Source organism: Sceloporus occidentalis, unplaced genomic scaffold, assembly GCF_023333645.1.
Source record: "Sceloporus occidentalis isolate IW3139 unplaced genomic scaffold, rSceOcc1.0.p SCAF_3, whole genome shotgun sequence".
In the NCBI taxonomy this organism is placed as follows: Eukaryota; Metazoa; Chordata; class Lepidosauria; order Squamata; family Phrynosomatidae; genus Sceloporus; species Sceloporus occidentalis.
The window spans coordinates 4,070,017-4,141,147 of NW_028316983.1; the positions used below are offsets into that span (position 1 = coordinate 4,070,017).

The 71,131-nt window shown below is 44.1% G+C and overlaps 3 protein-coding genes across 4 annotated transcripts; all 3 read right to left on the reverse strand.

The window, feature by feature from the left end:
* Positions 1-5,584: 5,584 nt before the first annotated feature.
* REM1 (RRAD and GEM like GTPase 1) lies at positions 5,585-27,703 on the reverse strand. Its single transcript, XM_089513487.1, has 5 exons — positions 27,632-27,703; positions 20,997-21,369; positions 19,620-19,702; positions 12,834-13,044; positions 5,585-8,478 (listed from the first exon to the last, which is right to left on the reverse strand). Exons 2-5 carry the CDS (start codon positions 21,355-21,357, stop codon positions 8,201-8,203), a joined length of 933 nt encoding a protein of 310 aa, XP_089369613.1. The 5' UTR covers positions 21,358-21,369; positions 27,632-27,703; the 3' UTR covers positions 5,585-8,200.
* Positions 27,704-30,664: 2,961 nt separating this feature from the next.
* CUNH20orf96 (chromosome unknown C20orf96 homolog) lies at positions 30,665-41,035 on the reverse strand. Of its 2 annotated transcripts, none has more exons than XM_089518436.1 (11): positions 40,752-41,035; positions 39,477-39,563; positions 37,679-37,802; positions 36,470-36,597; positions 35,091-35,249; positions 34,627-34,726; positions 34,287-34,444; positions 33,625-33,726; positions 31,647-31,733; positions 31,044-31,162; positions 30,665-30,931 (listed from the first exon to the last, which is right to left on the reverse strand). In XM_089518436.1, exons 2-11 carry the CDS (start codon positions 39,540-39,542, stop codon positions 30,871-30,873), a joined length of 1,104 nt encoding a protein of 367 aa, XP_089374562.1. In that variant the 5' UTR covers positions 39,543-39,563; positions 40,752-41,035; the 3' UTR covers positions 30,665-30,870. The 2 variants fall into 2 exon arrangements, with proteins under 2 accessions (XP_089374562.1, XP_089374563.1); XM_089518437.1 differs by lacking the exon at positions 40,752-41,035 and adding an exon at positions 39,942-40,189.
* Positions 41,036-42,279: 1,244 nt separating this feature from the next.
* LOC149315454 (purine nucleoside phosphorylase-like) lies at positions 42,280-55,122 on the reverse strand. Its single transcript, XM_089518438.1, has 6 exons — positions 54,988-55,122; positions 52,291-52,454; positions 48,022-48,125; positions 46,888-47,063; positions 44,518-44,708; positions 42,280-42,682 (listed from the first exon to the last, which is right to left on the reverse strand). The coding sequence occupies exons 1-6, from the start codon at positions 55,008-55,010 to the stop codon at positions 42,426-42,428; spliced, it is 915 nt and encodes a 304-aa protein (XP_089374564.1). The 5' UTR covers positions 55,011-55,122; the 3' UTR covers positions 42,280-42,425.
* Between the last annotated feature and the right edge of the window lie 16,009 nt (positions 55,123-71,131).

Here is a 71,131-nt window from a genome sequence, read left to right on the forward strand (position 1 = left end):
TTCCAAATATTTTCCCACTTTTTAAGTTCTATTGGATGCCCTACATTTTGTGCCCACTGAATCATTACATTTTTGATAGTTTCTGGTTCCTGGTCCAAGTTAAGTATGAGTTTATAAATGTTACTAATCAGTTTAGGTTTATCCCCAGTTATTATTTTATCTAACTCATTGGCTAAACCCTTTTTAAAGTTGACACTGCCAACTTTGTCACTTCTTGGTCCTGTTCCAAATCTCACCTAAGCACTCTTTCTGGGTTGGGGTGGGAGAGCATGGACAACTGTGGTCCAAAACACACTGCAGAAATAATCCAGTTTGAGACCACTTTAACCACCCTGGCTCAATGCTAGGGAATCCTGGAAACCAGTTTTGTGAGACATTTAGTCTTTCTCTGACAGACAGCTCTTGTGCCACAACAGACTACAATTCCCAAGATTCCCTAGCACTGAGCCAGGGCAGCTAAAGCAATCTTGAACTGGATTATTTCTGCAGTGTGTTTTAGATTTATATCTTTGTTTTCATAGAATCATAGAATCGTAGAGTTGGAAGAGACCACTAGGGCCATCCAGTCCAACCCCCTGCCATGCAGGAAACCCAAATCAAAGCATCCCTGACAGATGGCCATCCAGCCTCTGTTTAAAGACCTCCAAGGAAGGAGACTCTATCACCTTCCGAGGAAGTGCATTCCACTGTCGAACAGCCCTTACTGTCAGGAAGTTCCTCCTAATGTTCAGGTGGAATCTCTTTTCCTGCAGCTTGCATCCATTGTTCCGGGTCCTGTTCTCTGGAGCAGCAGAAAACAAGCTTGCTCCCTCCTCAATATGACATCCTTTCAAATATTTAAACAGGGCTATCATATCACCTCTTAACCTTCTTTTCTCCAGGCTAAACATCCCCAGCTCCCTAAGTCGTTCCTCATAGGGCATGGTTTCCAGACCCTTCACCATTTTTGTCGCCCTCCTTTGGACACGCTCCAGTTTCTCAATGTCCTTTTTGAATTGTGGCGCCCAGAACTGGACACAATATTCTAGGTGGGGCCTGACCAAAGCAGAATACAGTGGCACTATTACTTCTCTTGATCTAGACACTATACTTCTATTGATGCAGCCTAAAATAGCATTGGCCTTTTTAGCTGCCGCATCACAGGATACACATGTAGATACAGGTATAGATAATGGAAGAGCCAACGTAACATAGAAGTTTCAGCATTGGACTAGGACTCCGCAATGTACACCAGCTGAAGCTGCCTGAGATGCCTCTGCCTGTGTTGTATGAGTGCCAGGGAAGCTATCACAACCCTACCTAAGGAACACTTGTTGGGTCAGGATGGCATGGAGAAGAACCTGGTACAAAGGATCCATCTTCTGCTCTTTCCACGTGGAGCTCAAGAAGGGAATGCTGGCTAAAATGGCGACAGCAGATGTACAGTCACGAGACAATTGCCACCAGCAGAAGTCAACATCGCACATGCGCATATGCTGTCAATTTGAAAACAAACAAGCAAACAAATGGGAGTGTGCGAATGCTCGTGATAAACATCCTCCATCTTTTTGTGTGTCACCACCGGCATACTTTGCTTGAAAAAAAAGGAAAAAAAGTGCACACATGCGCATATTCTGTTAATTTTTTTAAAAAGGGGGCGAAAGGGGGGCACTATTCGAATGTGCCTGGCAAAGGGCTCCTAACACCACCTGCGGCAGTTCAATAATGGAAAAGAAAAAAAAAGTATGCACACATGCGCATATTCTGTTAAAAAAACACGGGACTGTTCGATTGAATCTGATAAAGGGCTCCCATCTTGGTATTTGCGTCACATTTGATTGATAGAACAGAACAGGGAAATAAAAGGACTAGTTCAAAAGTGATCAGGTATGAGTCTCCATCTTTAATCGGAACATGCGTGTATGAACTTTCCACCGGGTTAAATTGCCCCGGGGAGGTTCAAACGGGGCAAACGCAGTGGGAAGTTCACCCCGGAGAGAGTCGGTAATGCGCTACCGATTCCGACCCGGATCTAACCAGGGCAAATGAACGAGTGGGAATGGGGCCCAGGTTTCAAAGCCCTGCTCAGCCATGGAAGCCCACTGAGTGACCTTGGGCAAGTCGCACTCTCTCAGCCATACAGGAAGGCAAAGTCCTAGGATAGGGTCACTTAGGGTCTCCATAAGTCAGTAATGACTTGAAGGCATGCAACATCAATAGATAATGGAACTGGCAGGTCGAGGAAGAACATGTCAGTGGGAAACTGGCATATTTCTAGAAACCACCTTAGGTGCCACTCAGGGAAAATGGTGGCACATAAATGAAAAATAAACAAATAAATAGCAGAAAGAATATATCCTCCAACATTTACAGATTAAAACCAGGGCATATGTGGCCAAGCAACATCATGGAATCATAGAGCTGGAAGAGACCCCAAGGACCATCCAGTCCAACTCGCTGAGTGTGACCAGTTGAAGGATGGAGTAGGAGAAAGATCTTTCTGCTAAAGTGACCAGTTGAAGGACAGAGTAGTAAAGTGACCAGTTGAAGTGGCCAGTTGAAGGATGGAGTAGGAGAGAGATCTTGCTGCCAAAGTGGCCAGTTGAAGGAAAGAGTAGAAGAAAGGCCTTGCTGCCAAAGTAACCAATTTGAAGGATAGAAGAGGAGAAAGATGTTGCTGCCAAAGTGACCAGTTGAAGGATAGAGTAAGAAAAAGGTCTTGCTGCCAAAGTTACCAGTTGAAGGATAGGAGAAAGGTCTTGCTGCCAAAGTGACCAGTTGAAGGATGGAGTAGGAGAAAGATTTTCCTGCCAAAGTATGACCTGTGGACTTTATGCAGCTTCCCCAGGCTGTTTTGTTTTTGGAGGAGGAAAAGGAGTTCACTCTGGCCCATGAATGTTCTCCATGACAAGGCACGTGCCCTTGGCCTATCTGTCCAGCCTCCTTTGGCCACAGGACTTTGCCGTTATCTCCCGCCTGACTTCCTCCTTGTCGGAGGCCCTGCATTTTTCTGAGCAGGATCTCACTCTTTCCACTCACTCAGCCACCTCTTGCCAACTTTCCATTAGGACAGCCGTTGCTCTGTTCTCGTCCTCCTCCCGCCTTTCCACCTCCCACTGCCGGATGAGAGCATGAATTTTTCAGTTTTTCAGTGTCAGCAGAGAGCATAGGGTGAGGGAGAGGGGAAAGAAAGAAGTCAGTTCAACTGTCTCTGGGATGGGAGGAAACTTGTGGGTCTCAGCTGCATTAGGCCAGTTGGATGGTCTTCTGATGGAGGAAGAGGAATCAGTGGGGTGGCTGGGTGCAAGGGAAAGAAGTAGCCAGGTTTCTACTCCAACAATAACAAAGTTTACAGAAACTGACAGTTTACAGAAATTTTATTCCCAAGAGGGAACCAAGCAAGGCGGCGTATGTCCCAGAGGAGTAAGACAGGAGTCCTAAATTTGAGCCTCCTCTAGACTAGCAACAAGTCATGAGATGGATCATACGGATATAAGCAGCTACAATGCAACCAAGGCAAACCTGGGCCAACCCTAGGTGGCTGGGACCCCAGGGTTCAAGTGGATTCCTGGGCAGCCATCCACTTTCCATGGAAAGTGGACGATGGGTTGCTGCGATCTGATTTGCCAACCTTGGTCCAAAACACATTGCAGAAATAATCCAGTTTGAGACTGCTTCCAAATGATAAGAATTAAACAGAAGGGAAAAGAGTGGGCTAGGTCATAAATCATAAGACAAGAAGGACACGATGATACTAAAGCACGTATATTGGTATATAATGATATAATATAAATGTACTGAAGCAATGACATAATGCAATATATTGATGTATATTGACTGGCAAAGAAAAAGTCTCATGCTGTGCACTTCCTCACTTATTGGATATAGTCCTATTTTATAATTATTTTTACTGAAGTTATTATTTCACCTTTTTATCACTTATGGATGTTTGACGTACAATAAAAATGTTTTTTAAAAAAATCCAAAACTCCAGAATTCCCTAGCGCTGAGCCATGGCAGTTAAAGCGGTCTCAAACTGGATTGTGTCCACAGTGTGTTTTGGACTCGTTTCATTGTACAACTGCTAAAGGCACAAGAGCCCAGCCAGAAAAAAAGCTCAAATATTAAGTTGAAATTGGCTTGGGTGCTCTTTGCTCAGATCCCTGGTGTGAGTTTGCAGCATATCCAGTCTTAAACAAAACTATCGCACCTGATTGTAATGGATAAACTGTTGCCTGTTTTAAACTACAACCCTGAAAAACTGTCTGAGAAGTCAACAGGTTCCAGAATGTGTACCACAATTGTGTCCTTGGAGTTGTAAGGGCATGTGCAGAGTGCTGTTCCCACACCATTGGTCACCAGAGTCCATTCCTCAGTGGTGGATCCTAATTAGAGCATGGAAAAGTAACTTGGGCTGCATCTGAACTGTCGAAATAATGCAGCTTGACACTGCTTGAACTGCCACCGCTCAATGCTATGGAATCCTGGGACTTGTAGTTTGCCGTGGCATCAGAGCTGTCGGACAGAGAAGGCTAAATATCTCACAAAACTATAAACCCCAGAATGTCATAGCATTGAGCCATGGCAATACAAGCAGTGTCAAACTGCACTATTTCTGCAGTGCAGTTCCAGTCCAACTTGGATCTCCCATGCTGTTTGGGGGAAACACTGGAAGATGCAATCAAAAAAAAAAGTGTTGCCTTTTCAGGCTCTGGGTAGAAAATATGAAGCAAGGCTTGCCTTGAAATGCTTGATTTCACCTTATGCATCTGAGGAAGTTGAAGTCTACGAATGCTCATGCTGCCCATTTCTTTCTTTCAGTTAGTGTCAAAGGTGCTACAAGATCTTTCCATGTATTGACTTCACCTTAATTCTTCATGGACATTGTTCACTACAATTTGAATAAAATCCATACAGTGTTTGGCTTTGACACCCTCCCTTTACAAGCTCATGGAAGCACATGAATTCACACAACTATTTCTCTATTGTGCCATGACTGAGACAAGTTACAGTTCTCATGGTGTCCCTTGACACTCACTGTTTCCCACTGGATACCCTAGGGTTCTCCAGGAGCAGACCAGTTCAAGCCTACACTGCAAATGAGAGCTTGGGAAACATAGTTTTTGACTCCCAACTCTGAGTACTCCCCCCATTGTCTAACCTCGCCAGGGGATACTGGAGCCTGGAGTCCCCCAAAGCTTGAACATTTCCAACTGTTGGTCGAAAAAACATTAGCCAGTCCTGCAAGAGGAAGACACACAGGATGGCTTGTTTTTGTGAGATTGCTCTGTTCCTCCTCTGACAAGATGAATGCCTGCAAAACAGCCAAGCTTATCCTCTCCTCCTTGGCTTGCCTCCTTAAAACAATCCCTACCGCTTCTCCCACCAGTGATGGAAACTTCTGACCTGACCCCAGGAAAAAGCCGGTCCCTGAGCCGAGAAACCCATCCTGGCGCTGGCCCCAGCTTTCCGATAAAGCCACTGGTTCCTCTCACTGCAAGTGTCCCAGAGCAATGGGTTTCAGGGAAATCGGGGACAGGGCAGCACCACTCATTTTTTTTGGTTTCATTTGGAGGAAAGAAGCTCAAGATGCCCACATGTCATACGGATGGCTTTATTTACAAATGTACAAGCAGTGCCAATGGGAAGAAAACAAGGCAGATGTCTCCTTCTTTTAAAGGCAGCAGATTCCCAGAGGAAACCCCCCCTCCATAAAGTTATTTGTACATACAGCTGGAAACTCTCAGCCTGCTTCTGATCAGCCTCCGCTGAGTCTCCAAACCATCATCCATCCTGGCTACAGCCCCTCTGCCTGCCCCATCCTCAGCCCCAGATTTGGCATCTTCTCCAAAGTCCCGCTATCTCTTTCTTTCCAAACTAAGCATGGGCCGAAGGTGGCCCCAGGAGCCCCCTGTTACCTACAGGATACTGAGCACCGCTCCCCAGTATCCTTGGCACCATCCTGTATTTCAAATGTTTTCACGTTTTTAAAAAACATGCTAATAAGACCATTTCCCCATATTTCCATTCAGCCACCAATGTTCTGTGTGTGCCTCCCTCACCCCAACAACTGAGAACTGACTTTGTTGTTGTTTTCCTTCAATTTGTTTGTGACTTATGATGACCCTATCATGGGGTTTTCTTGGCAAGTTTCTGCAGAGGAGGTTTCCATGACTCAGCCAGGATTCTCCCAGATTCGTAGTACTAGGATCTAATCTGCACTTCAGAAATAATGCAGTTTGATGCTGCTTTAACTGTCATGGCTCCATGCTGTACATTCCTGGGATTTGAAGCTTGATGTGAGTCAGTGTGATGCAGCAATTTGAATGTTGGACTGTGACCAGGGTTTGAATCCAGGCTCAGCCATAGAAACCTACTGGGTGATCTTGGGCAAGTCACACTCTCTCAACCTCAGAGGAAAACAAGAGCAACCCCCCTCAAAACACATTGTGCCAAGAAAACCTTGAGACAGATTTGCCATATGTCACAAACAATTTGAAAGGCTCACAAGATCTCCAGGCAAAGTTCATCCGATTCCTATTCTGTTGTTGTTTTTAAATTGTATTTTCTGCCTGTTGAAATTCAACCCATCCTGCAGGTGATCAAGGCACAGAGACCCTGCCAGAAATACCCCAAACTGTCTCATCTCTCCTGATGGATCTCCACTGCTGATTCTGTCACTGCCATTGATGTGTTCACCTAATGCAGCACTTAAAGATCAGAAGAAAGGACCGGGAAGAGTCATGAAGTTGCACCATATTCCAGGGGGTCAGTCAACAGCTTGCTTTTTTTAGCATGACGATGCAAATCATCTCACGCACGCATTCCAGGTTTGTTATTCACACTATGGAACCACATCAATGCGAGTTCAGTTTTTCACACATGCAAGCATTTGAATAAAGATGGAGTCAACAATGCAAATGCATTCAGAACCCTTCTTTTTGGTATGTAGCATTTTATCCTGGGTCTATTCAGATCTATTTGTATTGGTTATTCACACTACCGATAATGTGGATCTTTTTAAAACCTCGAGGAGGGGACCCAGTATCAATTATCCTGGATTAAGTGGATTTTTGGCAACCCCCCCCAAACTTAATCGGGTACATTGGGGATATGTGTGAACAATGAAGATTTATGGATTCATCCTAGATTATTTTCAGTGTGAATAATACCCAGGACCTTCCAACCTTCATCACAAACCAGATTTTTTTTCTCAGTACACTCTAATTTTGGCATCATTCGTGCATAAAGGTAGATGATGAAAAACATACTCATATAGGCCCCCAGATCAGACCTTGAGCTACTTTTAGGGGACAGCTACCAGAATCTGGTAGAAATTTTGGGAACTGAGCTCCCCAAATTGTAACCCTTCCAAGTTTGCACCCAGATGCTCACATTCCTGCCTAATTCTTACAACTATCTGCAGTATAGAAGGCATTCCATTTCTTCTCCTGGTCCTGACATTTGTATGTATAAAGTTCTGCTGCACCTAAAGGGGGAAAACAAGGAGGACCATTGCTTCTATCTGCTAAACTAAAGAGGTTTTAGCATTTGGAAGCAGGAAGTTGGATAAACAATTTCCATCCAGAAACTCTCGGATAATTATAATACAAGTGGTTGCCCTATTTCTAACAATATCTCCCCTTCCATGGTGCATTTAGTGTAATGCTTCATCCACCTTTGCCAATGTAAAACAGACCCTGCAGAATGAAAGACACAATCAAAGCAGTCACCAAGAGGGGAGTCTAATGTGGCACAAACCCCAGACCTGAAGTCAAACATATTGGATACCCTGGAAGATCCAGCAGAGGCCAAAGAGGGCAATCCCTGAAGCCTTTGTGGTCAGGAAAATTGGGAAAGATGTCATTGCACAGTGCGCTATTCATGGGAGAAAACTCATGGACCCAACCACCTGTGAAACTTACACAAAGATTGGTTTAATGCACTGCCTTCCAAAGGAGTCATAGGTACTGGGTGGCCACTCCGGTGATCCAAGGTTCTGGGGTCCTGCGTCAGCTCAGGGGACGCCCCTCTCCATGCACGGCACCTGTTTTTCTGTCTGCCTCTTGTCCTTTGCTTTCCTCTACCAGCAGGTCCTCTCCTAAGAGCCACCAGCAAAGAAGAGAGTTTGCAAACCCCTAGGTGGATGTGGGAAGGAAGACCGAGGCCATGACCCTTGGAAAGAGGAAGAAGAGGAGGCTGGAAGGGCCTCCTGAAGTTCTCACAGCACCGAGAGGTCATGGCAAGACTTAGAGCGGACCTTCAGGGCCACCTTCTTGTTGTTGCGGGCCACCAGCCGGTCCAGGAAGCGGCGGACTTTCTTGGTGAGGCTCTCCTTGCGCTTGTAGAGTGACATGCGCCGTTCGTTGGCCTCTTTGCTGTCCCGGCGCAGGCGGATTTGCCGCACCACCCCCTCAAAGAGCTCCGTCACATTGTGCTGGAGGGCGGCCGATGTCTCAATGAACTTGCAGTCGAAGACCACGGCACAGGCCCGGCCCTCTGAGAAAAGAAAAGGAGCCACCCATTAACACAGGAGTTCAACAGCGGAAGACACTGCTGCCTCGGAGAGTGGCAGAGTCCCCAACTTTGAAGTTTTTTTAGCAGAGGCTAGATGGCCATCTTTTGGGAGTGCTTGGATTGTGTGTTCCTGCATGGCAGAGGGTTGGACTGGATGACCCTTGGGAGTATCTTCTATGATTCTGGGGAAGGAAGAGTCTGCAGGCTCTCAAGAGACCCCTAAACTCCACTTGTGTGGCTTCCAAAGCTCTGGAATCATAGAGTTGGAAGAGACCATTGTCTCCAACTTCCCTGCCATGCAGGAGCACACAATCAAAGCACACATGACAGATGGCCATCCAGCTTCTGTTTAAAAACCTCCAAAGAAGGAGACTCCACCACTCTCTGAAGGAGTATCTTCCACTCAGCTCTTACGGTCAGGAGGTTCACACACAGAATCACACAGAATCGTAGAGTTGGAAGAGACCACAGGGGCCATTCAGTCCAGCCCCCTGCCATGCAGGTTATTCACAATCTTTAGGTGGAATCTCTTTTCCTGTAGATTGCATCCATTGTTCCGGGTCCTAGTCTCTGGAGCAGCAGATAAGAAGCTTGTTCCATTCTCAATGACATCCCTTCAAATACTTATACAGGGCTATCATATCACCTCTTAACTGTCTCTTCTCAAGGCAAAACATACCCAGCTCCCTAAGTCTTTCCAGACCTTTCACCATTTTAGTCACCCTCCTTTGAACACGCTCCAGCTTCTGAACATCCTTTTTCAATTGTGCTGCCCAGAACTGGATACAGAATTATGCCACGTGAGGCCTGACCCAAGTAGAATAGAGTGGCACTATTACTTCCCTTGATCTAGACGATTACATCTCTTGACCTAGAACCCTAAACATCCCCATTTAATTGTTTTTGATTATCACCCCTAAATGCACTGAACACTTTCTGCACCATTGTTGTTGTTGTTAGTTGCCTTTGAGTCCACCTCAAGTCATGGCAACCCTGTGAATGAGTTGTCTCCAAGGCCCCTATCCTCTACCTCTCTGCTCAGGTACTACAGGCCCATGACCTCCTGTGGACTTGAGCATCCACAAATTTTGATGTCCAAGGGAGCCATATCCCAGCGAAAATCATGGGCCCACAATAATAATAATCATAATAATACCAATAATGATAAAATCATCATCATAATAATACCCCACTGTATATAATAGGACTTGAGTATCCATGGATGTTGGTATCTCTGGGAGTGTGGTCCTGGAATGAAACCCCAGTGAATACCAAGGGCCCACTATAATAATAATAATTGTTAGGTGCCCTCAAATAGACCTCAGCTCATGATGACCATATGGATAAGACATCTCCAAGACCTCTTGTCCTCCACTATTCTGCTTGGGTCCTGTAAATTCATATGCATGGCCTCCTTAAAAGAGTATATCTATCAGGCATGCAGTCTTCCTCTGTTTCTACTTCCCTCCATCTTTCCTAGCATTATTGTTTTTTCCACTGAGTCTTGCCTTCCCATGATATGGCCAAAGTAGGACAGCCTCAGTTTTGTCATCCTGGCTTTCAGAGGGGGTTCAGGCTAAAAATACATCAGTTTTTGGTTTATTCTTACCCCCAGAAAATTAAACCAGGTTACCTGAAGGGCTGTATTCTCCCATACAAACCTGCCTGCAGTCAAGATCCAATACCACTTCAAATGAACTGCTTTTGGTAGAGATGAACCTGGTGTTGCCCTGAGCTTTTCAGGAGAGGACCTTCTCTCCATTCCACAACCTTCACAGTCAAGACTAGGGGAAACCCATGGCAGGGTCTTTTGGGTGGCTGCTCCTAAGCTACAGATCTTCTAGATCAAGGAAAGCAACAACTTTGACTATGAGTTCCTGCATGGCAGAATGGGCTTGGACTGGATGGCCCTTGTGGTCTCTTCCAACTCTATGATTCTGTGATTCTACAAAATTCCTTTCCTTGGGAGACCTGGACGACTTCTTCCTTGAGGTGCTTTTGTTGGCACTTGTTTTATTCTGACAGGCTTTTGAAAATGGAACGTTCCCAAAGAAAAAGTTTTTAATGAGTGTGCTGCCCTGTTTTATTTATTGCTTCAACCATATTGCTTTTTAAAAATTGTTTTTAATGTTTTGAACCATTTGCTTTACATCGTAAAGTTTCATTTTTGTATGCTTTAACAGTATTGTGTTGTAAGTTATATGCCAGCTGGCGTCCCTGTTTTGGTGAATAAGTGGCATAGAAATAAAGCTAATCATAACAAGAATAACAATGCTGATGCTGATGATCAAAAGAGTTAGGACTAGTTTGTTGATACAGAAGAACACAGGTTTTTCAGAGGTTTCCCCATTTTTGGATTTGCTTTGGAGATGTGGCTCTGGAGACTGTCATAGTGAGTGCTTACCCTTCAAGATGTATTGCTACAGCACAAGTTTAGAAAGAATAATACAATCCTTATCCTTCTTTTTGCTTTTAGACAAATGACACCCTTATCGGAAGAGGCATTTCTTGCTGTAAGAGAGGACAAATGGGGAATACTTCTTTTGAAATGGTGCCAGCAATTTTTATATCTTTCTTTGGAAACAGCATTTACTTTAGGTATTTCTGCATTGCCTCCCAGCTCACTGTACTCCCAAGCTTGCCAACAATAAAAGCAGAAAACAGCCATTATCATTTGAAAAGGGAGGAAAATGTTTTGCTGCCTGTTTAACTGGCAATGCCTCTTTTTTAAAAACGATTAAAAACCCAACTAAGTCAAATGATTTATCTTTTAAATTGAGTTTTGTTTTAATGACTGATGCATTTTAATATACACTTGTTTAATTTCATTTTACACCCACTTTTGCATGTTTTTAATTATATTGTTGTTGTTTTTTAATTTGTAAGACTCTTTGTGTTCCAGATTTTGGGGAATAGCAGGATAAAAATAAATATAGCAATAACAACAACAATTTACGTGGCTCTCAGGCTGCAGCCTTAGCAGTGTCCCATGATGGATATACCTGCTATCAGCCACAAGAAAAGGGTCAGGTGCAATAGAAGGGATTGGAGCTCATCCATGGCATGGAGTGAAGAATCTCCTCCAGGTTTTAGACTAAAGAGCTTTCAGAGGTATTGAACTTCTTTTGGGAGTAATGTTCAGCACTTGGATAGGTTCAGATTACAACCAAGAGTAGATTCACTGTTGCACTGATGTGGGAGCTCCCTACCCGCTACTCCTGTGGGAACACCAAGTTCCCATCAAGCAAAGAGATCCTGGATCTTTAAAATAAGCAATGAAGCTCCTGGAAATGCCTAGATGTGTATGAGGGGTGTGTGAATGCGCATGCCCAAAGAGAGGTTCTGAGGCTGGGCTCCCCTGAGCAATGCTTCAGAGCAAGTCCCATATCTGAAGGCATTTCCTTTGTTCAGAAATACTTTGGGGGGGGGGCACAGTATGGACTGGGGGAGTGCTAGAATGAGTTCCCGGCTCAGAAGCGAAAACATAGAAACAGCAAAAGGGTTGTTATCTACAGTAGCTGTGGTTGACCATTTCATAGAGAAAGAAAGCCAATGAGATGACAACGGAGGCACCCAACAAAAAAGCCCACCTGGAACCAGCCTGGAATTCCTTTCTTTAGTAAAAGTGGTGGGGTTTTTCCAACTCTTTTCCCACCATGGTGCACTAAATGTTGGGGTTCCAAAAGTTACTGCTGCAGCCTCTTCTAGCTTATCTACAATATTCTTTCTCATTAATAACTTTTGCAGTTTTGACCACATTCTGATGTTGTTTGGCCACAGTTGTCTCAGTTTTCAGCTGTAAAATGTTGGAGGGTATGCAGCTACAAAAGAACTAGAGGAGATCCTGAAGTGTAAAGGTATACAACTGAGGACTAAAACTAGAATCGTCCAAGCCATCGCATCCCCCATCACCATGTATGGATGTGAGAGTTGGGCAGTGAAGAAAATGGATAAGAGGGAAAATCATCCTTTTTGAGCGGTGGTGCTGGGGAAGAGTGCTGAGGATGCTGTGGATGGCCCAAAAGACAAACAAGTGGGTTCTTGAGCAGATAAAGCCAAAAATTTCCCTGGAAGCCAAGATAATCAAATTGAGGCTGTCATACTTTGACCACATCATGAAAAGGCATGATTGGAAAACTCAATAATGCTAGAGAGGAAGACCTCATGCCAGATGGTTGGACTCAGGGAGGCCATGGGACTGAATTTTCAGGACCTGAGCAGAATCATCCACAGAGTTGCCAAGAGTTGGGGATGACTTGAAGGAAGTTAATAACAACAATAACAATGCAACACTGAGCTACCTTCTTGGATCATTCTTGACAGAATGTCTTACACACCTTCCACGGAAACCTCCCGGCAGCGCACCAAGTCAGTCTTATTCCCCACCAAGATAATGGGGATGTTCTCTGCCTGGCGAGTCCGCCGCAGCTGGATCCGTAGCTCCGATGCGCTCTCAAAGCTCCCTCGGTCGGTGATGGAGTAGACAATGACGTAAGCGTTGCCCACCTGCATGCAGTAGTTGTGGAACCAGTTCGCCTCTTCTGGGAGCTGCAGAATGGGGAAAAGAGCAGCTGAGCAATGCAACCAAAGGGAGCAGTCCTGCTCTTGAAGATTTACATTGAGCAATGCAAGGGCAGGAAATAGTGGTAAAGATGGACAAGGTCCCAACATCTCAAGATGAGAACTAGTACTCCTGAAAAGCTTGTGAAAGCTTCTGCCAAAATAAAATATGTCAAGTACTCAAAGATACGTAAAGAAAATTCTGACTACAAACTGTTCTAGGTGTATTTGTAATATGCCTATATATATATATATATATATATATATATATATATATATGAAAGACTGGCTTATATTTTATAGACAAATATAATGGTCAGAATACTGCCAGTATCCTAGACATGTATTAAGTACCCTTACGAAAGCAGTCAGATATTATTGTCCAATGCTGAACCTCCACATTCAGTTCAAGGTGGGTTTGCTCATGCAATGCCATTGGACACTGGACATGCCCATGGTGCCGGCATAAGCACACATGAAAAGGCACAGTGTGCATGGGTGCAGATTGCACATTTGGTTTTACAACATCATAAGTCACTGACAATGTGGTGTTGCACAGACATTGCCTAATTCTGTGAGCATAAAATTATGCTCCATCTCCTCGATGTACAATTTCCGGGGCAATTCAATATGTTTATGTTTGTCTGTATGTGTTTTCAAGTCACCCATTGATTTATGGCAACTCCATTAATTCTATAGGATTTTCTCAGGCAAGGAATATTCTGGTGTAGATTTGCCAGTTCCTTCCTCTGACAACTCAGAGGAAGGTACTTGGTCTCTCATCCAAGTACCAACAAGGGCTGGCCCTGCTTAGATCAGATGGGATCTGGCCCCTTTAGGATATTTAGGTTTGGTCAGTTCAGTATCAATTGGAAACTGAGCCTCCTTCTAAGAGCGTGGGGAAAATTAATTTTGCAGACTACGACTCTCAGTATCTCCCAGTGTGATGGTTAGAGGATTCTGGAAACTGTAGTTGACTCCCTCCTCACTCAACTGCCACGGATGTCATCAGCAGGGACGTAGCCAAGGGGGGGGATCTTGGGGTCCGGACCCCCCCTTCCATTAGAAAAATGAATGGTGTGTTCTGCTGCGCCGCTGCACCCAAGCCCCATTATAATGGTGGCACTTAGTCTGGACCCCCCCCCCTTCCTAAAATCCTGGCTACGTCCCTGTCATCAGGCAACTCTGGCTGCATCTGCATGGCAGAATTAATGCAGTTTGACAATGCTTTAATTGCCATGGCTCCATGCTATGGAATTCTGGGATTTGTAGTTTTATAAAATATTTAGCCTTCTGTATCTGGGGTCTCTCCCAATTCTATGGTTTGGGCTGAGCTCTCATACTGGGGCTGTGTAGCATAAATCCCCATCTGTGGAATTACATGATGACTGTAGTAGGCAACCCTTGCGTTGAATGGCAACGTTGTGCTACCAAATATGCCAAATGCATACACAACAGCACTACTTTTGCAGCCTTAAAATGAATATATCCTGGCCCAAGATCAGAAAACTGAGCTGCAAAATGGCCAGGCTGTATCAAGACCTGAAGTCAATGGATATGGTCCAGGGCACATGGGGGGGGGGGGGGGGAGAGAAGAGGGTGCTGTCTCCAGCTTTGAGTGACAAAAAGATATCCCATCCACTCTATGTTGCCATCAACCATGTGCAGGGAAGTGCTGCTGCCTTTCCACCTGGCTGAACTGACCATCTGCAGATTAAAAGCTTTTTTGCCTCTGGGCTGCATTTGACCCAGTCTCCCTGCTGACCTGGCAGTGCCAACTCCAGCCCTGGGAGCTCTCCTCTGAATCACAAAGTCTGCCTGTTCAGACGAAGGCATGGCACTCAAGCCAAAAGGGCACCCTCCAATGGGGAGACCCCCAAAAACAGGTGGGACTCAACAGATTACTAGTAGATGCCAACTGAATATCCTATCTCAACCCATAACATGCACAAGGGGCATTTCCTCTAGCATGTTATGTTTAAGCCAGAGGTGAATGTATTTAGAAAGCCAGGGCACCAGTTTTGGAAATATCAAGAGAAATACATTCAAGGGTACATCTAGGCATGTTTAGAGTACATTGTCCCTTACCACTGAGTCCCAACTCTGGTGAGAAGGAAGGATATGCACATAGGGGTTTATCACATGAAGGAGATTGGGAGTTTATCCTGTAATATACTGGAAAAATCACGCGAAACAATTTCACACAAAACCCGCCATTAAAGTGGTCACAAAGAAGCATTAACGCACATCTTTTTACTTTTGGGATTTCAGTGACAAAGCATTTCCGATATCACTTGCTTGATCAGCCATGTTTTAATGCTTTCTGACATTAGCAATCCAAAGTAAATAGGCTTTGATATGATTTACATCTTTCGGTAAAGCTTTGGGAATAATATTGACAAGTTGGTAGCCTAGATATAGGAGTATAGGACCACACCAATACAGGACTAAATCCAACAATTAAGTAGCAAAATGCAGTTCTGATGTTATGGCCACCTGCTTAAATAAATTAAAGTTCTTTTGAATAGGTTATTTTAAAGCAAGTTGTTTTGGTTGAACTTATATTAATGGAAGGCTTTGTTTTTGAATGGTATTTCTTGCCCTATAAAATAAAGTGATTAAAAAGAAGCAACTGATACTGAATACTGGTCTAACATTGAACAGCTGCCAATAGACTGTGAAAGTAGAAATGCTTAAATTCAAACAGTCGTTGCTGTTCCAGTAAGAGAGTTGGAAAACAGTAATAATAACCAGAATTCAAAAAGAAAAGAAAAGAAAAGAATAATGTTTTTAAAAATAGGGTCTTATTTTTTAAAATAGTCATTTGGTTTAATCCAAAGTTTAAACCAGGCAGCCAGCCCTGGAAGACAGCCAGGGCAGTTAAAACGGATCAGCGCTATCATCAGCTGCATCCGCAGTGCAGAAATAATCCGGTTTGACAGCACTTTAACTGGTAGTTTGTTGCGGCACCCCTTGCTCTGGTGCCACAAGAAACTATGTCCCCAGAATTGCATAGCACTGAGCCATGGCAGGTAAAGTGGTGTCAAACCAGAATATTTCTGCAGTGCAGATGCACACCATGGGAAGTGTGAAAGGGCCCCAGCATCACGCAAGGCAGATTCCCAACTTTTCTGATTAATATATGCACTACAAAACCAATTATTTGTAAATTATGAATCTTGATTTATTTTTAACTCTAAGCAATTTATAAAAGCTATTTTTAAATAAAATAAAACAAACCTAGCATAAATGTAATGCACCAAAGGAGAATACAGTAAATCTAACGCCACATCTCTGTTTTAAAATTGTTTTTAGATTGTTTCTAGGAGTTTTTAAAGAGTATTTTCAGGCAATTTTAAGGCATGTTTTAAATCTTCATATTGCTTTGATGGTTTTTATTTGGTCATCGCCTCAGGAGCCCTTGTGTGTTGTGGGCTGGGAGGCAATACAGAAATACTTTAAATCATCATCATCATCACATCATCACCATGAGAGAGCATCTAAGACTGAAAGATCTCTTCTAAATGTGGATTTACGTTTGTAAAATAGTCTGAGGATGCAGGACGCAGCAACCTTGGATCATGCAGGGAGAAAACCATGATATGATTTAGTCAAACACACAATATTCCAGAGTGTGCTGGTTTCTCACTAAACTACAAATCTCAGGATTCTGTACAGTGGATCCATGGCAGTTCAAGTGGTGTCAAACTGCATTATTTCTACAGTGTAGATGCACCCTCTGCCTAAGGCAAGGGCAATCCCTCATCTTGCCAAGAAAACTGTGTGATAGGGTTGCCGTAAGTCGGAAACAACTTGAAAGTGCACAATAACAACAATATATTCTAAAGCCCATTTTAGGTAAGATCACAGTGGACTACTAAAATTCCTCGGATAGTGGTGGATTCTCCTCTGTTGGAGGTTTTTTACCCAGACCCTAGTTGGGCACCTCTGAAGACTGCTTCGCAGGTGGCTGCCTCCACTGGCAGAAGTTGGTTGGACTAGGTGGTCTTTGAGGCCCTTTCCAACTCTATGATTCTATGGCTTCTTCCTCAGTTATGGTAATGTTCTGTCATGCTACTTCGCAACTGCCACACCACCTCTCCAACGAATGGAATGTTTTGCATTTGTTCTGAATTGATTGTCACTCGACCCAACGCTTTTGAGATAGACGGCATGGCAAATTAAAACCAATCGATTGGATGCTCGCTTGCAGAACACAAGTGGTACCCATGAGCAAGTGCGTTGGCCCATGAGGACGGACACATTGTCATGGCAAATCAAACTCATGGCCCATCGCACTCTGCATTTTGCCTTCCCAAGCTGGATACCCAGAGGGAAAAGTCAGAAGCCAAGCATGGCACACCACAGAGAGAGAGAGAGAGAGAGAGAGCCATTCTCCATTGCTAAAAAGCCTAGACATAAAAAAAGAGACCTCTATTGAAATGGTAGGACTTGGGGGCAAGTGACCCTTTTTGGAAAGTAACCTTCCCCAAGCTCTGACTAAACAATGGCGATGCGCTGTCATGTGCCTTCAAGTCATTTCCAGCTCATGGGGTTTTCTTGGCAAGTTTCTTCAGAAAGGGTTTGGCACTGGCATCCTCCGAGGCTGAGAGAGCGTGACTTGCCCAAGGTCACCCAATGGGGTTTCATGATCAAGCTGGGATTTAAACCCCAGTCTCCAAAGTCATCGTTAAACTCTCAAACCACACCACCACGCTGGCTAAATGCTAATACAATACAAAAGCTAAAAGCAGTAAAAGGGATGTAGAAAGCCAATGGCCATGCTGGCTGGTGATGCTGGTTGGGGGATTTGGGGAGTTGCAGTTTGTGCGGAGGGCCAGTGTAGTGGTTTAGGTGACCAGGACACAAGGAGACCAGGGTTCCTGCTCAGCCATAAAAACCCACTGGGTGAACTTGGGCAAATCTCTCTTTCTTGGCCTCAGAAAAAGGCAATTACATTCTCTTTTTTTCTGAATAAATCCTGGCCAGAAAACCCTAGATATATTTTTGAAGTCAGCATGGTGTAGTGGTTTGAGGGCTGGACAAGGACTCCAGGAGATCCAGATTCAAATCCTTGTTCAGTCATGGAAACTCACAGGGGGTTCATGAGCAAGTCATATTCTCTCAGCCTAAAGTAAGGCCAGTCAAAAAGATTGTATATACAGCGCTGTGTAAATTTACAGCGCTTCATAAATAAAGGTTAATAATAATAATAATAATAATCTTAGAAATCTGGCCAATAAAACCCTGAAGTACCCTACCCTTTGTACTTACTAAGGTTTTCCAAGAAAAGCATCAATGGAAGCAGTGGCTAAATTGTTATTCTCTGCTGCTCAATCCCGTAAGACTATAATATCTGCGCATGTATAACAATTAGTTCTGCCCAATGGCTATTAACATGCTGGTTGTTTTTACATCTATTAATTAATACAATTAGATTTCATATTATGCATGTTTGTGGCTCATGTGACAGCAACAGAAGCAACCTTTTAAAAAAAATTCAAGAACTTCTACAAATATCTATCCTTGTTTTTATTATCATGATGTTTTGCAACCAGCAGATATATTTGGAAATGGAATAATGGTTCAAAACACACAGCAAAAATAATCCAGTTTGAGACCTATATGTTTTAAATCGTATGTTTTACAATGTTATTTTAACATGTCTATATGTTTAACATGTACCTAAGGGTTTTCTGACTGTAATAAAAGCTGTTGTTGTTGTTCTCTGCTACAATAGGATTGCCATACATCAGATTCAAGTTGAAGGCACATGACAAATCTGCAGAAATAACCCAGTTTGACACCACTTTAACTGTCATGGCACAATGCTATGGAATTCTGGGAACTGTAATTGTTGTAGCACCAGAGCTCTCTGACAGAGAAGGCTAAATAGCTCACAAAATGACAATTCCCAGAATTCCACAGCACCAAGCCTTGGCAGGTGTCAAACTGGATTATTTCTGCAGTGTGGATGCAGTCATGGGTGACAGACTTGAGCAAAGAAAACAACTACAGTTCCAGTGGTGAACAGTGCTCTGGGATCAGCTGCCAAAGGTATGGCCAAACAACTGAATGAAATTGCCACAGACAGGATCCCAGTGGCACCATTACAAAAACTAGTATTGCTTGGAATGTGCCCCATTATCCAAGATCTCACTGACTCCTAGAGACTCTTGGATAAATACCAATTCATTGATGGTCAGAACCTCCAATGATTCCCAAACTTTGGCTCTCCAAACTTCAGCTCCCAGAAGCTTCAGTCATCTTGGCCAATGGTCTGGGATGCTGGGAGCTGAAATCCAAATCACCTGGAAAGCCTGAGTTTGGGAATTACTAGCTGGTAACACCTGATAGACTTTGAAATTGTGAGCTATCATCTCTTCCCAGCATCTGAGAAAGTAGACTGAAGCTTATGCTGCCAACCTCCTTCTTTCAGTTAGTCTCAAAGGTGCTACAAGATCTCTCTACATACATCTCTTCCCAGGACTAGAGAGTCTTAGACTTGGTGGTGCACCATCATGGTTGGATCTCAGTGGATGACCACCAAATCAGACACCTACCCTCTTCTCAGCCTCCCAGGTGTCCATCACCATCAAGGTGGTCTCCTCGCCGTCCACGGACAAGGTGCGCTCGTAGGTGTCCTCTGAAAATAATAATAATAATAAATTTTATTTATATCTCCCGCTTCTCCCTTCAGATCAAAGCGGGATTACAACAGTAAAAACATTCTAAAATACATAGATAATACAAAATACATCAATCAAAAATAAAAAGGGGAAGAGTTGTTACAGTATTGCTCACAATCGTAAGAATCGAGTCATCATATTCAGATGTTCAAAATCAGATTAGAGGAGATCCTTTGGATAGGCCCGCCGGAAGAGATCCGTCTTCAATGCCCTCTTGAAGGCTTCCAAAGAAGGTATAAGATTGATCTCCTCCGGTAGGTTGTTCCAAAAGAGCCAGACAATAGCCAGGATCAGCTAGGAGTAAGGGTACCCCTTTCATCTTGGGGCAGGTGGTAGACCTGTAGTCCAAAATAGGCAACTGCCTCTGGGAAGATCACAAACAGGCTGAGAAAGAGACAATGGCCCCTGGTTGTCTCCAGGGTTTGTACAAATTAAAAACTCCCAATCGATCTTCCATACAGTGGGCCCTTGGTATCCGCTGAGGTTTGGTTCCAGAACCACCCATGGATACCAAAACCATGGATACTGAAGTCCCGTTAAATACAAGGGTATAATAAAATGGTGACCCTTATATAAAATAGCAAAATCAGTTTGCTTTTTGGAATTTATGTGTTTTTTTAAAATATTTTCAAGCTATGGATGAACCCATGGATATGGAGGTCTGACTGTACTACATTTTAGTTCAATCGTCAAGGCTTGTCCCAAAGATTCTTGGGAACTGCAGCCTCAAAAGGACACTAACAGTTCTACTGGGATAATGCCAAACCAAAAACGTTGCAGCAGCTGGAGTTTCTGCTACTGGATTGACACCACTTTAACTGCCTTGGCTCCATCCTACAGAATACTGGGATTTGTAGTTTTGTGAGGCACCAGCATTCTTTGGCAGAGAAGGGTAAAGACCTTGCAAAACTACAATTTCCAGGATTCCATAGGATACTCCCTTTCCCGTCCGGCCAGCAAAGCCACCAGAACCAAACTTTGGCACCCTTTCCCACCAATGCACCAGGTGACATCCCCTCTGAGGTGTTATCTTGTGCGGTCCATTATTCTCCTAATGGTGCCCCTGTTCAACAGAATACTAGTTTTGCAGAGCCTGGAAGCATTCATTTTTGGACTATAGCTCCCGGTTGCCTGGGGGATTCTGGAAGCTGTAGGCCACCCCTCCAAATTATTTCCAAGGTCTAGCTTTGCTGCTTTGCACCTTAACCCCCAAATCTTCTCCCAGTCCTCCTAAATCACTGCCAGTCCTACCTTTCTGTTGCTCCGGCAAATCTTTGTCTTGAACGCCAGCGAAAAGGTTGACCAAACTGGTCTTGCCCACCCCAGGGTCGCCCAGAAGCACCACGCGGTACAAAGATGCCCAGGACTCATCCGAATCGGAGGATTCAGAGGACCAGCTGTCCCGGGGCTCAGGGATGGACCCCCTGGGCTCACAGGAGGAGGACTGTCCCAGCTGCGGGTGACCGGATTTGGCCCGGTTTGGGCACAGGCTTAACATCCCCGAACGGGAGCCATAGGAGACGGGCAGAGGGGTGCTGGCTCTTCTCTGGGCAGGACTCATGCTGTTATCTCTTGCATCTCCTCCTCTTCCTCTCTGGGTGTTCAGCGTCATGTTCTTCTTCTTCTACCAAAAGAGTGGAGAGAGAATCAGTCCCAGTCTAGAACAACTCTTTGCCAAGGGGTGCCCAGCCTGTTTCGTAGTGGCAAAGAAGCAACCGTTCTTAGAGCAACTCTGCTTCTCTTGTCTGCGCTGGAAACAAGCCCAGAAGCACAAACAAGGATAAATCACTCCATCTGGGGAATCCTCCATCTAAACAACACTTAAAACTAAGGGATGGGCGGAGAAGATTCCAACGCCAGTTTTCCACCCATTGGGCATGATGGCTATAGAAGAGGAGTGGGCAACTGTGACAGTTCCAGTGGGCCACTTTTATGTACCGAAACCCTCTGGGTTGCACAGCGACTACCGCAAAAAATAAAACCCAAAGCCCAAAGTGCCTAGAAGTCTACTTCTGGTTCTCAAAAGTGGGTACAGGATGAGTATCCCTTATCCGAAAATCTGAAATGCTCCAAAATCCCAAACCTTTTTTTCATGGGTGGGTGAGATAGCGACTCCTTTGCTTTCTGGTGGTTCAAGTGCACACAAACTCTGCTGTGTGCACAATTTAAAAAAAAATTGGGAAACGGAAATAATTGCAATCATGCTATAAATACATTTTCAGGTTTACTTTATTGTATCGTACTAAAGGTAAAGCATGATTTTTGGATAAAAATTGAATTATACAATTACATTTAGTACAAGATAGAACAACTGATGTCAGTGATAGCATGGTCTTCATGGAAGGAAGTCATCATATAAGTGTTTTGCGTTTTTACTGGAAAAAATCTTTTTTAATTGTTGTAATTTGTAATGTTTGATATGGGTTTTTTCTTTTACGTTGTCATGTTCTTTTATTTACATATTTTTTCTTTGCCTTTTAACTATGTTGTTATGGTGTTTGTGACAGCAATAAAGATGTGTGTGTGTGTGTGTGTGTGTATACATATACAGGTTGAGTATTCCTTATCCGAGATGTTTGGGACCGAAGGATTTTGGATCCCTCCTCCCAGATTTTGCAATGAGAGGTATCTTGGAGATGGGACCCAAGTCTAAAGATTAAATTAATGTATGTTTCATATATACCTAGCCTGAAGGTGTGTATTTGTATGTATATATGTGTGTGTGTGTGTGTGTGTGTGTGTGTGTGTGTGTATATATGAGAGAACCTTTGGAACTTGCTGCCCACTGAGCTCCGCTCGGCCACCTCCTTGGCCCATTTTAAGAAGGGGATAAAAACATTCCTCTTCAAGCAGGTATACCCCTGACTCCTCCCTTTTGAATGCCCTTCTCCCCCCCCCCCCCCTTGTTCTTCTACTAGCAGCATTGAAGACCTGGCAGGAGTCTTATTTTAATTGCACTGTTGTTTGTGGTTTTTGTTTTATTATTTCATGTATTTTATGTATTGTATCTGCACTGTTGTAAACCGCCCTGATGCTTCGAAGGGCGGTACATAAATAAACTTTTTATTTATTATTATTTATTTGGGGCTGAAGGGCGGGGTATAAATACCGTAAATAAATAAATAAATAAATAAATAAATAAATGTGCAAATGTTGCAAAATCTGGAGGAGGGGGTGAGGAATCCAAAATCCAAAACTCTTTTGGTCCCAAACATTTTGGATAAGGAATACTCAGCCTGTATTTGTAGATGTTAAACCCTTCATATCTGAAAAGTAAATGTTCCACTTGGAGCTTTCTTGGAGCAGTAATTCGCCCTCTTCTTTGTCCAGAAAAAGGTTGATCTAAGGATTCTGGAGGAGTTAAAGGCCACAAAAACATCCCTGGGGGCCAGATATGGCCCAAGGGCCACACTTTCTACATGTCCGATCACTGCCATAGAAGATGGACAGTGTGCCCAGAGGGATGGATTGAACATTTGGGAGATATTTCTGTGGCACAAATTTTACACTGGTACTGTGCAATCTATTATTATATGCAAGAACTTAATATGCTTTACAAATGTGCTCTCCTACACCTCTTAAACTAGTTTAACAGATTCTAAGGTGTCCTGTTTTAACTTCTCAGAATTCTTGAATATACTTTTAGACTGTTTCAATCATAGAATCACAGAATCCTAGAGTTGGAAGAGACCCCAAAGACCATCCAGTCCAACCCCATTCTGCCATGCAGGAACTCTCACTCAAAGCATCCCTGACAGATGGCCATCCAGCCTCTGTTTACAGACCTCCAAGGAAGGAGTCTTTTTCAGTTTTTTTAACTGTCTGAAATGGTTTTTAATTGCTTATGAAGATTTTGATGCTACGCCAGCCCGAGATCTTTAGATATAGGGCAGCACATAAATCTTTCAATTAGATCAATAAACACACAAATAACAAAACAGTAGGCAGTGTGTTCCTAGTATCATGTTGTGCTCTTTGTTGGATGGGGAGAAGTTTCTTGTGAAATAAAACTATGAACAATTGAGACATGAATTTCAAATTAGTCCATTAAGGATGGGTTGTTGCTGCTGCTGCTGCTCCTGATGTATGGTAACCCTAAGGCAAACCTATCACTGGGTTTTATTGGCACAATTTGTTCAGAAGGGATTTGCCTTTGCCTTCCTCTGAGGCTGAGAGAGTGTGACTTGCCCAAGGCCACCCGATGGGTCTCCACAGCTGAGCAGGGATTCGAACCCTGGTCTGCAGAGTCATAGTCCAGTGCTCAAACCACAACACCATGCTGGCTTTGCAACTCCCAGCAGTCCTGGCCAGCAGGGCCTGTGGTGAAGAATGCTGAGAATTGCAGTCCAGCTACATCTGGAGGGCTGCACAATTGCCATTCCTGGTGTAGAATGTGGATACTCCAAAAACAGAGCCGTGTGTTAGAGTTGGAAGAGACCCCAAAGGGACATCCATTCCAACCCTCTTCTGCCATGCAGGAATACACAATCCAAGCACTCCTTGTGACAGGTGGCCATCCAGCCTCGGTTTATAACACCTCCAACAAAGAAGACCCCACCTCTCAGCAAAGACAAGTAAAAGGATAGCAGGGAACGGAATCTAGAAAATGGACGTCTGGGGGACGCCATGTCCCCAACCCCCCTGCCCCAGCTGGGGGATGCTGGGAGTTGTCATGCCAAAGAAAAAAGTCAATTTGCCAAGCGGTGCCAGAGGGGGATTGCGATCTAGACATGCATCAATAAATGGGTGCCAGGAACAGATTTGAAAAGGATGATGTGCAACTTGTCCTCATTTTTGGAGTGTGGTCTCATTCATCTCATCCAACTAACTTATTTTCCCCTGCGCTGCAAAAGGAGAAAGAGAACAGTCGGGGAAGATCCATTTTCACTTTTAAAAACAAACCCATAAAACTTGAGATTTACTGGTTTAGAAGGCCTAGCCGTTCCAACGTCTCCAAGCGCAACCAGGCTTTGTTGATAGGCTACAAAGGAACCCAAAAAATGCAAAAGATGTACACTGCAATTGGGAATGGACAGAAAACGTTTCTAAAGCACCTGCTGAATAGACTTGAGGAGATTCTGAAATTTGGGGTACCCTAACCAAAGAAGAGACCCCCCCCAACACACAACTTTGCATCTTCAAATAGACCTCTTTAGGTTTATTAAAACTTATCCAATGTTATTTTAACGTGTTGTCTGCTATATTTTATTGTTTGAATGTTAAGATGTGTTAATATGGATTCTGTTTAATTATTTTCGTAGAAGGTACGCCATACAGGCAGGTTTATTTCATCTAATTTTAATGGATTGTATGTACGGCGCTGTGTACATTTCCAGTGCTTTGTAAATAAAGCCTAATAATAATAATAATAATAATTGCACAAAAGACAATAAAATAACTTTTAAAGTCTTTTGAATGACAGCTTCCCCAAATCCTTCATCCAGCAAATGTCTTGGAGATTGGACTCTATCTACCAGAATCCCCCTCAACTATTCTTGGAACAGCTTGCAACGTTCTGGCTTTTGAATGAGAATTTACCCAAATCCTCCAACCAGTAGTTGTTCTGGGGTTTGGACTGTATCTCCCAGCATCCCCAGCTAGCTAAGCCTCCAAGAGCTTTCAAATACAGTGCTTGCAGATCTACAGTATTTTGTTTTATCCTGCATTTTGTGTGTGTGTGTGTTCTATTGTATTTTAGTATTTTGTATTATGGGAAGAGTTATAAATGTTTTATTCTGTAACTGTTTGTAGAGCACATGTACATCGATAGCACTATACAAATAAACAACAAATAAGAAAGAAAGAAAGAAATCACCACCACCATCCACTTTTTTCAGTCTGCAACTCCAGCTGGCCGGGGATTCTGGGAACTGAGGTCGAAAACCGAGAACAAACCCAGTTCCTGACAGTTGTGCTTCTTGCAGATTTTTGGATGGTAATTTTTAAGATTTGTTTTTATTGTTTTAACACAAACAATTCCGATACAAGGGGTTTTTTTTTGTTGCTGCTTATCTTTAAGGCTGAAGATGCAGTGCAAGGATTAGCTTAGTAATAAACCTGAACATCGCATAGCCATAATGCTGTGAAAGGTGTTATAACTTTTAACATTCCTTAGTACTGAATATGAAATTTAACTTTTTTTAAAAAAGAAATACATTTGAAACACATTCTCAGAGTTACTCCCTTTCTCTCCCAAATGTCTCTTTTGTGAAACACAATGGGGCACGCTGTATGTTCATCTGTGTGTGTATATGTGTGTGTGTGTTTATTTTTCCAATACAAGGTCTGGTTTCATCATGCTCCCAGTAACCCAATGCCTTGGCAGGCTTTTGCTGCCCTCTCCAAAACATGGTTAAAAATTCAGAAGGAAAGTTGTTTGCAACGAAAGACGCCATTGTCACCACTGAGCTGGCATTGGATTACACACATGCACACATCCAGAAACTGTCCCCAGGACCACAGCCAGGCCCCCATTGACAACCTTGATGCCAGGACTAGCATCCTTTGAGGATGTTGAACATGTCAGGAGCGCTTCGACTGGGTATTCCTGCATGGCAGAAAGGGGTCAGACTGGATGCCTCCTGGGGGTCTCTTCTAAGGAAGTTCATCCTGTGAATATCCCAGAAAAATTGTGTGTCCCTACGCAAAACCATTTGACATGCCGTTGCGCTAAACCCACCACTAAAGTGGTCACAATGAAGCATTAACACACACCCTTTTACTTTTGGGATTTTAGCAACGATGCATTTCCGATATCGCTTTATTTGCGCAATTGCATGTGATAACCATTTGTGCAATTACTCGCCATTTTTGCTTTATTTGCGGGATGCTTCCAATGTGCTTTAATCTCTCTTTAATGTTGAAATTAGCCCCAGTGTGATAAACTCCTAAGTGTCTATGTACAAAGAGCCTCCGTTCCCTTGACTGTGGCGGAAACCACAACTAGAGATGCAAAACCCAGCCTTCCAAACCCTGGACAATCTCCCAACATTTGTAGGGTTGGAGGGGTCAAAGGCAACACAGTCCCCCGGTTGTTGTCGTTGGCGTTAATACTACATTTATTTGTATCCTGCCCTTTCCCCAAGTGCCCCTTACAATAGGAAGAGACTAGTCCAATGGGGGAAAACAATCCAAGAGCAATGCATTAAAAGAGCATTCCATTATTACAATATCAAAGCAGAATCAAACAGGGGGACCTGGCTGGCTTCCTGCACCATCCTGGAACCAATAACAATAATAATAATAATAATAATACATATGTTTGTATCCCACCCTTTTCCCAAAACTGGGACTCAAGAGCGCCTTCCAATATTAAAAAAGACAGAGTCCCATTAAAAACCATCCGATGCATTAAAAGAGCATCAGATTAATACAATCTTGAAACAGATTGCAAGCAACTCCCAGCATCCCCCAACCAAGCAAGGGCGAACGAGTTACTTTTTGAAAAGTAACTTTCCCCAAGCTCTGATGCCTCTTTCTGGAAAGTAACTTCCCCAAACTCTTTTTGCAAAGTAACTTAAGTAACCTCGTTTTGGAAAGTAACTTTCCCTAAGCTCTGATGTCTCTTTTTGGAAGGGGGGGGGGACTAGGGGAGCCCCCAGCTTTTTAAGCCTAAGCCTTCCTCCTGAGCTGTTGGCAAGGCTGGCTGGGGATGCTGGGAGGTGCAGTCCCACAACAACCCCCACAGAGACACAGAGACACACATCCCCAGCTTTGCTTGCTGGGAGCCCAGAAGGTCTGACAAGGAGAGCTAGGGAGAGGGACCTCGGGGAGGCACTCTGCCCATGCCCAGGGGCACTCTTCCTCCCACCTGGGTCCCAACTTCCCAAAGTGGAGAGGGGCCCTTTTCGTTGCAGATCCGAGGAAAGAAAAGGGGAAAGGCTCACCTGCCGGACTGGCTGCGCTCAGGGCTCCTCCGGCTCCGCTTCCATCGCGCTTCAGAGGCGGGACAAGGGAGGTGCACTGTTTAAATGGAAGGAAGGAGGAGGAGGAGGAGCCTGGAGGGACACGCCCCCTGCTGGGCAAGGTGGGTGGTCGGCCTGCCCTGAGCCAAGAGTGCCTCTGAGCATGCAGTGAGCTCTTGGCCTGGCCCTAAGCCAAGCTCCGAGTTTTGCAAGAGGAAACAACAGTGTTGCCCCGATGGAAACTTTTGTGGCAAGACTGTAGCCTTTCAGGCCAAGCCTTCCTCCTTAGAATCCTAGAGTTGGAAGAGACCCCAAGAAGGTCCTGATCCAGTCCAAGCCCCTTCTTCTGCCATGCAGGAACTCTCCATCCAAGCATCCTCACTGACAGATGGCCATCCAGCCTCTGCTTAAAGGCCTCCGAGGAAGGAGATGCCACTATCCTCCAAGGAAGGAGGGTGTCCCACTGTCCAAGTTCCTCCTGATGTTGAGCTGGACTCTCTTTTCCTTCTCTCAAGTGGATCCAGGGACAGCAGAGTTGGCCAGAGAGCCTCATTCCCACTTACAAATCCATCGCTTTGCATTCCGAATCGATGGACCACTTCAACAGCGGAGTGTGGTTCCCACTACATCTGCCCCGATTGCATTAAAATAACCCACTTGTGGTTCACATTTACAAATCAGTCAGTTCAAAATGGACCTGCTCCAGCCGGCTGAAGGGCCAGTTTAAAGGGATTCCGACCCGCATTGGGTTCACACTTGTGCAGAAGCGTTTATCCAAAAGGATGCGGAAAACACCAGCGTCAAAAAGACTCAGGTTAAATGGGTCCAGCGCATGGTGGCCCCTTTCTCCAAACCGCTCCATAGCAGTTAAAGTGGTGTCGAACTGCATTAATTCATATAAAAAGGAAGAAAGGAAGGTTAGAAATCCAATAAATAAATAAGTAAAAAATACTGCAGTGGGTCTTGTTTCCTTTTTAAATATACGCTTATTCTGCTTCCTCCCAAGAGACTTTGTGGCCTGAGGCCAAGGACAAGATGGAGCAAAAGGCCCACTTTTGTTGTTCTTGTTGCACATTTTATTTTGTTTTAACTTGGTTTTAATTTCATAATTAAACAATATTTACATTCAAAAGAGTTACAATCAGTGATGTCCCAAAATAACAAAAACAGAAGAAATTTATTTTAAAAAATGAAAAAAAGAGGAGAAATAAGAAGCCGCAAGTTTCTGTAAAAGCAGAGCAAATGTCCAAATATAAGTCCATTTGTAAATCCTACCTATGGATCATTCTTCCAGCTGTTGCAAGAGTTGCTAGCACTTCTATGCCATTGGATCGCAGGTAGAGAAAAATGTTCTTTTCTCATGCCATAAGACTCATAATTTTCCCAGTTACGAATATGAATGTTTTCAGAGTATAAAAAGGGTGTGAGGAATCCACATCCCTTGGACCTCTGTTAATTTCCAAGAAACATGCACAGCCCTCAGTATCTAGGAACTTTCCAAACCCAGATTTCCTTGTGTGACTGTATATTCCTGCATGGCAGAAAAGGGCTGGACTGTATGGCCCTTGGGGGTCTCTTCCAACCCTAAGAATTTCTGGCTCTGTGATTCCAAAGGAAATAAGCAATGATCTCTCTATTCAATATGTATTGTATTTGCATTTATGAAGGATCTGGGAGGGATAAGAGAGAATAGAGTTCTTCTGGCCAAAAAGGAGAGGAACGTTCGCCACCCAGTGGCAGACTGTGAGACTGCAGCCAGATGCACACACAACCTAAAGCAGGACGCAAAGGGAGCTGTAGTACATATCTTTAGGACTCACTGAAAGAACAAAGTTGGTAACATGATGTTTCCTAGCTTTGAGCCCATTTCCTCAGATGGATGTGGACCCAGAGGAGGGCAAGCAGAGTGTGGCCCAGGGGCTGTGTGTGGCCCTACCTACTGCATTATTTCTGCAATGTAGATGCGCCCTATGTCTCAGTGTTATGTATTCCTGGGATTTGTAGTCTTCTGCCTCTGTTCAGACAGAGTCTGCCAGCAACTGGTGATGTCACCTGTGCTCTCATTGGCTACGATGATGGGAGTGGGGCAAGAGCTGAAGAGGTTGGGGGCTTTTTTCTGACAAGTTTGGGGACATCTGCCTGGAAAGGGAACTCGGCCAGTTGGGAAGTCTAGGGTGGCAATAGGACCACAAGAAAGGGTGCCTCTGAGCATGGGCAGAGTGTCATCCATCTTCTGCTTGTATAACCTGCCAATGGAATTTGGCCAATCAGACGGGAATTTGGCTACAATTAAAAAAAAATCTGTTCCATTTTTTTTTAATTGTTGCATGTAGAATATGCACAGCACCAAAGACCTGTGGTCCTTCAGATGGTGGACTATAATTCCATCATACCTGAGACTGCCCAGGCTCTAGCTAGGGCTGTTGAAAGCTGCCATCTGTCATCTGGAAGACCACAGGTTCCCTGGCACTGCCATCTCAACCAGCTGTCCATGTGCATCAATGCCTCTTGCAGCACAACTCCTTGACCCGGGGCAACCTGGCACCCAACACACGTGCCTCATTGTCGGAAAGGTGCAAACTCAGGTTCAAACTCAAAAAGGTCTGAGATGTTCCGTGCTCTTCTCACACCTCCCAAACTATGATGCCATCCCAAGCCACTCTCTGGTTAGCTTGTGCTGGTGACGGCTGAACACCTCCTCATGCAGAGTCCTCTCAAACATGGATGAAAACCATATAGCATCCCACATGTGGTTGGGCTCTAACTCCTAGTATTCCTCTTGGGATCTGCAAAGCCCGCAGAACTCTTCACCATTGGCTATGCTGGCTAGGGCTGCTTGGAATTACAGTCCAGCATGTAACTTTTTGGAGGGCAGCATGATTCCCTCCCCTGGTATGGTGCAATTATGCAGTAAAGGCACAATGGGGGAAGCATTAATACTATTAAAGGGATTAATATCCTTGGTGTCACTGCAATTATCTGAGACACTGACCAGCTTTAATCTGAGAGATCGGTTTTTAATAGAAGCTAATTCTGAAACATTGTAGGGAGAAGCCAAGTCAATAAGTCTTAGCTGGGAGGTTAATATGTCAGTCAGGCATAAGGCACAGGGTGCCAATTTCTATTACAGAGCAGCAAAGCAGATGAGAAACTGGCACACTCTGGTCTCCAAGGTTGTATCCATGTTTTCAAGGCACTTTATCCCAACCACTTTCCAACGACTAGAGAGGGAAATCCTCATCGGTGGGGATGTTGAGAACAACATCCATATCTGGAGTGCACCTGGAAGGAAAGAGCAAGGAAGATATCAAGACTACACCTGGAGAGAAGGACTTACAGCATGAAGGCATGACTCTGGGCATTCTCAGCCTATGGCCCAGGCTAAGAAACTTACTTGGGCCTGCGGAGGAGGACATCAGCAAATATCACATCCCGCGGATCCCCGATGGAGTGGTGAAGTTTAATAATGCTCCGGTGCAATTCCTTGATTTCTTTCACCAACTCACCAATAATCTGAAAGAGGTAAAGGAGAAGTTAGCAAGTCATGAGAATGGAAAGTCCTGCCGGTGGGTTAAGCCCTGTCCTGACGGCCAGGCTCTGAGCGCTATGTTAAGATGTCTTACAGCCACTCTCAAGCCGCAGGAGGTGGAAGCAAAATCTACAACAAGGGAACTTCTGCCTCAGTGTGTCTGGGACAGAGAAATGTAAAGAAGCGTAATTAAGTTAAATTACTACCGTAATATACTTTTGTGTGATCTCTTCCCAAACAGTTCAGCCTATGAACTCTCAATTAAAGACGTTTGTACAAAGGACCCACTGCCCTTCCTTCCTTCTATGAGCCATTTATTGGGCTCATTTTCCTTCCCAAATGTGAGATGATTCTTAGGAAAGCTGGCAGTGTGGAGGGAGTGACACTCATTCAAACGAAAGTCTATTGACCAAGGAATGTAACACTTAATTGCCACCAACTTAACAAGTCACTTGCTGCAATTCTTACCTCCTTTTGTCCTGCAATTTGTCTTTTCAGCTCTAGATTGTTCCTGCTCATCTGTTCCAGGCCATCCTGGTACTGCCTCAGCTTCTTCTGTACAGAAGAAAGGAAAATGCACTTCAGAAGAAAATCTGGACAGCAAGTCAAGGGAACGTAGGAGACAATGCCCAGAGATGGGAGAGCAGGCCAAGCTCCAAATACACTGATTCTACATAAGGACATACGTAAGACCAACCTTATCAGAATGGAGACAGCAATAAAGAAATAAGAAAACAACTAGGAATGGGAAAGGGAACTATGGTGCGGTACAGACCACCCAAAACGGGCAGCCTGCTGGTGCCTGTTTCTCTGCTGGAGGGAAGCCTCAGCCACCAAATGGCAAGGTTTCCCACCAGCAGAAAAAGAACCCGCAAAAAGCGGGTTCTTTTGAAGCTGTGGTGACAGCATAACAAGTGCGCCACTGGCGCACTCTTTACATAAATGCTGTGCGAGACTTACGTAACAATGACAGTGCCCATGTAAACAGGGCGCTGCCATTGTTACGCCCTCGTCACATGGGAGGGTTGCGAGGCGTATGGGCGCTCCGCCCCCAAGGCAACCCTTGCACATGACGAGGATGCCTGAAAAGCCGGTATGTACCGGGCCTATGAAAGAACTAGACAAGCTCCTAAAGTGTAAAGATATACAACTGAGCACTCAAGTTAGAATAGTCCAAGCCATCATCTTTCCCATCATCATACAGTTGTGAAAGCTGGACTGTGAAGAAAGCTGACAAAAAGAAATCAACTTATTTGAGATGTGGTGCTGGAGAAGAGTGCCAAGGATCTCATGGACAGACAAAAAGATAAAAAATGGGTCCTAGAACAGATCAAGCCTGAAATCTCCTTGGAAGCCAAGATGACCAAATTGAGGCTGTCATACTTTGGCCACATGATGACTCATTAATGCTAGGAAAGGTAGAGGGTAGCAGAAAGAGAGGAAGACAGCGTGCCAGATGGATAGACTCAGCCAGAGAGGTCATGGGACTGAGTCTGCAGGATCTGAGCAGAGCAGTGAAGGACAGCAGTCTTGGAAATGTCTCATCCACAGACTCACCAAGAGTCAAGGTCAACTTGAGGGTGGTTAACAACATAATCTATGCCTCTGTGTGGATGGCAAGAAATACGTTTGCATAAATATCCTCCAGCAAGACCTGTTATTTAACTGGAATATTCTTCCTCAAGGTAAGAAAACCCAGGACATGCTTTGGGACCCTGGGCAAATCTTGTCAAGTGAGTCAGTTTAGATACCTCTCAAATACCCATTCTGGGTATTACTTTATTATTACTTTATTCCATTACTTCAGCAATGACAGCTGTGATACCATATTTCCTAAACCTTATTCTCCCAGACACCTGGAGGACCAGAGAGGTCAGAGTGGCGGAGGTTTTTAAAAATCTCTTGCTCTTGTTGTTATGATTTAGGGGGAATTTTCAAAAGCATATTTTGCTAAGTGACTGAAGAAAGGAAAGGCCTGGAGATGTACATGGAGGGAAATGGAGAAGCTGGGCTCTCTTTGGGGCAGAGTCCTGAATAACAGCTCTGCCCAGTTCTATTCAAATGGGTCCTTTCCTAGGCACGTCACAGAGATCCAGGCCAGACAGCTATTCTAGAAATGTTCAGTGCCTTTTTTGGGGATGTGGATGGGGACAATATCACATCTCTATATATCTCAGGGTTCAGACTGGCCATCTTTTTGTTGTTGTTGGTTTGCATTTTGATACATTTTGATAAACACCGAGGGAGCTGCTCTCTAAACTTGACTCTGAGAAACTATCTGAACTAGGTTGATTAGAACTGTGGAATCTCTCCTTATTTGTTTTCAATAAAGAGCAATGATCTGTTTTACATACGTGGTTTTTGTTTTCATTTCTGAAAAACAAGTACCGTAATTAAAGCTACTTGAATAATCATCTCTCTAAGAGGAGTTGGAAATCTGACTAACCTCTGCAATGGTCTGATAAACGTGCTCTTGCTCCTCAAAGGCTTTCTCTGCTAAGGTCTCCAGGAACCGTTGAGAAAGATCCTCAACATCATCTAATTCATCCTGGTGAAGACAGTGATAAAGAGGAACAAGATCAGATTAAACCAGCACCTGTCCAGACCTTGGAAAAAATGTTTCTTTTGGACCATAACCAGAATCTCCAGCCATCATATACTGGCTGGGTGAATATTTTAGTCCAAAAGGTCACTTTCCTAAGGTCAGGGTTTGCCACACAAATTTAAGCCCAATGCCATCAGGCCTGAAGAGGAAGAGCCCTCCCCTCCCTCCTCCCAACTGTCATCTTCTGGCCTTAGAGGGAGCGAAACAACAGGCCCAACGCCATGGGGCCCGGCCTCAATTAAGAAGAAGAGCCCTCCCTCCGGTCCATCTGCCTTGGTCCAGGCCTCAGAGGGAAAGAAGAATGCTGGACCTGATCCCCTCCCACCATTCCCTTCTCATTTTGTGTCGTGTCTTTTTACACTGTAAGCCCGAATGCAGGGAACCGTCTATTATCCCCTCTGTTGTAAGCCGCCCAGATTCCCAGTGATTGGGCAGCATATAAATAAATCCTATTATTATTATTATTATTATTATGGAAGCTAGCAGAAGCCTCCTTTACACACCTGTTGCTCTTCACTCAAGTTCCGGATGCTCCGCATCAGGGATGCAATCTGGACTGCTTTTACTGGATATTCCTTGTCCATGTATGATCGCAAGACATTGAGCTCATCTTGAAGGGCTTGCACTTTTGCATTAGTGCGTGTCATCTCCATATCTAATTCTGGGGGTGGGGAGGAAGGGAAGAATCAAGGCAAAGAAGATTAAGGCAAAGTGTCACTTTTGGGCATGGCTTCCACAACAGCTGGGCTCTTGGGACCAAGGCCAAAAGTCTCTGTGGGTGTTCAGGCCTGGGGGCTTCTTCTCCACCCTATTCAGCCCCATCACATGTGAGATGTTTCTTACTTCCCATATTCTTTTCCACCATGTTCTCTTTTTCCAGGAGTTCCCTTTTCGCTCTGCCAACTTGATTTTCACTTGAGTCCACAAGGGTTGTGAGGATTGTCTGTGGAGAGAGAAGCCAAAGGCAATGGATGTTCAGGACACTTCTGGAAGCTCAAAGCTGGTTGGCACAACTGGGATTCATTAGCCACATGCAGCTTTTAGTCCATTTGCAAATGACTCCTGGCCTGTCTGAGAAAGCCAAGAGAACTATCTCCTCAGTGGCCCAGTAGAAAGTGGATTCCTGTGCTATCACAGGAAAGCTACTGTCTCAAGTGGAAGCCTGGGTTTCAAGACCAAATAGTGTGGGAAGCTGCCATCTGAATGTGTCCGGAAAGGTCCATCTCAATGGCCAAGTGTGGAAGAAATTGGGAGCAACATCTCCACAGAGGATGCTATGTGAGTCCCCAAACCCAGCTGAGCCTTACCCCAAACATGTCATGCTGCTGAAGGAGATCCCTGGCCTGCCTGGCGGTGTCGGCATCCATTTCCTTGATTTTCTCCACCAGCTCCTGGTTCTTCTTCAGGAGAACGTTGGAATTATGCTTCAGTTTGTCCAAGCTGCTTCTCCGGCTCTTGGCAATTCGCTAGAAATATTTTCAAGGGGAGAGGGGTTAATATAGTGGGTCACTGCTTCCTGCTCCATGCCCTATCACTCCCTCAAGATCCTACAAAATGCCCCATCCCAGAATGTTTGACCTCTGTGGCTATAGCTTCTCTTCCCACTCCCAGTTTTATGTAAGAACCAGCATGTAAGTTGCAGAGGGAGTTTAGTTCCCACCCACCAAGTTTTAGATGGTTGGTTAAAAAAAACCTGCCCAGGTTTCGTATGCGTGCATAAGGCACTAAGGACATTACTGCACACCACTTTTAAACCACAAGGATACTGGGAAGGAAGCAGTTTTGGCGATACTCATCGCATCATGATGCCTCAGATTGGTAACTGCCCTGTCCCCAATGCATCCCTTTTCATTCACGGGGGAAACCTGTGAACAACTGGCCAACCATGCAAGTATTCAGGTGTGAAATGTCACTCCTGGGGCAACTGCACGATTGCCAGTCACATGGCACCACAGAGTCCCTGTCCCCTCTTCCCCTTACTAATCTGAAGCACCCTGGTTACCCTTCCCTCCGTTTTTATGATGGATGTTATGATGGATAGATGGAAAGTGTTATGTTGCCATTGTATATTTCCTAGTATGACTGCTGTGAGAAAGGGCTGGTGTGATGAAGTCCAAAAATAAATAAGCCAACTAAAACAGCACCAAACATCAGGATTTGTACTGGGCTACCCCTAAGTGTGTAATGTCATAGGCTGGATAATATATTTTGCATATTTTAGCTCTGAATTAAGAAACAGGTTCAGATATAATATAGATCTTTATTCTATAGAATCTAAAATGCCCGTAGAAACTAATGTGCCTACACTAAAAATGTATATAGATAAAAATATACCAGGATCACAAGAGGCCCAGGTGATACTATAATCCTCCCAAAGAATATATAACTAATAATGCTGGATTAATACATAACATAAACTATATAAAGCCACCTGCTTATTCTCCTATTATAACTTTCCTAGAATGTCACTGTTTTAGAGATACTTTTAGAAGTGTTGATATCAAGTTGCCTATTTAAACAATGGCTTCTCAAGTTGAAGGGCCAAGCAAACAAAAATTATTTTTACAGCTCTGGATAAATACAGATTGATGGACAACAACAACCAGCCTCCAACCCCTGAGATTAAAAAAAGAGCAAATCAGTATTAATAGGAGCAACTCCAGCTTGGGGCAAAGCCTTATCATACCTGCATAATCTTGATGTTGTCCAAGCTCTCTCCCATTATCATTTCCTTGGTCATGACTTGAGGGAAATGGGGCTTCTGTCTCATGGGCTGTGGCATTTTCAAGCCAAAAACAGGAGTTTTTCCACTCACTAGAACAAAACACAACAGTGTGATGCAGCAGCTAAAAAGACCAATGGGATTCTAAGCTGCATCAATAGAAGCATAATATCTAGATCAAGGGAAATAATAGTGCCACTCTGTTCTGCTTTGGTCAGGCCTCAACAGTTCACAAAGGATGTTGAGAAGCTGGAGCATGTCTAGAGGAGGACAAGCAAGATGGTGAAGAGTCTGGAAGCCATGCCTTATGGGAAGAGACTTAGGGAGCTAAATATGTTTAGCCTGGAGAAGAGAAGGTTAAGAGGTGATATGATAACCTTGTTTAAATATTTAAACCTGTCATACTGAGGATGGAACAAGCTTATTTTCTGTTGCTCCAGAGACTGGAACACGGAACAATGGATGCAAGCTACAGGAAGAGATTCCACCTCAATATTAGAAAGAACTTTCTGACAGTAAAGGCTGTTTAACAGTGGAACACATTCCTTCCTCGGAGATTTTGGTGGAGTCTCCTTCCTTGGAGGTCTTTAAGCAGAGGCTGGATGGCCATCTGTCAATGGGGATGCTTTGATTTGGATTTCCTGCATGGCAAAAGGGGGTTGGACTAGATGGTCCTTGCAGTCTCTTCCAACTCTATTATTCTATGATTATTCTTTTTTGACAAAACCCAGTTTCCAGTCTGTGCACAAACTTACAGAGGAGGAAACAATAGACTTTATCACATGTGAGGAATTTCTCTTAATTTTGAATGAAAAGAAAGTGGGGCCAGAACGCATTCACGTGAATTCGCTAGTTCAGCGAATTTACATGAATGCGAATTGCGTTTGAACTGGCTTCCCATTGCCCAAAAATAGCATGCCATTGCCCTAATTTGCGTGTGGTGGTCTGTCACACAATAACGTTAAATCCCATGATTGCGTTCGGATTGCCATTGGATTATACTTCCAATTTTCCTCGTCTGATAACGTCCAATATGTGCAAGTTTCCATGGCCTGATGGGACGAAAGCCCTGCTGCTCTTAGGCGAGAAAAACATGATTCACCACTCAATGCTTCCTACACGAAGTAGGCACACAGCAGATCCACATGCACAATAAGGAGGACTTTTCTTCACCTGATCTGTCTTTTGACTTCTGTGGGGCCCTCTTTTTTCCTTCCTTCTTCGGTTCTGATAAAGAGATCGGTAGCCGAAACGTTTGTTTCTTAGTCGTTTCTTTTCTTTGCCATGGGCTATAATCCTAAATGCAGCAACAGAAAAAAGTAGTTAACAAAGAAGAAATAAGAATTCTTCATTTAACTCCTTTGTCTTTCCTCGCGCAAAAAGGGGAAAGGGGCTAAGAACAAAGTGTCTCTGCAAACATGTGGAGTGCTTTTCTGCTGCCAAGGAAATGCTTGCTTCCTTGTCTTTCTGGGAGACTCTGAGGCTCCAGAACTCCCAGCTCTGGACTCGTTCCTGTAATCCTTCCAAAGGTGAGTAAAGTATAAAGATGACCAAACATTTAGGATGTCTTTTGACTATTCACCAATTATTACAGCAATGGTACTTAGGGGTTTAGAGGCTGGGAGAAGGGGAGGAGAACATTGTTCACCAAACAGGAATTGTGACTCCCCAAATTGTTTTCCTCTAGTCCCAATTTCCAGCTTTCCAGTAACCTGAAACTTCAGCTGAGCATTAGAAATACAGTTTAGGCATCCAAAGTAAAGGGGTGGGCACAGGCTGCATCTACACTGCAGAAATAATGCAGTCTGACACCACTTTTACTGCCATGACTCAATACCATGGAATTCTGGGATCTGTAGTTATGTGAGCTATTTAGCCTTCTCTGTCAGAGAGGTCTGGTGCTACAACAAACTACAAATCCCAGGATTCCAAAGAACAGAGCCATGACAGTTAAAGTGGTGCCAGACTGCATTATTTCTGCAGTGCAGATGCAGCCAGAGTGACCAAAAGGATGTGACACACAGCAACTAGAAGAGTTCTTGGTGGAAACCACCTTTAATGTCTCACTTTCTACAATGCTAGACATTTGGGGACCGAAGGAAAATTTCACTGAGGGGCAGAATTTTTATTTTGGGGGAGCAATGCCCTCTTTTTGCCCCCCCCCCAAGATGCTGGAGTCTTGTTGCAGTTTGGGGCTAGATTTATCTTAGGGAAGTGTTTGTAAATTGGGTCATTAATGGCTTTTGGCTAGACTTTAAGTCTGTTACAATAGTTTATCTTATTTTGTGCTTTAAGTACATTCTCCTTTATTTTAAAATTATGGTGAGCTATAATGAATCCCATCTTTTGCAGATAAAACCATTCAGTTAATAGGCTTTCACTTGGTGCTCCCTGCACCCCACAAAAGCCAAAATAGATAGCCTAGTATTGGTACCAGGGCGTCTCACCCGGGGCAAACATTCATCAATGGTGCAACCACAGTGTATACACGTAACTCATTTGTACATGTTCACCCACAAGAAAAGGAGGCGAACCAATTCAAATCCCATGTTGTTTGCTATCTCCTTCTTTGCGAAGTCTAAGGCAGTGATGGTGAACCTATGGCACGTGTGCCAGAGGTGGCACTCAGAGCCCTCTCTGTGGGCACATGTGCCATTGCTCCAGCACAGAGTTTGCCAGAGTTTGTTACTGGAAAGCCAGAGGGACACGGCACTTTGCAATAAATAAGTGGGTTTGGGGTTGCAATTTGGGCACTCTGCCTCTAAAAGGTTCACCATCACCGGTCTAAGGCTTTCATGCCCGGCATCCAAAGGGCCACGCAGTATATATACTCCACTCACTTCCATGCCACCCACCTCTGAAGATGCCATCCGCAGACGCAGGCGAAACCTCAGGAGTAGTTCTTCCAGAACATGGCCACAGAGCCCAAAGACCCCACCAACAGCCACCTCCCTCTTTGTCTGGGGCTTACCGGGTTCTTTAAACTGCTGATCAGGCTCCTGGGCAGCATACTGAAGCCTGGATTCATGGCAGACATTTTGTAAGCCAGGCAGAGGCCCTGCAAAAGGAGCAGATGCAAAGGGAGTGAAGACTCAAGCGCAGAGTCTCAGCAGACGCTTCACAGAAGCAGTTGCCATTGCTATCACCAGCCATTGCTGATCATGAATGTCTCTCCTATGTCAGCCTCTCTCAGCCTCAGGGAAAGGGAGCAGACCTTGCTTGGAAAGCCCCATGGCAGGCTTGTCTTAGGCTTGCCACTGTCAGTGGGAAGTGACTTCAAGGCAGACAGCTCTGGAGGAGAGAAGGCTAAGGGGAGACATGAGAGCCCTCTTCAAGGACTTGAGGAGGAGGAGGAGGAGGGAGCAAGCTTCTTTTCTGCTGCTCCAGAGAACAGGACCCAAGGGAGCAATGCATGGGAAAAGAGATTCCACTCAACCTTAGGAGGAAGGGCCTGAGAGTCAGGGCTGTTCGGAGTGCAGTGGAGTCTCCTTCCCTGGAGGCCTTGAAGCAGAGGCCGGATGCTTTGGCGGAGAAGAAGGGGCTGGGCTGGGTGGCCCTTCTTGGGGTCTCTATGCTTCTGAGGATAACACTTCCAGGGGCTGCCTTTGCCATCCTCTGATCCAGGTCTCTGGAGTCCAACCCTCAGCCAAGGCTCCAAGATGGCTGCCACTGTAATAACAGCAGCAGCAGCAGCAGCAGCAGAGGCCCAGCTCGGCCAGGGCCAGCCTGAAGCCCTCCCTGGGGCCCATCTGCCTTGGCCCAGCCCCAGAGGGAGAGAAGGCCCTTTCCCGGCCTCCGCCATTGGCCCAGCCCCTTCTGGGCCCTGCCTTGCGGACTGAGAGCCTTTGGGGCTGAAGGAAGGGCCGCAAGCGCCGGACATCAAGGGACGCTGCTACTAACAGCGCTGCTGTTGGTCAGCTGGGCTCCCTTTCGGGGGAAAGGCGACCTACAAAGGAAGTGCATGAGGAGAGATCGCGCAGGAAGACAGGATTCAGACAAACAAACAAACAAACAAACAAACAACAACAGCGACGCAAAGGTCTGTTTATTCATCGGCTGCATTTGTTTTGTGTGCCTTTAGCGCAGTTTCTGTGTGTTAGATCATTCTATCATTCTATCATTACAATTATTTCATGTGAAGCAACGTAAAACGACACGTGACTCTGAGCCAATTAGCCATTCCGCCCTTTTAATTGACTTGCAGTTAAATCGACTCTTTCGCCCTGAGTCGCTGAGGTCATTTTACCTGATGTTTTGTTTTAGCTTTGAACGTCCAACCCTTTTTTTCCCGCGTCTTCCGCGTCTCCTAGCAACCTAGGAAGGGGCGGGGCGCGACCTGACCGTCGCCATGGCGACTGCCGGAAGTACGGAAGCCGAGCAGGAGAAGCCTTACAGCATTCCGCGGATCCAGGGACCGTCGACAAAGTCCCCCGCGTTGTCCAAAGCGTTTCTCCTCCTGAGCCGACAGGCGGCAAACTGTTCCAGCGACACTGTTCTCGGAAGGAATCCCGTCTCAGTCCAGTTCCTTGTCTCTCGTCGGGGCTTTGTTCCTTGCTCCGCCCCAAGTTCTGATATGGCCATATTTGACCGATAACCCCTTGAAGGAAGGCGGGACTACGCCTCAGACCTGGCCACGCCCAGTGTTCTATTGCGCATGCTCCGCCGCTTCAGCAAGTGGCGCATGCGCGCTTCATTTTCTGAGGTCATCCAGCCCATTGCTGCCTGGCTCAGTGCGGGATCTCCAGCTGAAGACTCCGCCTGAGACTCAGGGTCTGGCCCTGCTTTTCATGGAAGGAGCCCGAAGGCCCTCCAGTCCAAGCCCCTTCTGCCATGCAGGAACTCTCCATCAAAGCACTCCATGAGACACATGGCCTCCCAGTGGAATCTCTTTTCCTGCAGCTTGCATCCATTGCTCCATTGGGTCCTATTCTCTGGAGCAGCAGAAAAGAAGCTTGCTCCCTCCTCAGTATGACATCCCTCCAAGTATTTAAGCAGGGCTCTCATCATCATAGCACCTCTTAACCTCCTCTTCTCCAGGCTGAACATCCCCAGCTCCCTTAGCCTCCTCTCATAGAGCTTCTTGGCTTCCAGACCCTTCACCATTTTAGTGCTCTGTGTCCTGTGCTGTCACCTCTTAACCTTCTCTTCCCCAAGCTAAACATACCCAGCTCCCTAAGTCTCTCTTCATACCTTCCAGACCTTCCACCATTTTGGTCGCCCTCAGTTGGAAGAGATCCAGGCCAATCTCCTTCTGCCATGCAGGGACTCTCCATCAAAGCATCCCCAACAGAAGATGGCCATCCAGCCTCTGCTTAAAGGCCTCCAAAGGAGACTCCACCAAACTCCAAGGGAATGTGTTCCACTGTTTAGCCCTCTTACTGCCAGGACGTTCCTCCTAATGTTGGGTGGAATCCAGTGCAGTCCAACCCTCCGCTCAGTGCGGGATCTCCTTTGGGTTGCTTTGAGTCAGAAACGACCAAGTGACATAATAGCAACATATGTAATATCGCTGTAAATAAACCATATGGGATGAATTTATGTCTCTATTGGTGGCTTTAGCTTCATGTGCTAGGCTACGACTCTGGAGTCTAGTGTTCGATTCCCAGCTAGGCTGTGAAACCCACTGGGTGCCTTTGGGCAAGTCACACTCTCTCAGCCTCAGGGCAAGGCAATGGCCAACCTCCTCTGAACAAATCTTGCCAAGAAAACCTCATAAATCAGAAATGACTTGAAGACACGTAACAAGAACAAGGTTAGCTTTTATTTGCTCATGCCCTACATCTTCCTTGGATCTCCTCTGTTTCGCAGTGCCTTGAGCACATCTAGTCCCCCTGGAGGTGGCACTTTCCCCTGATGTCCAGCTCTTGAGTGCCACCACCCATCACATCCTTGGCTCCACCATAAACCTCTGGAGATGTTCTTAGGCCCCGTTCTGATAGCTGGTCTTGGTCTCTTTCTGTCCGCAGCTGCCGGTGTCACTGTCCAGGCTGCCCACCACTTCCGTGAGAAGCGTCTGAAGCATGGATGCTCGCCTCCTGCTCACCTCCAGCACTCCATGATGGTCAACGCTCTCCTTAGCATCGTAGTCCTTCGTCACCTTGTTGGTGATCAAAGAGAGACCAAAGACCCGCAGGCCACAGTGCCTGGCCACAACCACTTCCGCAGCAGTGCTCATTCCTGAAAAGAAGCACAAAGCCATTTTGACATCTTAGGAGACTATGCAGCAGTGGTTCCCAACCTTTTCTATGCCCCACAACCCTAGGAAATGTTTCAGCAATGTTTGTATCCCCCAAAACAGAAATGCCACATTTGCAGATACAGTCAGCCCTCTCTATCCACACATTTTTTATCCATTGATTCAACCATCCATGGATTGAAAATATTCAAATATAATATAAATTCCAAAAGCAAACCTTTATTTTGCTGTTTTATATCACGGACACCATTTCATGACACCATTGTATTTAATCGGACGTGAGCATCCACAGATTTTGGTATCCATGGGGGGTCTTGGAAGCAACCCCCAGCTGATACCAAGGGCCCACTGTAGTAGTAGTAGTAGTAGTAGTAGTAATACCACATTGTATATAATGGGATTTGAGCATTGACGGATTTTGGTATCCATGGGGGATGCCAAGGGCCCACTGTATATGTAAAGATAGATATAGATACATTACGCACTGAGTTAAAAGCTTTTTTGTTTCACCTGCAGTACAGTCGGCCCTCCATATTGATGGATTTTTTATCCATGGGTTCAAGTACCCACGGATTGAACATTTTCCATAAAGCAAACCCGAATTTTGCCATTTTATATAAGGGACACCATTTCACTATGCCATTGTATTTAATGGGAGTTGAGGATCCATGGATTTTTATTTCCATGGGAGTTTCTGGAACCAAATGCCAGTTGATATGAAGGTCCACTGTACTGTCTGTGGTTCAATCTGTAGTTCAAACATTAGAAATTAAACTTCTTCAAGTCTAATTTCTAATTTTTGAACCACCAAGTGGACCACATACAAAACTGCGGGTCAACAAACTGCTATAGAAAGTCAGTGTGATTTAGTACTTTGAACATTGGATTATAACTCTGGAGACCAGAGTTCAAATCCCCACCCGGCCATGGAAACCTGCTGAGGCTCTCTCAGCCTCAAAAGAAAGCCCTGTGATAGTTTCACCTTAGGATCTCCATAAGTTGGAAAAGACTTGAAAGCACACAACAACAACAACAAAGCTGCAGGGCAACCAGTAATCAGTATTGCTAGCAAAAGTTAAAAAATAAAATTTGGGATAAGCAGGAGAAGCCTGTGTCGGTGAAAGCAAAGAATCATGGCTTCCAGGTCTAGTCCCTAAAGCTTGGAAACAATTCATTAAAATTTATTGTTTGCCTTTAATTCATTTTTTAAAAGATCAAATTCAACAAATGTTTAGATTGTTTGCATGTTAATGGTAACAGTGTTCGGTTTTTCAGAAACAATTCATGTTCAGCATTTATTCATTTCTTTTCAGGCTGTATTTGGGTGGCAGCGGTGGCCATTTTTAGTAATTTCACTTGAATTTTAAACATATAAAATGAATATAATTTGCTTTATTTATATACTGCTATTCCAAAGATCATAGCGGTGAACAGCAAGTAAGCTAATTAGCAAGTAAGCTAATTTGCCCCCAACAGTCTGGGTACTCATTTTAGCTCCCTCCTCGGAAGGATGCAAGCCTGAGTCGAGCTTGGGCCCTTTTGCTGGTCTTGAACTCGCAACCTGGTGGTTTTGAGTGAATGGCTGCAGTACAGGCATTTAACCACTGCGCCACCAGGGCTCCCTGAATATGTTAATAACATGTTAATAACACAGTAATAACATGCTAATAATGTGTTAATAACAACCAGCTCAGTTAGTAACCATAAATTTTGGTACTGTCTTAATAGAAACGAATTCTCTTCCTGGACCAATGTGAAGAATGCCCCATGAGCAGCAATGCTAAGGTCTCCAAGCTCTGTGAGTGCCTTTTCTTACCCACAGCATCTGCTCCCAGTAAGTGGAGTAGCCGAGCCTCTGCCACGGATTCGAAATTGGGGCCTGCCACCATGCAGTAGACCCCCTCTTTGACAAAGGAGGCGTATCCAAGGCGCCTGGCGGTCTCCATGGCCAAAGTGCGGATCTTCCTGTCGTAGGCATCCGAGAGGGCAGGGAAGCGGGGTCCAAACCTGAAGGAAGAACACGACACACTGACCCTCAGCCTTTGGTCTGCCAAAGGTTTTGGACTTCAAGACCCAGAATCCTGCACCATCGGCCACTCTGGCTATAGGTTCTGTGAAATGAAGTCCAAAAACCTGTAGCATGAAGGGCTGACGGCTATTAAAAGCCGGGTATTGGGGCCTGAAACTCAGGATTGTTGTTATTGTTAATTCAGGATGACTAGTTGTCCTAACCGCAAAGGAGTACAAGGCACTGCAAAATGTAGGACATCCAAGAAAATGCATGTATGTGTTTATTTCATTTTTATGCCACCTTTCTCCCAGAAATAAAATTCTCACAAATAAAAACATTCTAAAAGACTGTACAAGAGAAACTGAAAAACATCAAATAAAAACATAATATATGAAATGTCAGGGATGATGGGAGTTGTTGCTCTTCACCTCTGGCTCGAACTCACCACCTTGTTACGCACCGGCGCTGACCAGTTTTGGCCAGTGGTTAAAGCTTTGCTCTAAAGCAGCAGAGTTACAGAGAATAGGCTGAAGACCCTGACAAACTCTCCAAGCCTTCTCTCTCTTGCTTCCACAGAAGTCTTCCCACTTCTTCAGGATCCAGCTGGCTCTTGTCTCTTGACTCAAGACACCAGACAACTCAGTAGTCTTATATAAAAGATCTACTTTATTCTACTATATACAGCTCCAATAATACTCCTCACTACTATCCACTACTACCCACAAAATACATTGGGATTCATAGCCATTATCATAGTCCTTGGATCATACCACCCACTCTTGTCAGTATCCACCCAGTGGGCATGTACATCCATTCTCATTGGTTCTCTTGTTTCTACCCAGAATTAATGATTTCATCATCTCAGCCTTGACCACTTAACAATTCTCAGGTGTGTTCAATTATCCACTTTGCATTTCTGTCCTTGGCATTCAGGACTTGTTAATTGCTTTACCTTATACACCTGTGTGGCTCTTAATTTGCTTCTGCTGAGTCATCCTGACTCTCACATACAAGTTTTATTTCAATCACTGTATATCCCATGTTGCATTTTCCTTGACATGAAATTGCAAACATTAAAAACGACAGTACACACCCCATATAACAAACACCCCATATAAAAGCCATCCCATGGTTATGTATGTATTAAAAGAAAATATAGAGCATTGCCAAATAAAAGCGAAAAACATATAAGTATGAATTCATTTCATAGGTTTACAAGTATATTACACATACTGTATTTTATATGTACTCAACTGTATTTTTCTGATGACTATATCTTCCTTTAAAACGCCTTGCTGGCTTGTAATATACTCATAGAACTCTGCATAAACAAAAACTTAACATTGTACTTCACTAGCAACATGTGTAGTTTGGTCAGATATTTAGCCCTTTCTAACAAGCTACAAATCCCAGGACTACATAGGTTGGACCCATGACAGTTAAAGCGGTGTCAAACCGCATGAATTCTGCAGTGTGGCAGTAGCCTCAGTCTCAAAAATGAGAAAAACGTGTATGCACATTTTCCAAGGTAACACTGGCCCAGGACAGACTGCCGAGAAACGGTGGCCTGCCGGCAGCCTAGTTTCCTCCACAGGGACAGCGCAGCCCCCAAACAGCGCGCCATCACTGCGAAAGAAAAAGAATCCGGAAAAAAACCGGGTTCTTTTTCCGGCGCCGCAATGATGTTGCAAGTACGCCATTGGTTCACTCGCGACGTAAGAGCCGTGTGGCAATGTGTGGATGCTTCGCGGCACTTATGTAACAATGGCAGCGGCCTGTGTACACAGGGTGCCATCATTCTTGTGCCACCACGCTATGCTAGGGTTAGGGGCCGTGCGGTTGCCACGCAGTCCCTAACCCTAGAATTGGCGCCAGTACGGCGCAAAAGGCCAATGTGTACCGCGCTACTCTCACCCTGAGTTTCCTCCCTTTTGCTCTGAGGACCCAAGAAAAGGGTTGAGGCCTCTAAAGTGACCCTCTCATGAAGTTTTCTTGGCAACTTTCTTCAGAAGGGGTTTGCCCTTGCCATCCTTTGAGGCTGAGAGAGTGTGACTTGCCCAAAGTGACCCAGTGGGCTTACATGGCCTAGCTGGGAATCGAACCCTGGTCTCCAGAGTCATCATCCAGCTCTCAAACCACTACATCATGCTGGGTCTCTTCTCTCAGGGCACTCACCACTCCTCATTGGGACCCCGCAAAGGGTTTTCCCCGGTCAACCCCAGCAAGTTGATGTGGTCCTGGATTATCATGAGGTCGCCAATGTTGTACGAATCTGACAAGGCACCTGCCGCGTTGGTGACCATCAGCATCTCGATGCCCAAGAGTCTGAATACCCGGATCGGGAAGGTGACCTGAAAATGAATTGCAATGAGATTTACTTTCTCTGTATGAACTCTCTGTATGAACAACAAAGACATAGCCATGTTAGTCTGTACAGTCAATATGCAAAGAGATCTTGTAGTACCGTTGAGACTAAATGAAAGAAAGAAGTTGGCAGCATGAGCTTTCCTAGACTTGAGCCTACTTCCTCAGATGCATTTGGTGGAGTGGAAAGCATCTGAAGAAGTAGACTTAAGTCTATGAAAACTCATGCTGCCAACTCTTTTCTTCCAGTTCGTCTCAAAGATGCTACAAGATCTCTTGACATACTCTTAGTAATCAATCTTTCCTAGAGGACTTGCCAGGAAAATGGCACTTAGATCCATGTCTTGTGGAGTTGCAAATATGCACAGAGGTTTTAGAAAATGGTATCTGAAGAGATAAGACAGAGAACAGACAAAATCTTGAAACAAACCTAGAGATTGCATTACTATCAATTCTTGACAAGGATAAATGTATGCCAGCTATTAAGGGTTTGATTACAAATGTATTGACAGCAGCAAGATGAATAATATCAAGAAAATGGAAAATCCAAGATAGTCACCAAATAGAGGAATGGTGTAAAGAAGTTTGGGATATTGCTCTTCATGATAAATTAACAGGTAGATTTATGCACTAAAAAAGGCTTATGGAAAAAGGAATGATTCTGAAGAAAGATGTATGGAATAAATGTATATGTTTATATAAGAAAAAGGGGTGTGTGCCTTCTCAAGAGTCATTGAAAAGATCTATATGGTCCTAGAGGGTGGGGTGCACTTTGTAGTAGTGTTGAAATGATGTAAAGTATAATGTTTGATTTTTAAGTTTAATGATGTTTTTAAATTAATTAATAACAAATTGAAAAATTAATAAATCTTTCCAACAAAACCTAAGAGAGGGTGTCCATAAGACATAATTATCTTGAAGACAGCAAGAGCAGGCTCCTCTTACCTTCCAGAGCGGGTATCCTTCATACATGTGGAAGCGTCCTTTCATGCAAACGCACTGCTTGCCTTTCAGCTCCCCAAAGATGAGATGGCCATCATGGCCAGCAACTGAAGAAAGAAGGAGTGAGTCACATTAATGCCCACAATATTGGAGGTCGTGTTCCTATTTAATTTTTTTAAGGGTGTGCGTGTGTGTGTTGTTTTGCCTTCAAATGGCAATCCTAAAGCAAACCTGAGCCAGCATGGCACAGTGGCTTATGAGTTGGACTAGGACTCTGGAGACCAGGGTTCGAATCCTGGCTCACCCATAGAATCCCACTGTGTGACCCTGGACAAGTCACACTCTCTCAGCCTCAGGGGAAGGCAATGACAAACCTCTGAACAAATCCTGCTAAGAAAACCTTGTGATAGTGCTGCCTTAGGGTTGCCACATGTTGGGAATGACTTGAAGGCACACAACAATGACAAAAGGCAAACCTATCATAGGGTTTTCATGGCACATTTCATCAGTGGGGGTTTGCCATTGCTTTCCTCTGAGGCTAAGAGACTGCGACTTGCCTAAAGTCACCCAATGGCATTTTCATGGCCAAGTGGGGATTCGAACCCTGCTCTCCAGAGTCATAGTGCGATGCTCAAACCGCTACGCCACACTGGTTCTTTTTAGGGTTGGTGGATTTTAAATAAACAGTTTGAGCGTCTTGAAGATGGCTAGAGCACACAAAAATGTCCAGATAAATAGTGAATATTTCAGATAAATCATTCTTTCACACTACTGCTGTGGACAGGCAGCAAGTAAAAGGGAACCATGGTCTGCGATGTCTCTACACTAATGCACAGAGCATGGGAAATAAGCAAGATGAACTCGAACTCCTAGTACAACAAAGCAAATATGATATAATAGGCATCACTGAAACCTGGTGGGATGAGTCTCATGGTTGGAATGTGGAAATAGAGGGGTATAACCTTATTAAGAGAAATAGGCCAAACAAGAAAGGAGGAGGAATAGCACTATATGTCAGAGATATTTACACCAGTGAAGAGATCCTGGACATCAATCATGGAAGCCAGGTGGAGAGCATCTGGATAAGAATCAAAGGGGAGGGAAACAACAAGGGTGTTACGGTGGGAGTCTACTACAGACCCCCAAGTCAGACTGAGGAATTGGATGATGCCTTTCTAGAACAGATGACCACACAGTCAGAAAGGAGAGATGTAGTAGTGATGGGGGACTTCAACTATCCTGATATTTGCTGGAAGTCAAACTCAGCAAAATCCTCAAGGTCTAGCAAATTCCTCACTTGCCTGGAAGACAATTTCATGGTCCAAAAGGTGGAAGAGGCAACAAGGGGTTCAACTATTCTGGATCTTATCCTAACCAACAAGGATGACTTGGTTAATGGGGTGCAAGTGGTGGGATCCTTAGGTGGAAGTGACCATGTTCTCCTGGAGTTTGTAATACAGTGGAAAGGAGAAGCCAGGCAGAGTCAGACACGCATCCTAGACTTTAGGAGAGCGGATTTCAGTAAACTTAGAGAAGTACTGAGGGCGATTCCATGGTCAGAAATACTAAAAGATAAAGGAGTTCAGGACGGATGGGACTTTCTCAAAAGGGAGATACTGAAGGCACAATTTCAAACAGTTCCAGTGAAAAAGAAAAATGGGAGAAGTCTCAAGAAACCAGGATGGATGACTAAGGAACTTCCAACCGAGATGAGTTTGAAACGGAACATGTATAAGAAATGGAAAAAGGGGGAAATCACGAAAAAGGAATTCAAAGAAATAGCAGGCATTTGTAGGGTAAAGTCAGGAAAGCTAAAGCGCAGAATGAACTCAGGCTTGCTAGAGAGGTTAAGAACAATAAAAAGGGCTTTTTTGGATATGTCCGCAGCAAGAGGAAGAAGAAGGAAACGGTAGGGTCACTGCGTGGAGAAGATGGCAAAATGCTAACAGAAGACAGAGAAAAGGCAGAATTACTCAACACCTTCTTTGCCTCAGTCTTCTCAGAAAAGGCAAAGGGAGCTCAACCTGAGGATAATGGAGCAGAGGACAGAATAGGGGAATTTCTTTACAGAATAAGTAAAGAGATAGTAGAGGAACACCTTGTTAATCTAAATGAATTTAAGTCTCCGGGACCAGATGAACTCCATCCAAGGGTATTAAAAGAACTGGCAAATGTAATATCGGAGCCATTGGCAATAATCTTTGAAAACTCCTGGAGAACAGGAGAGATCCCAGCAGACTGGAGGAGGGCAAACGTTGTCCCCATCTTCAAAAAGGGGAAAAAAGAGGATCCCAACAATTATCGTCCAGTTAGTCTGACATCAGTTCTAGGAAAGATTCTGGAGCAGATCATTAAACAGAGAGTCTGTGAACATCTAGAAGGCAATGCCATAATCACAAAAAGTCAACATGGGTTTCAGAGAAACAAGTCATGCCAGACAAATCTAATCTCTTTCTTTGACAAAATTACCAGCTTGGTAGATGAAGGGAATGCTGTGGATATAGTATATCTTGATTTCACTAAGGCCTTTGACAAGGTTTCCCATGACATTCTTGCAAACAAGCTTGTAAAATGTGGGCTAGACAAAGGAACTGTTAAATGGATCTGTAATTGGTTGACCGGCCGAACCCAAAGGGTGCTCAACAATGGCTCCTTTTCATCCTGGAGAGAAGTGACCAGTGGGGTCCCACAGGGCTCTGTCCTGGGCCCAGTGCTATTCAACATCTTTATCAATGACCTGGATGACAGAATTGGGAGCATACTTATCAAATTTGCAGATGACACCAAATTAGGGGGAATAGCTAATACCCCAGAGGACAGGATCAAGATTCAAAATGACCTGAATAGACTAGAAAGCTGGGCCAAAGCTAACAAAATGAAATTCAACACAGAGAAATGTAAGGTATTGCACTTAGGGCGGAAAAATAAAATGCACAGATATAGGATGGGTGACACCTGGCTGAATGAAACTACGTGTGAAAGGGATCTAGGAGTCCAAGTAGATCACAAGTTGAACATGAGTGAACAGTGTGATGCGGCAGCTAAAAAGGCCAATGCTATTTTAGGCTGCATCAATAGAAGTATAGTGTCTAGATCAAGAGAAGTAATAGTGCCACTGTATTCTGCTTTGGTCAGGCCCCACCTAGAATATTGTGTCCAGTTCTGGGCGCCACAATTCAGAAAGGACATTGAGAAACTGGAGTGTGTCCAAAGGAGGGTGACAAAAATGGTGAAGGGTCTGGAAACCATGCCCTATGAGGAACGACTTAGGGAGCTGGGGATGTTTAGCCTGGAGAAAAGAAGGTTAAGAGGTGATATGATAGCCCTGTTTAAATATTTGAAAGGATGTCATATTGAGGAGGGAGCAAGCTTGTTTTCTGCTGCTCCAGAGAACAGGACCCGGAACAATGGATGCAAGCCAAAGGAAAAGAGATTCCACCTGAACATTAGGAGGAACTTCCTGACAGTAAGGGCTGTTCGACAGTGGAATGCACTTCCTCGGAAGGTGATAGAGTCTCCTTCCTTGGAGGTCTTTAAACAGAGGCTGGATGGCCATCTGTCAGGGATGCTTTGATTTGGATTTCCTGCATGGCAGGGGGTTGGACTGGATGGCCCTAGTGGTCTCTTCCAACTCTACGATTCTATGATTCTATGATTCTATGAATATTAAATGAACACATAAATAAATATACAGTTGTGTACTGGACTGCCATGGCAGATTCTTATGGAATTCCACCAAATGAAGAAGCAGATTTATTTTTTTTAATTTGCATTTTATTTTAGAATCATAAGGTTGGAAGGGACCACAAAGGCTATCTAGTCAACCCCCTGCCATGCAGGAAGACACAACTAAAGCACTCCCAAAAAAAGATGATAACCCATCTTTGGGTTCAAGACTCGCAAAGATGGAGAGACCTCCGCTCTCCAAGGAGCCCATTCCACTGTTGGATGGCACTTACAGTCTTCCAGTTATTTAGGTGGAATCACTTGCCATTTGAATCCACTGATTTGGGTTCTGTTAGAACTCGGCATCAGTGACATTGGACAGATCTCTACTGGAAACCTATTGGTGAAGGTGGAAGCCATTTCTTCTTACTTGGTGTATTTTCATACCTTCCAAATGTCCCAGTTTAACAGGAACAGTATCGGGCAGCATGCACACTGCATAAATAATCCGGTTTGACACCTCTTTAAATGCTGTGGCTCAATGTTATGGAATTTGGAGAGTTGTAGTTTGTTGTGGCACCGAAGGAGGGGATGCTTGAACTCTACCTGTGCTGCGTGGAAAGTGCGGGATGTCTGTATATTTGAAAGACTCCTGGTTCTTCAAGCTGTCAGCCAAAGGGCCAAGTCCTGAGCCACAGATGATAGCAATTCTTGGCCGCTGGGTGGCTCGGGCCAGCAACCAGTCCGCTGTCTCTTGGCAGCATTCAAAGCTGGAAAGAGAGAAATCAAGAATGGTGCTATCAGCAGAACAAGATTGAATCCAAGCCAATGTGTGATCAAGGTTTAGCCACAGAATCAGTTTTCAACACTACAGTTGTGTCTACACTGTGCAAATCATGCAGTTTGACACCACTGTTAGTACCCCTGCATGCCCCGTTCTTCATTTTGAGGTCCTCATATTTTCATATCTCATATCTGAAGACTGCATGTCTTTCAGGAACATTAGGGCTGTATCTATACTGCAGAAATAATCCAGTTTGACACCATATTAACCGCCATGGCTCAGTGCTATGGAATTCTGGGAATTGTGGTTTGTTGTGGCACCAGAGCTCACTGACAGAGAAGGCGAAATATCTCATAAAACTATACATCCCATAATTCCACAGCATTGAGCCATGGCAGTTAAAGTGGTGTCAAACTGGATTATTCTCCAGCGCAGATGCAGCATAGGTCAGGTTCTCAGGAGAAAAGGAACGCGTCCTGAGGCATCTGTATATCCAGGTAAACAAGACCATGGACGTTATCAGACAAGGGAAATTGGAAGTATAATCCAATGGCAATCCGAACGCAATCGGGGTTTCACATTATTGCGTGATAGACTACCACACGCAATTTCGGGCAATGGGAAGTCAGTCCAAACACAATCATGGGGTTTGACGTTATTGTGTGATAGACTACCACACGCAATTTCGAGCAATGGGAAGTCAGTCCGAATGCAATCATGAGGTTTCACGTTATTGTGTGAGAGGTGATCACACACAATTTCAGGCAATGGCAAGCTATTTTCGGGCAATGGGAAGCCAGTTCGAATGAACTAGCGAATCCGTGTGAATGCGTTCTGGCCCCACTTTCTTTTCATTCGAAATTAAGAGAAATTCCTCCGTGTGATAAGCTCCCATCAAATCTGAATACATGAATTAAGTGGTCCTTCCTTCTCCCAGGTACTCTGCATTTCCTCTTGCAATTTGAAACAAAGGATCTCTGCACATCCAAAGTAGAAAGCCAACTTCTTGCCTACCCCTTGATTTGTCCCTAGCCAAACCTTGTAATCCTGATCCAATCCCTGTTTTTGTCACACTAAAATTAAAGCCATCAACCAGTCTGGGATCCCATTGTCCATTCCTGGTAAAAGACATGCAGCCTTTGTTACCTGATCAGCCCATCACTTGCGGCTAGTTTTCAGGTATAAGAACTGGTTCCATGAACTAGCTTCTGCACACACAGCCACATATTGCACTCTGCATATGCTCTGTTTTGCCCTCAGAGTCTCAGACCTTCCAGTCTAAGCCACTCCAGCTTTTTGTGGTTTGCTCATCAGACAGGTGATTGTAATGCTCTGCAAACTCCAAAAAACTATGCTATCCCATTTCCATATGTCCATTTTGGTTAGCTCTGAATGCTGTGTCTGTGTGAATTGCTGTCTTGTGTGTGATTCCACTCTGCCCTTTTCTAAATAAAACCTTCTTAGTTTTTTGTGGGTTTTTGGCGCTATGTGACCATGTTCTAGAAGAGTTTATTCCTGACGTTTCGCCAGCATCTGTGACTGGCATCTTGAGAGAATGCTGGCCTGGAAAAAGTTGGGTATATATATATATATACTGTGTGATCCTGGGTGAGGAGGAGTGATTCCCATATTAATCTGTGTATTGTTCTGTTGTTGGTGGCCTCCTCAGGGTAGGAGGATATGCAAAGGAGGATTAGTGTCTGCTAACTGGGGATCGCTGTTTCCTGGGAAAGCCTCTGACCCTGAGTGGATTCTCATTTGCATTTGCTGAGGCCTGGTTTTGGTGTCCTTCAGGACTGGAAGCCAAACATTATTTACTTTGAGGGTTAACCAGAGAACAGTTAGCATTCTCTGTAGAGGCCAGCCACAGTTGCTGGTGAAACGTCAGGAAGAAGCTCTTCTATAATATGGCTACATAACCCAAAAAACCCACAAAAAAATATGGATACTGACCATGAAAGCCTTCGACTTCACAAAACCTTCTTAATTCCCCCTAAACCTGGAGTCCTTTACTGGTATAAACACAATTAATACTGGTATAAACAGGTGCAAATGGTCCAAAGGTTACCCCAGCCTCTTGCAAAAACTAATTTCCCCAACATTTTAAGTAATGCTGTCGGCGGGGACCCCCGGTCTCCTTCCTATATTTGTAATTTGTTACGGCACCAGAGCTCTCTGACACAAAAGGTTAAATGTCTCACAAAACTACAAATGCCAGGATTCAGTAGCATGGAGCAAGGGCAGTTAAAGCGGTGTCAAACTGCATTCGTTCTGCAGTGCAAATGCAGCTTCAGAGACATGTAAAACTGCTCAGGGCTTCAGTGTTAGAAGGGCAGTGGCTTTAATAGTCACAGCTCCATCCTATGGGATCCTAGGATTTGTAGTTTGGAACGAAACATTCCAGGATTCCATAGGAATAGAGTCATGGCAGTCCACGCAGCATCAAACTGCATCTCTGTCCATCTCACATGCATTTGAAGGGAGGGAAGTGAGGAGATAAATGTTCCATTTAGACCTACCTGAATTTTTCAGCTGGTTGCATTTTGGATAGCAGACCAAAGCACCAAGAAAGTCAGGAATCTGAACCAGAACGCTTTTCCACTGGGCTCCTTGCCTACTACTATAGCAACCTTCCTTCACTGCTTCTAAAAGTTGTGCAAAAAGGCTGCTGCTTTATACAGAAAGGAGCTCTGTTCTCTGGGGTGGAGGCTGGAATAGGGGAGTGAAATTGGCCATTGGCTGCTGGTTGGGTGCCTTGGGAGCAGGAACATGTGGGCCCGTTTCCTCTGGGCATTTCCCCCCACCTTCCCATTCCTCCTTGGGCCGTGGCCAAAGGGTCCCGTGGACCTGAGATGGACCACAGATCCTATGACAAACCCATGATTTTGCTGGCCTCGCTTGTTTCATGGATGCAGCAAAGGAATTTTGCAAAACAGCATCCCTCTTCCTATCAGCCCATTCACTCCCTGGTTGGGGATGATGGGGATTAGAATCCACTTCCTCTGGAGACCAAGGGTAGCCTTCACACAAAGTGCACAGGGGAACACTGGGATGTGTGAGGCCAAGTGAGATTTAAGGTCAAGATGACCAAAGTAATTGAGAAAAAAATCAGACAAGTTAGGAGATGATGCTGCAGTTTACTTTTGCCTTATTTTACTGGGAAGAGTAAGACTCTGCCCCTTCTCTCTCCATCTGGGTCAATGCGCTGCCAAATACTTTTGCACTTCCAACTCAGGTCTGCACTGCAGAAATAATGCAGTTTAACACTACTTTAACTGCCAGGGCTCAGTGCTATGGAATCCTGGGATTTGTAGCTTTGTGAGATATTTGGGCATCTCTGTCAGAGAGCCTTGGTGTCACAACAAGACGATAAATCCCAGGATTCTATAGCATTGAGCCGTGGCAGTTATAGCGGCGATAAATTGCATTATTTCTGTAGTGCAGATTGGTCTGCAGTAGTTGAAGTAAGGCAGTTAAAATGGACCAAAGTGCTATAACTGTATTGTGTGGACAGCCAAGCTGGATCTTCTTTGGTCTGATCCAAACAACAGGTCTGTTTTTTTTTAATTATCACTTTAGGCCCTAAACTGAGACTGCAGGCAACAGTTATCGAAGTTATTTGCCTCTGAGCTGTGTTGCTTTCTCCTCTCCCCAGAAATCTGGAAATTAAGGGGCCTTAGGGCTATCTCTGCCGAAAGGAATCGCTTTCCTCCAGGCAGACCTCAACCTTGACACTTTGCATTTAGGAAAGGAACTCCAGCTGTAATAGCTATCAGGGGATCGTCATGTGCCCCTTAAGAAGCTTCTTGTGATCCTGCTTTCCTGCCGTGGAGATGATGGTTGTCACATGGATTTATAAGCTTTAGAGGAAAGGCTTTAACTCCTCCGTGGCAAAATGAACAAAGTAGATGCGACAGGTCGGCCTCAGCACCTCCAGACACATTTCCTAGAATCATAGAATCGCAGAGTTGGAAGAGACCCCCCCCCCAAAGGTTATCAAACCCTATTCTGCCATGCAGGAAGACAGAATCAAAGCACTCCCAAAAGATGACCATCCAACATCCCTTTAAAAACCTCTGAAGAAGGAGACACCATCACTCTCCAAGGCAGCATCTGCCACAGTCCAACAGCTCTTGCCATCAGGAAATTCCTCTTAATGTTGAGCTGAAATCTCTTTTCCTGCAGTTTGCATCCATTGCTCCATTATGTCCTGTTCTCTGGAGCAGCAGAAAACAAGCTTGCTCCCTCCTCAATATGGCATCCCTTCAAATATTTAAACAGGGCTCTGATATCCCCTCTTCTCTTCCCCAGGCTAAACATACCCAGCTCCCTAACTCTCTTCATGGTTCATAGGCTTCATGGTTTCCAGACTACTGAGTGCCTTTCTACAATGCGCATTTCACAATGCACAGTGGGAAACTGTAACATGTAATGCACAGTGCTTCAGTCACAACACATGGAGCACAACTGCACTATTTCTGTTTCTGCCGCTGTCAGCAGAAAATGCCTATTGTGCCATGGTGAACAATTTGATCCACATGCAGAGCATCACTTGTTCGTGCATATGTCAGACCCAGACTTTTGTATATTTTTATGCAATTTTATATTGTTGTAGATGATTTTAACGGTTTTGAATTTTATTGGGATTTTTTGAAATGTTATATCTGTGAGCCGCCTTGAGCCCTCCTGGGAGAAAGGTGGCATACAAAATAAATAAATAAATTTTGTGCATGACATAAAGTTGGTGTATATTGAACCATCAGAAAGCAAAGGCATCACCATCTCAGCCACAAAGGAAAAATGTTTTGTTTTTTTAAACTATTTTGGATTTCAGAATTTCAGAATAAGGGGGACTCCATCTGTTTAGTGGATCATTGAACTTTTGCATTATAACTCTATCACCCCAAAACAAACAAAACGAGAAGATTTTTAAAACCCCAAGGGAAGAAACATTGCCCTTCAAAACATAGGACCCCCCTCAGCAAACCATGACCTAGTTCTTTTCCAGAAAAGCCTTTGGAAGAGATCCTAGTGCAGTTTCCAGGAAATTGTTACAAACAGCACCCCAAAAGAATGGAAAGTGCGAACGCACAGCCATCAATGACCAACAAAATCCAGCAATAACCAAGGCGCTATACCACAAGGATTCACGCTCCTGAAAGATCCCTTTCACCAGTTTATATTTGGGATTGGAGCACATGAGTCTGCAAGTTAATAGTTAAACATGTGGATGAGTAGGAAATAACTTGGAGAACATTGATTATCAAGCACACTTAATTGATTAGCATCTTCCTAATGAAGGAGCGTATGCATCTTGGATGGCTCTTTGAACTAAGGACCCTTTTCTATTACTCAGGGTGCATCTACACTGTACAAATTATGCACTTTGACACCACTTTAAATGCTGTAGCTCCGTCCTGTCTATGGAATCCCAGGATTTGCAGTTTAACAAGGTCTTTAGCCTCCTCTGCCGGAGAGTGATGGTGCCTCACAAATGCTCCATCCGCACTGCAGCAATAATCTAGTTTGACACCACTTTAACTGCCATGGCTCAATGCTATGGAGTTCTGGGAACTGTAGGGAACAAACTTCCATAGCACTGAGCAAAGGCAGTTAAAGTGGTGTCAAATTGGACTATTTCTGCAGTCTGGATGCAGCCAAAATGACAAAACCCAGGATTCTGCAGAATGGAGCCATGGCAGTTAAAGTGGTGTCAAACTGCATTATTTCCACAGTGTAGAAATTTACAGAATTATGATTCCATTTTAACTCCTGTGGCAACATGCAATAGAAATCTGGTGACTGTAGTTTGTGAGGCACTAGAGTTCTCTAGCCGAGCATTTGAAATGCCCCACACTAAACTGCAGATCCCAGCATCCCATAAGAGGTTATCATGGCAGTTGAAGTGGAATCATACCACTGCAATAGTGTAGTGTGAAAGGCCCCTAACCTCCCACCCAAACCGATCCAAACCTTAAGTGTTTTGCCAGGAAATGACCAACTTTCACATCCCGAAAATTCATTTACTATTGCAGCTAAATCCATCAGCCTAGAGAAAACGACAGCCAGACTCTTGATGTCTTTGTTACTGTTGTGTTCCTTCAAGTTGTTTCAGACTTATGGCAACCTTTATTTTTTAATTCTTTGATTCTTTTCTACATTAAAAAAACATCCAACAGATAAAATTCAAAACATGACACACCCAACAGATACAAATGTTTAACATCGCCTAGGTGTTTGTCACACTGGGGCTAATTTGGGCATTAAAGGGAGATTAAAGCACACTTAAAGCTTCCCACAAATGAAGTGAAAATGGTGAGTAATTGCGCGAATGATTATCACATGGATTTGTGCAAATAAATTGATATTGCAAATGCACTGTCGCTGAAATCCCCAAAGTAAAAAGATGTGCATTAATGCTTCTTTGTGACCACTTTAATGGTGGGTTTTGTGTGACGTCATGTGAAATCAGTACGCATAATTATGTGATTTTTCTGGGATATTCATGGGATAAACTCCTGATCTGCTTCATGAGATAAACTCCATACATTGGCCCTGACTTCCCCCAAAAGACATCACCCCATAAACAAGACAGCAACTTCCCAGTCTCTACACTTCTTCTGTTTCTCAAATATATACCTTTTACTTCAGAAATTCCCAGTCGTATTGTTTTCACTCCATACCCATTCGCTTTTAAGCCTTATATTTCATATATATCTTATATATCAAATAGTATCAAGGGCTCCCATTCCTTCTTGAACCTCTCTAAAGATTTATCCTTTTAACCGATGTGTCATTTGGCAATCTGCGTGTAATCATACAATTTCAATAATTCTCTGAATTTTATTTGTTCTGGTTTTAACTGTGTTCTCACTTACATTCTAATATTAATAATGTTTATTAATTTTAAAAAACTTTTGTAAATTAATGGTTTTACTTCCATCTTTTAAATTTATTTTGTCTTTGTAAATTGCCGTAACCCGCCTTGAATCCCACTGTGGGAGAAAGGCAGGATATAAATCCTTGGAATAAACAAACAAACAAACAAATTCTCGTGATGTGTCCAAAATACAACAGCCTCAGTTTGGTCATCTTAGCTTCCAGAGAGATTTCTGCTCAAGGGCCCATTTTTTCATCTTTATGGCCATCCATGGCATCCTCAGCCCTCTTTTCCAGCACCGCATCTCCAGTGAATTTACTTTCTTTCATAGGACATTATCGGGGAGATTAAAAAGGCATTTTCCCAGCAAAGTCACACGATCACAGTGAAGATTTTCAGATGATGTTGCGATCAGAGAGGATTTATCCCGAAAAGAATCAGGAATGTTCCGGCAACAAACCATTCGCAGAATTTCCTAAGAAAATCCTAAAAAAGAAATTCCTAATCCCAGTCTTTAGCCTAATTCCCTGCCTTTTCCCTGCGGTTTCTCAGATGAGCCAGCAGAGGGCGCCATGACACCTGGGTTTCAAACAGGTAGACCAGGCAAGCTCACATTGACCTCAATTGCTGCAGCTGCACTGCAGAAATAATCCAGTTTGACACCACTTTAACTGCCATGGCCCCATGCTACAGAATTCTGGGAACTGTAATTGCATCCAGTATTTACCCTTCTCTGCCAAAGATGCCAGGATTCTGTATGATGGAGCCATGGCAGTTCAAATGGTATCAAACTGCATTATTTTTACAATGTAAATGCACCCACAGAAATAGAATACCTATGTCTTGGGATGGGCACAGATTATATATATACACACACACACACACACACAAGGTTCAAGAGCACTGAATTCTAATCTTGCAGTTTTAAGGCCATCTCATGAACACACACACATACACACAGACAAACACAACCGTAGAGGGTTGCCCATCTAGGATTTCATCCCAGGGCCCCAAACGTGAGATTGAGGGGCAATGCCCTCTGGTGAAGCCATTACTCATAGTTGCTTACAACTTGTCCTTTAAGCGCACACATACACAGAATGTATTTTCCCGTTTGGAAACCAAGCCACAAATTTTAAAGTGGAATGAGAGGATTCAGAGAGCTACAAATAATGGTATGATGTTGGGATGTTGATGTTCCTAATACAGCTTGTTTTCCAGACCCTTCACCATTTTAGTCGCCCTCCTTTGGACACATGGCTCCAGTTTCTCAACATCCTTTTTAAATTGTGGTGCCCAGAACTGAACACAATATTCCAGGTGGGGCTTGACCAAAGCAGAATAGAGTGGCACTATTACTTCCCTTGATCTAGACACTATACTTCTATTGATGCAGCCTAAAATCGCATTGACTTTTTTAGCTGTCGCATTGCACTGTTGACTCATGTTCAACTTGTGGTCTACTTGGACTCCCAGATCCCTTTCACACATAGTCTCCTTAAGCCAAGTGTCACCCATCCTATATCTGCGTATTTCATTTTTCCACCCTAAGTGCAGTACCTTACATTTCTCTGTCTTAAAGTTCATTTTGTTAGTTTTGGCCCAGCTTTCTAATCTATCAAGGTCATTTTGAATTTTGGTCCTCTGACTTCTCGGGCATTAGCTTCTCCTTCTAATTTAGTGTCATCTGCAAATGTGATAAGCAGGCCCTCTATTCTTTCATCAGAACGCATGGTGTAGTGCTTTGAGTGTTGGACTAGGGCCCCATCCCTACTGGGCTATAAACTGAATCCAGAATCGGATTATAGGAACTTTGTTCCCATTTGAACTCATGTTCGATCCTTGTTTAAGGAAAATCGTTCCCATTTGAATCTGCGTGCGATCCAACTTTGATCGATTTCTCTCGCTAAAACCCGAATCAGTGGTGGATAACCAGGGTTAGCCTGACACCACTTTTCCAGAGGGTTTTTTTTTAGCAGCTGCTGTGTCGGATCTGCAGCAAACAAATGGGAACATCAAGGGTGTCTGAATCAGGGGAGCAGCAGTGTTCAAGGTGCTGTCCCGGGGGTGCCACCAGCTTTGTTCTTTCTTGGCATTCTCAGCGCCATTTTCCCCGTTTGCGTAGCCTTTCCCCGGTGGTGTGTAAAACTGTTTTTTGAAAGTTAAACTGGGTTTTTTGAAAGGGAGGGGAAAAGAAAGGAAAAAGGAGAAGGGATATGGAGAAAGGGAGGCTGGCAAAAACTTTTTGTGAGCAGGAAGGGAAAAAAAGAGAGAGAGAGAAAATCCCAAACCCTGACTGTGGCTCCTGCATCCAGCCTTGTTTGCTTTTTTGAGACAGAAAAGGGGCGGCTGGCTGCTGCATATTGGAGAAGTTTGAAGAAGAAGGGGGGTAAGAAGAAGAAGTGGAGGGATAAGGCCTCACTGGGACGTTTAATCACCTAAGCACTTGATTGACAGCTTTAAAAATAACCGGTTCCAGAAAGGCAATGGGAATAGGGAACAAAAAACCCACATCAAAATACAACAGAGAAATATCAATGGGAATGAATGAGTCAAGAAAAACCGAGTCGGTTTGCTCCCATTTGTAATGGGAACAATGGACCTGATTAGAATACAACTTGGAAACTTATCCGATCCAGACTCGCAGCGATATACGTCGCTTTATATGCCCAGTGGGAATGGGGCGTAGGAGTCTGGAGACTAGGGTTTGATTCCCAACTTGGCCACAGAAGCCCCCTGTGTGACCTCAGGGAAAGTCACGCTCTCTCAGCCTCAGAGAAGGCAATGCCAAACCTCCTTTGGAGAAACTTGCCAAGAAAAAACCAGGATAGAGTCAGCTTAGGGTCACCATAGGTAAAAAAGGACTTGAAGGCACACAACATGCAACACACAACACTCAAGGCCGCAGTTGGCTGCAGGTGATGCCATCCAGGAGTTACCTTGCTCCTGCCCTGGCCTGACCTACCTTCCTTGGCATCTCCCCATACCCACCTTTCCCTTTCCACCCCCATAAACTCCATTGCCAGAGCAAAAGCAGATTAGCTCAGCTCTGCTGCCAGCCTCCCTTCCCAAGGAGTTAAGTTAAAGTGACAGGTGCAGCCAGCAAGGCGACAGCGAGAAGCCGCTCCTTTTCCATGTCTCTGCGAAGGACTGCCTGAATGTCAAAAGGGATGTAACAGAGCAGGGATATCGGCTGCCCCAGTTCATGCTCAGATGGGTGGCAAAGATCGGCACTGTCTGGCCTAGAGAGCAATACTGGCTTGCTGGAAGCCTCCATGCAGCAGCTGAGAGCATCCCAAGGCTGCTGGGGGCAGGTGGGAGGTGCGCATCTCTGTGCAAAGGTTTGCTTTGTAAGGGACAAAAGTGTCCCTTGCAATGCTCCTTGAGATGCTGATCCTGCTTTGATGGATGCATAAGGACCCAGGAAGTGCACAGCTGGAGGGAAAAGTCAAAATAAATAAATGAGAAACATATTCAGGCTCACTATGCACTGCAGAAATACAGTTGGCCCTCCACAGCTACGGCTTTGACTTTTGTGGATTTTATGATTTGCGGCTTTGATTGATATGTTCTCTCTAGGAATCTCTAGGTCAGAGGTTCCCAAACTTGGGCCCTCCAGGGTTTTTGGACTTTAACACCCAGAAGCCCCAGCCAGTTTAGCCAACAGCCAGGAATCCTGGAACCTGAAGTCCCAAACATCTGGAGATACTGGAATCTGCTGCTTACTTTGTCTTTATTATTTTAGAGATATTTTAATCATGTAATGTTGTGGTTTTAGACTCTACGCTGCTTGGCAGGTTTTTATTCTTTTCCCCTCCTTATTTTATTTCACCCTTACTATGCAAACGTTACAGCACTCTATAAATAAATGTTAATAATACAAAATTTGGGAACCGCTGCTCAAGGTCCTCCAGCGCAACTCAGCCAGATGTTGGCCATAGAGTTGTGCTAAACAACCTAGAAGTTCCTAGAGGAAATGCTTCTCTAGGCATTTGTAGGTCCTCCAGGATGAGTCTATGATCACTCTCTGGCAGATGTTGACCACAGAGTTGAAGTGGAGGACCTGGAGATTCCTAGAGAGGTTATCTCTTAGGTTAAAATAAGCGTCTTTTTTATTTGAGGTATTTCCACATTTACAGGGATCCTTCACCCCTAATCCCAGCAAATGTGGAGGGACAACTATAATGCAGTTTGACATTGATGTAACTGCCATGGCTCCATGCTATGGAATAATAACATTTATTTATAACACCCTTTTCAGCAAAGGGTGGAACATCCAACGAATATAATACAGACAGTAAAACACAGACAATAAAAACGCTATAATGCTACAATGACATGCTAACCTACTAAAACAACTCCTTATCAGTCACTACCCATCTTGGCAACCTTAGGCACAACTCAGCAATTTAGCAATCCAGCAGGTTGTCTAGTTTGTTGTGGCACCGGAGGGCTCCGACATGGAAGGCAAAATCTCTCACAAAACTACAAATCCCAGGCTTCCATAGCATTGAACCATGGCAGTTAAAACTGGTGTCAAGCAGCATTATTTATGCAGTCCAAGTGCAGCCCTAGTCTAGGTTTTCCAGACCTGTCTACAGGGGAAGGGGAGGAATCTCAGGGTAGGAGTGTTGTCTTGGAAATTACACATATTAGCACATATTAGCTGTTATTTTATATATTATAAATATATTCATACGTTTTTCTTGTTGTGTGGCTTCAAGTCGTTTCCACTTATGGCAACCCTAAGGCGAACCTGTCCTGGGGTTTGCTTGGCAAGCTTCTTCAGAGGGGGGTTGGCACTGCCATCCTCTGAGGCCGGGAGAGTGTCATCCAGAGAGTTTCAATGGCTGAGCTGGGATTCGAACCCTGGTCTCCAGAGGCATAGTCCAAGGCTCAAATCATGGCACCACATTGGCTCTCATTATAAATGTATTAATACGTTTTTGTTATTGTGTGCCATCAGGTCGTTTCTGATTTATGGTGACCCTAAGGCTGACCTGTCATAGGGTTTTTGGAGGCTGAGAGCTTGTGACTTGCCCAAGGTCATCTAGTGGGTTTTCAGGCCCAAGCAGAAAATCGAACCTTGGTCTCCAAAGTCATAGTCCAGCACTCAAACCACTACGTCACACTGGCTCATTCATATGTTTATATATACTTTAAAATATAGATATACCAGGTGCTGTAGGCTCTAATTCAGAGGCAAAATGAATGAATGAATGAATGAATATTGCTACTGTAGATGCACTCCTACTCCAAAACTCAGACACTACACCACTTTCCCCTTCTCTTTGCTTTTACCTCAGTCTGAAATGGAGGCCCTTGTAGCTCCAAGTCCTCCTTTCGGTGGGCAGGGATGCTAATACCTGCTTTACTTCTCCTTCCATCTTGCTCAGCTGGGCTATTTGCTCTAGTAAAGTTGCCTTGGCATAGTAAACTGCTCAGCAGGCAGAAATGCCAATTAGCATGGTAATTAAAAGAATGTAGAATAGATCTGCATAGCAATGAGTACCGTTTCTGCTCAAGAGGCTCGGGGCTCTTTTACACTGGGGTTTCTTTAATGCCCCACGACAAGTTCATATCTCCAGCCGCACAGCCACCCACTCACCCTCCAGTCCAGGGCCTGGTATCCATTACTATACTTAAGATGTTTTCAGCATATAAACTAAACAAGTAGGGTGACAGGATGCAGCCTTGCCTGACCCCTTTGCTTATTGGGAACCACTCAGTTTCCATGAATTTTGTCTGATGGTAGCTTCTTATCTTGATATAGATTCCTCATCAGGACTATCAGATGCAGTGGCACCTGCATGTCTGTCAGTGCATTCTATTGTTTTTCGTGGTCTATACAATCAAATGCTTTGCTGTAGTCTACGAAACACATGCTGATTCTTTTTTGGCATTCTTTGGTGTGGTCCATTAGCCATCATATGTTTGCAATGTGGTCCCTAGTGCCCCTTCCTTTTCTGAATCCTGCTTGCACCTCTGGGATTTCTCTCTCCATGTATGTTTGGAGTTTATACACCTCCATTAACAAACATCTGTCTATCTAAATATATATAACACTGTCAATCACCAGGATATTGCTTATTTTATTTTTTATTGGAACCGTCCCTTGGAAGTCTTATTGGAGGCTGGCATATCAATCTTATAAATTATATATATATATATATATATATATATATATATATATATCTTCTCTGGGACAAAATCCAGTTCTAATTCCAACTGAATTAGACTCAGTTGTTGAATGGTCTAGCAGCACATACGTCAAGGGTACGAATCACATGGCCCTCCAGATATGGTTGGACTGTAAATCATAGCACTCAGGCAATCCATTGGTGAAGGATGCTGGAAGCTATAGTCCAGCGTTTCCCAAACTTTGGTCCTCCAGATGTTTTGGACTTCAGCTCCTAGACGTCTTGACTGTTAAGCCAAGATGCCTGGGACTTCTGGGAGGTGAAGTCCAAAACACCTGGAGGACTAAAGTTTGGGAACCACAACATCTGATTTACATACATTCAATTGATTCAATGGGTATATTTTAGTTAGGGTGGTCTATTAGTCTGAGTGTGGGACTAGGACTTTAGGGGACCATTGACACTACAGAAATTATACCACTCTAATTCTAGATTAACTGCTGTGGCTGCATTCTGTGGCATCCTGAGATCTGTAGTTTGGTGAGGGATCGGACCTCTTTTGCTGAGAATTCTAAATGACCTTCCCTAAACTACAAATCCCAGGACTACAAAGGACAGAACCATGGCAGTTTAAGTGAAATCATAGTGCTTTAGTAGTGTAGGGAAAACGAGCTCAAGAGACCAGGATTCGAATCTCTGGTCAGCCATGGAAACCAACTGAGTAAACTCAGGTAAGTCACACTCTCTCAGCCTTCAAGGAAGACAAGGACAAACTTCTAAAGAAATCCTTCCAAGAAAACTTCCAGCTGTCAAAGTCTGACAGAGAGGTCTGGTGCCTAACCAAACTAAAAATCCAAGAATTAAATTAAAGTGGCGTGAAACTGCTTTATTTCTGCAGTGCGGATACACCTTCTATGACAGAGTAGTCAAAACTTGTAGTTGACTTGAAGGCATGTAACAGCAATTTAATTTGGGTCAAGCAATGGGATTTAGATCTTTGTTTCTTCCTAAATTTTCTTCATGTCAGCTTGGCAGAGTGGCACATTTTGCCATAACTGCTATTTCTAACCTACAAATTAACTAGATATCAAGGGTCGATGTGGATCCATGTTTTGCCCATTCCTCTGTCCTGGTATTAAATTGCAAAAAGAAAACATGCTGGTAGCAAACAGAATTGCATCTAGTAAAAAAAATAGGCAGATCTATATTTACAGACAAATCTATATTCGTCTCATATTTTAATTTCCGTACATCACTTTAAAAGTGCTTTAAAGCCCTCTTGCATTCACCGTCTCCCCGGTGTTAATGACTGGAGTTTTGCAGCTTTGATGATTTGGATTCTATCAAGAACTGAGGAATGAGTGGCATAAAGTGGCATGATCGCTTGTTGGAATTGTGCTTTTGCCATGGCAGTTTAATCCAGATCTTTTGTCGGTCCGTTCCAGGGTGACCAGGCGTCCTCCTTTCCCTACATTTCAGCTTTCTGTCCAGAGGAATTCCAAAATGTCTTCCATTTGGAGCAGCACTAAGAAGCATTAATTTATACGAGCACTTTTAGCTTTTATTTGGGAATGCCCTCCAGTTTTCTTGAATGTCCTACATTTTGCAGTGCCTTGTCCAATTTTGCAGTGAGGACATCTGGTCACCCTGGTCTGTTTGGAATTGCTTCCAGCGCATATTCTCAGTAAAACCAGAGTGGTTTCCTTTTTCCAGAGGCGCTGAAACTCAACTTGCAGGCCTTGATACTTCATAATCTTTCATCTCTTTGTCTTCTTTGTTTTAAAGCCATCATCATCATCACCACCAGCATCATCAGTCAGGTATTCAGCTGGAAATGCTGCCCATGGGCCTGGCTCTTTTGATGCAACCCTGGAAGGCAATGCATGCATGCATCCCTCTAGAAGGGTCTCTCTCACCCCCCCTCCCCACCTTTGCCAAATGCGGCCTGCATCTCCTTTGCAGTGCTTGTTGCCACGGAAACTGCATCCACAGGACCAGACACTCGGAGAAGCCATCACTCAGCCCGGCAGCCAATCAGCAGAGCCCTGAAGCCAGCATCCTTGTAGTCACCCGGGCGACCAATAAGCATCTCACCTGCTCCGGGAAGTCCTCAGCTGCCAGAGGAACCAATGACCAGCTCACCTGCCCCAGAAGCTCCCAGTCGCTCAGGCAACATCACCCAGCCACCTTTTCCTCCTTCCTTGCCCATTTGCCACTTGTCAGAACCAGCAGGCCACACAACCTGGCAGTGGAAGCACATTGCCGACAGGAGGGGTTATTCTTTTAAGTTAGGGGGTGATGAACATGAACACATCTGGTGGACCCAGTGGCACTGTCTCCATGCTCAGCAATCCTGCCTCTGTTGCCACCTTCAAAGCAGAAAAGGAGGCGGTGGAAAAAGGAGACAATCCCAGCATCTTGGACGATGAGACAAAGAGTAGTAGTAGCAGTAGATGATGATGATGATGAATAAAATGATAATAAAAAAATTATTTTTGTCCCACCTTTCTCGCAGGCTCGAGGCGGCTTACAACAAGAGTAAAACACAATAATGCAAAATAAAACCCATTCTCCCTCCCTCCAAAAACAACGTTATAATTCTCCCAATGATGTGATAATAAAATATCATTTAAGTTATTAAAACAATCAGTCAGTGACAGAGAGATGGGCATCCTGGGGTATTCCATATGGTAGTCCGTATCCACGGGTGGCCAAGGGAGTTACTCAGGGAAGGCCTGTCGGAAGAGATTCATCTTGACAGCCTTAATGATGATGATGATTTTTATTTGTATTCCATTTACCTCCCAAAAGTGGGACTCAGAGCAGCTTACAATTTAAAAGAGCTGTACAGGTTAAAACATACAAAAGTGATGCATTCAAATAGAATTTAAATTAGTTTTTGTGGGTTTTTCGGGCTCTGTGGCCATGTTCCAGAAAAGTTTCTTCCTGACGTTTTGTCAGCATCTGTGGCTGTCATCTTCAGAGAATGTTTGCCTGGAAAGGACTTGGGTATATATAATGTGTGACCTGGAAAGGCAGGAGTGAATTTGCCTGTCTATTGTTTTTGTTGCTAATGGCAGGCCTCAGGGTGGAGGGTCTGCAAACAAGGATTGATGTCTGCTTGATGGTGCTCATTGTCTGCTGGGAGATTTCTCATTTGCATTTGTGGAGTCTTTGTCTTGCTTTCTTTCAGGACTGGTAGCCAAACCTTGTTTACTTTAAGGGTTTCCTCTTTCCTGTTGAAATTGTCCAGGTGTTTGTGGATTTCAATGGCTTCCCTGTGCATCCTGACATGGTAGTCTACCATGTCCGATGCAAAGTGTTGGTTATCACCTTTAAAGCCCTGCATGGCTTGGGCCCGAGTTACTTGAGGGAACGCCTCTCCCTACACAATCTGCCCCACACTCTCAGAACAACTGGGAAGTATCTACTTGAGCATCCCAAAGTGAGACTAACAACTACTCACCAAAGAGCATTTACAGCTATGGTCCCCATGCATTGGAATAATCTCCCGGAAGAGATCCGACTTATCTCTGCTCTGGATGCCTTCAAGAAGGGGTTAAAAACGTACCTCTTCTGACTAGCATACCCCCCGACTCTTTATAAAGAATATCACTCTCAAACAGAAGTCTACCTCAGAATGTTAACTGGGATCAGCACAATGCATGATTTTAGATAGAATATTGTTTTTATACTCTGATTTTAAATAATTGTTATTGGAATTATTTGTACTGTTGTATCATATTATTGTATTATATACTTTGACTGTAATCCCGCTTCAATCCATCGGGAGAGGTGGGAAAACCTAAATAAAACTTATTATTATTATTATTATTATTATTATTATTATGTCAGGATGCACAGGGAAGCCATTGAAATCAATTTCTCTGAAGATGCCAGCCACAGATGCTGTTGAAACATCAGAAAGAAACTCTGCTAGAACATGGCCACATAGCCTGAAAAACCCACAAAAACTAAAGAGGAAACCCTTAAAGTAAACAAGGTTTGGCTAGCAGTCCTGAAAGAAAGCAAGACAAAGACTCCACAAATGCAAATGAGAAATCTCCTAGCAGACAATGAGCATCATCAAGCAGACATTAACCCTCTTTTGCAGCCTCAGGCCTGCCATCAGCAACCAACAAGACACATGCAAATCCCTTCTGCCTTTCCAGGTCACACATTATATATACCCAAGTCCTTTCCAGGCAAACATTCTCTGAAGATGCCAGCCACAGATGCTGGTGAAACGTCAGGAAGAAACTTTTCTGGAACATGGCCACAGAGCCCAGAAAACCCACAAAAACCTATGGAATCTCCATTATCTGGAATTCTGAAATCCAAAATACTCCAAAATCCCAAAACCTTTTCCATGGGTGGCAGAGATAGTGACACCTTCACTTTCTGATGGTTCAGTATATACAAATGTTTCATGCACAAAATTATTTTAAAATATTGTGTAACTTTACTTTCAGGCTGTGTGTATAATGTGTACAGTCAGCCCTCTGTATCCATGGATTCTTCATCTATGGGTTTAACCATCCACAGCTTAAAAATATTTTAACAAAATACAAATTCCAATAAGCATACCTTGCTTTTGCCATTTTATATGAAGGACACAGTTTTATTATGCCATTGCATTTAATGGGACTTGAGCAAGTACGGATTTTGTTATCCATGGCGGGGGGGGGGGGTTTCCTGGAACCAAACCCCAGCCAACACCAAGGGCCCACTGTATGATGAAACATACACTAATTTTGTGTTTAGACTTGGGTCCCATTTACAACAAATCTCATTATGTACATATATGCAAATACAGGTGTTCCAAAATCCTAATAAATAAATAAATAAATAAATAAATTCCAAAATTCAAAACACTTCTGGCTCGAAGCATTTCAGATGAGGGAGACTCAACCTGTAGTAATATTGATAATTGTAATTGTTGTTGTTGTTGTAAGAAGGAGTTCAGAGGATGCGTGATGATGACCCAAGCAATTTTTACAACCTGGTGTCTGTGGCCATCATCTAAACCAGAAGCTATGGCGCATGGGCCACATTAATAATGCAGGCTGCATCTGCACTGCAGAAATGATGCAGTTTGACACCGCTTTAACTGCCATGGCTCAATGCTTTGGAATTTTGGGATTTGTAGTTTTGTAAAATATTTAGTCTTTTCCATCAGAGAACTCAAACCGTTGCAGAATACTGGTAGTTGCATAGCCCACTGAATGGGAAGTGTGCGATGGGAAGATCAAATAACCTTCAGCTACAGCCCCAGATACATAAAGGGCTACAGGTCTAGGCCAGGGTTGGTACTGAGGGGTAAAATCCCTGTAGTCATCAGAGATGCTTCCTCCAGATCAAAATCTGCCCAGGTTCAGAGCAGATAGAAGCCACACATCTCATTGCCCTGGTTTGCAGATGCTTTCCTGCCCCTGTTACGAAGTACAGATCTGAACTTGCAAATGGGAGTTGCAATAAATATTTATCAGCTACCTTTCACCCAGCAATGCCATTAGCATGACAGGATACAATTACAGAATGCAATGAAGCTGACAAAATGTATGCAGTGCTTAGCAGACACGTAATGTACACACGCAACCGTTCTTCCTCTGCTCCTCTTGCCAAAGACACACATACAAGGGG

Excerpts from the sequence above, each read along its gene's own strand:
- REM1 (XM_089513487.1), bottom strand. The coding sequence starts at position 21,357 with ATGACGCTGAACACCCAGAGAGGAAGAGGAGGAGATGCAAGAGATAAC. Across the intron at positions 13,045-19,619 it reads CCTGGGAGGCTGAGAAGAGG|CTCCCAGAAGAGGCGAACTG; the intron begins GTAGGTGTCTGA and ends CCCATTCTGCAG. Across the intron at positions 8,479-12,833 it reads CCGGGAGGTTTCCGTGGAAG|AGGGCCGGGCCTGTGCCGTG; the intron begins GTGTGTAAGACA and ends TTCTTTTCTCAG.
- CUNH20orf96 (XM_089518436.1), bottom strand. The coding sequence starts at position 39,542 with ATGTCTGCCATGAATCCAGGCTTCAGTATGCTGCCCAGGAGCCTGATC. Across the intron at positions 35,250-36,469 it reads ACAACATCAAGATTATGCAG|CGAATTGCCAAGAGCCGGAG; the intron begins GTATGATAAGGC and ends AAATATTTCTAG. Across the intron at positions 33,727-34,286 it reads ACTTGAGTGAAGAGCAACAG|GATGAATTAGATGATGTTGA; the intron begins GTGTGTAAAGGA and ends TGTCTTCACCAG.
- LOC149315454 (XM_089518438.1), bottom strand. The coding sequence starts at position 55,010 with ATGCAACCAGCTGAAAAATTCAG. Across the intron at positions 48,126-52,290 it reads GCACTTTCCACGCAGCACAG|TTGCTGGCCATGATGGCCAT; the intron begins GTAGAGTTCAAG and ends TTCTTTCTTCAG. Across the intron at positions 44,709-46,887 it reads CGGGGTCCCAATGAGGAGTG|GTTTGGACCCCGCTTCCCTG; the intron begins GTGAGTGCCCTG and ends TTCTTCCTTCAG.